The sequence below is a fragment of the Schistocerca nitens genome, unplaced genomic scaffold (genome assembly GCF_023898315.1).
Source record: "Schistocerca nitens isolate TAMUIC-IGC-003100 unplaced genomic scaffold, iqSchNite1.1 HiC_scaffold_519, whole genome shotgun sequence".
NCBI lineage: Eukaryota > Metazoa > Arthropoda > Insecta > Orthoptera > Acrididae > Schistocerca > Schistocerca nitens.
In genome coordinates this window covers 127,708-199,796 of record NW_026046052.1, presented here as the reverse complement: position 1 = coordinate 199,796, position 72,089 = coordinate 127,708, and the positions used below count along the sequence as shown (strand labels likewise).

At 58.5% G+C, this 72,089-nt stretch overlaps 5 protein-coding genes across 5 annotated transcripts; all 5 read left to right on the top strand.

Annotated features, from left to right (window-relative positions):
• The first annotated feature begins 7,181 nt into the window (after positions 1-7,181).
• LOC126232490 (wiskott-Aldrich syndrome protein family member 1-like) lies at positions 7,182-7,961 on the top strand. The gene has a single exon (XM_049942740.1). It carries the CDS (start codon positions 7,182-7,184, stop codon positions 7,959-7,961), a length of 780 nt encoding a protein of 259 aa, XP_049798697.1.
• A 12,345-nt stretch (positions 7,962-20,306) lies between these two features.
• Positions 20,307-21,089, top strand: LOC126232489 (uncharacterized). Its single transcript, XM_049942739.1, has one exon. It carries the CDS (start codon positions 20,307-20,309, stop codon positions 21,087-21,089), a length of 783 nt encoding a protein of 260 aa, XP_049798696.1.
• A 17,615-nt stretch (positions 21,090-38,704) lies between these two features.
• Positions 38,705-39,484, top strand: LOC126232488 (uncharacterized). The gene has a single exon (XM_049942738.1). The coding sequence runs from the start codon at positions 38,705-38,707 to the stop codon at positions 39,482-39,484; it is 780 nt and encodes a 259-aa protein (XP_049798695.1).
• Positions 39,485-51,818: 12,334 nt separating this feature from the next.
• LOC126232486 (uncharacterized) lies at positions 51,819-52,598 on the top strand. Its single transcript, XM_049942737.1, has one exon. It carries the CDS (start codon positions 51,819-51,821, stop codon positions 52,596-52,598), a length of 780 nt encoding a protein of 259 aa, XP_049798694.1.
• Positions 52,599-70,257: 17,659 nt separating this feature from the next.
• On the top strand, positions 70,258-71,037 carry LOC126232485 (uncharacterized). The gene has a single exon (XM_049942736.1). It carries the CDS (start codon positions 70,258-70,260, stop codon positions 71,035-71,037), a length of 780 nt encoding a protein of 259 aa, XP_049798693.1.
• Positions 71,038-72,089: the final 1,052 nt, after the last annotated feature.

Below are 72,089 nucleotides of genomic sequence, written 5' to 3'. Positions count from 1 at the left end.
TGTGATCATTGTTAATATGTTCATAATTAAAAGAGCGCGTAACGGCCCGACGACGGACGACACGCGGGCCGCCGCGCGCGCTCTCCAAACACACAGGCACAGGACAAACCAAACCAAACCAAACAGCTGATCCGATCGATGATCCGGCCCGCGCCACAAACAAACCACGCACACACCGGACTCAGCCGCGCCCTCCCGCATCCATCATCACACACGTCACGTCGAAACTCCAAACGGAACGCACGCACGCAAAGCAACAGAGGCGCACAACAACAACAACAACAACAACAAACACACACACACAGAGGCAGGCAGGCAACACAGACCCTTTCGCACTTTTCAATTTCCGAACAGTGTGGTGGCCCTGAAAAGGGCCGTTTTTCGTCTCTCCCACCAAGCACGGGCAACGGCACGGCCGCGGGAAGGCCACAGCACAGCACACCGGCTGCCTGCCTAACCGCCGAAACCGTACAGGGTGCGCCCCTGCCTCTTCAGGGCGTACACCACGTCCATGGCCGTCACAGTCTTGCGCTTGGCGTGCTCAGTGTACGTCACCGCGTCGCGGATCACGTTCTCCAGGAACACCTTCAGCACTCCGCGGGTCTCCTCGTAGATCAGACCAGAGATGCGCTTCACGCCGCCCCTGCGAGCCAGGCGGCGGATGGCGGGCTTCGTGATGCCCTGGATGTTGTCGCGCAACACCTTGCGGTGCCGCTTGGCGCCACCCTTGCCCAGCCCCTTTCCTCCCTTGCCGCGGCCTGTCATTCTTCCTCCTCCTCAAGCAACAAAAAAAGCACAAGCGGCAGCTCCTCACCCGGCGCTAGCGAGTCGGCTACGGTGCGCCGTGAGCGCGCGCCGCCCCCCTATATAGACTCTGGCCCGCCCTCCCCCCACCACGCGCACCGAGGGCATATAAGCGCAGCACGGGCCCGCGCGGGCCCGTTGTCAAGGCAGCACCGGACGCTTCGCTACCGCACGCACCGCTAACCGCTATGGCCCGCACAAAGCAAACGGCCCGCAAGTCCACCGGCGGAAAGGCGCCGCGCAAACAGCTCGCCACCAAGGCGGCGAGGAAGAGCGCGCCCGCCACCGGCGGCGTCAAGAAGCCCCACCGCTACAGGCCGGGCACCGTCGCCCTGCGAGAAATCAGGCGCTACCAGAAGAGCACAGAGCTGCTCATCCGCAAGCTGCCGTTCCAGCGCCTAGTGCGCGAGATCGCCCAGGACTTCAAGACCGACCTGCGCTTCCAGAGCTCAGCAGTCATGGCCCTGCAGGAGGCCAGCGAGGCCTACCTCGTCGGCCTCTTCGAAGACACCAACCTGTGCGCAATCCACGCCAAGCGCGTCACCATCATGCCCAAGGACATCCAGCTCGCGCGCCGCATCCGCGGCGAGCGCGCCTAAACCGCTTAGCCGCGGCACGGCACCGCACGCGCGCAACACAAAAAAAACGGCCCTTTTCAGGGCCACTAACATCTCTCCGTCGCGAGCAAAACTTTTGTCGGTCTTGCCGCCCAGCCTCTCTCTCTAGCCCCGTTAAAACAACCACCACAATTCCCCACCCTCCCTCCCGTACACAGCCGCTCTCGCCAACAATCACAATCGACGTCATCCCACCCCACCCCTTCAAATACACACAAACAAACAGCCGGACGACGTCACCACGGGTGGCTGGCCGCCGCCGTCTCCGAGGCGCCACCGCGCCTTCCCAATTCCCGCCGGCCACTTCCACGTCTCAACGTCCCCGTCCCCCTTTCACACAGAGAGGACACACACATAACAAACAAGACGCGCCATCCGCAAAGCAAGCAAACAAACAGAGTCTCCAGAAACATGAGAAACCAACCGTCGGCCGCCGCACAAAATACAAAACACAAAACAAAACGGCCACAACCGCTCCGCTACCGCGCGCCGCCGCCTACCGCCACCGGCCCCACAATCCAACCACCACGGCACGCACACAGTACCCACAAGGGTCATACAGAAACGCCACACAAACACCAACCAACCCCACACACACACACACACACACACACACACACCCCGGCGCATGCACGCACGGCCACCCAAACAAGACAACACAACGCGCCAAGCACGACAATCAACGCCTTCCCGACGTCCTCTGATGGCCCTGAGAAGGGCCGTTTTGGGCCGCGCGCAGCCGTGCCATCGCGCGCCACTAGACGACGCGGGGGAGGGGGGTGGGGGACGACGGGGTCAAGCGCCAGCCCTTCCCTTCCTTCCCCTTTCCTTTCTTTACTTTAACTTCACTTCTTCTTCTTGGGCGAAGCCTTCGCCTTAGACGGCGTCGTCGCCTTCTTCGGGCGCGGCGCCTTCGGCTTCTTCGTCGGAACCTTCGCGGCCTTCTTCGCCTTCGACGGCGACTTGGCCTTGGCCGGCTTGGCCGCAGCCGCCTTCTTCGCACCCGCGGGAGCCGCCGACGCCGCAGACGCCTTCTTGGCGGCGCCCGCCTTCCGACCGGTCGCCGCCTTCACGCCACCAGCCTTCTTTGCGCCGGCCGCACGGGCGCCCTTCTTCTCCTTGCTGGCCGGAGCGGCGCGCTTCTTCTTCGCACCGCCGGCACGGGCCTTGCCGCCCTCGGCCGCCCCGCCGCCGGCGCCGGCAAGCTTGAAAGAGCCGGACGCGCCCTTCCCCTTCGTCTGCACCAGCTCGCCAGCCACGACGGCCGACTTGAGGTACTTCTTGATAAAGGGCGCCAGCTTCTCCGCGTCCAGCTTGTAGTGCGCGGCAATGTACTTCTTGATCGCCTGCAGCGACGAGCCGCCGCGCTCCTTCAGACTCTTGATGGCGGCCGTCACCATCTCAGAGGTGCGCGGGTGCGCAGGCTTGGCGCGCGGCTTCTTCGCAGACGCCGCAGACTTGGCCTTCTTCGTCGTGCCGGTGGCGGCGGGTGCCGCAGCAGTCTCGTTCGTAGCCGCCTGATCTGCCATTATTTCGACGACGCGCGTACACACACGAGAGCGAGAGCGAGAGCGGCAGGCGGCAAGCACGGCGGCAGAGAATAGCCGCCGCGCCGCCAGGCCCAGCCAGTGTCGCGGGCGGGCGCGGACGGCCGAGAGAGCGGCCGCCACTCTGCGCGCCGCCGCGCCGCGCCTCCCGCGCTTGCTACCGCCCAACGTCCGACAGCCTGTGCGGACCAGCCCCAAACCTGCGCCGCAACCACCCGCGCCGTTCAAACCACCGAGGATGGGGCTACACACGGCCACACCACAGTCGCCAACCAGTCGCCACGGCAGCGCCGCAAACCACGGCCAAACTGCAGCTACCGCGCGCTACAGCCTGGCTCGGCCCGCCGAGAATCGCCGCCCCCGCCCACATGCCGCCCCCACAGCCCCAGCCGACGACCCGCCACAATGGCCAAACCTTCGGCAAAAGTGCCACACCGTCGCCGCGCCAGCCCGGCCAGCGCGGCCGCCGCCACAGCCACACAAGCGGAGGCGTGCGGCGATGCCGGCCGTGCAAACGCACCTCCGCCGCCCCATCGCCCTCCCACCGTTTCCCGATCGGCCCGCAGCCGTCGGGCCACCTCGCCCGCCAACATTCGCGCCCCTTTCTCACAAAATTGCCCGCCGCAAACAAAACGGGCGCCGCCTGCGCAACATCGGCACCGGCCAACCGAGCGCCGCCGCCCCTCGCCGCTTACGCGAGGGGGGCTGACCGCCGTCCGCAACTACAGACACACCGAATCTGCCTCCAAGCACACACGACAGCCGACCTCCTACATTTATACGCCGCAAGCCACCCAACGGTGTGTGGCGGAGGGCACTTTTTACGTTACGTGCCACTGTCGTCATTGCCTCCCTTTGCCGTTCCAGTCGCGTATGGTTCGCGGGAACAACGACTGTCTGAAAGCCTCCGTGCGCGCTCGAATCTCTCTACTTTTACTACATTCGGGATCTCCTCGGGAGGTATATACGTACGGGGAAGCAATATATTCGATACCTCATCCGGAAACGCACCCTCTCGAAAACCTGGCGAGCAAGCTACACCGCGATGCAGAGAGCGCCTCCCTTGCAGAGTCTGCCACTTAACTATCACGGTTACCACATAACCCTGTGACGAAACGTTGGACCTTTCTCTATCTCCTCCGTCAACCCGACCTGCTACGCATCCCACACTGGTGGGCAACACTCACGTATGGGTCGGTCGAACGCGTGTTTTTGTAAGCCACCTCCTTTGTTGATGGACTACATTTTTGCTAAGCATTCTCCCAGTGCATCTCAACCTGGTACCCGCCTTACCAACAATTACTTTTATCTGATCATCATTCCACTTCCAAATCATTCCGCACGCATACTCCCAGATACATATTTTACAGACGTCACAGCTACCAGTGTTTGTCCCGCTATCATATAATCAATCATACAATAAACGATCCTTCTTTCTGTATATTCGCAATACATCACATTTGTCTATGTTAAGGGGACAGTTGCCACTCCCTGCACCGGGTGCCTATCCGCTGCCGATCGTCCTGCAACCTCTCTGTATACTACATACAGCACATCATCCGCGAAACGACGCATGGAACGTCCGGCACTATCTACTAGCTCATTTATATGATATGAATTGTGAAAAGCAATGGTCCCATAACACTCCCCCGTGGCACGCCAGGGGTTACTTTAACGTCTGTAGACGTCTGTCTCTCCATTGATAACAACATGCTGTGTTCCGTCTGCTAACATCTCGTCAATCCAGCCACACAGTTGGTCTGATATTCTGTAGACTCTTACGTCGTTTATCAGGCGACGGTGCGGAGCTGTATCGAACGCCTTCCGGACGTCAACGACAATGGCATCCACCTGGGAGCCTGTATCTCATATTTTCTGGGTCTCATGCGCAAATAAAGCGAGCTGGGGGTCTCACACACGATCGCTGTTTCCGGAATCCAACATGGATTCCTACATAGTAGACTCTGGAGTTTCCACAAACGACATGATACTCGAGCAAACAACATGTTCTACAACACATCGACGTCAGAGATATGGGTCTATGGTTTTTGCGCATCTGCTCGACGACTGGGACTACCTGTGCTCTTTTCCAATCATTTGGAACCCTCCCTTCCTCTCCAGAGACTTGCGGTACACGGCTGTTAGAAGGGGGGCAGGTTGTTTCGCGTACCCTGTGTAGGAATCGCGAATTGGTAATCCCGTCGGGTCCGGCGGACTTTCCCATTCCTCCTTGGACACTTATTTCGATGTCAGCCGGTTTCTCGTTCGTGCGAGCATTTAGAGACGGAACTGCAGTGCGGTCCGTCCTCTGTGAAACAGCTTTGGAAACAGGTGTTTAGGTATTTCACAGCTTTACGCGTGTCATCCTCTGTTTCAATGCCATCACCATGCCGGAGTGTCTGGATATGCTGTTTCGAGCCACTTACTGATTCAACGCAAGACCGGAACGTCCTAGCATTTTCTGTCAACGTCGGTACATAGGGTTTGTTCTACTTTCGAATTCACTGAACGCTTCACGCATAGCCCTCCTTACGCTCACACTTTGGACATCGTTTAGCTTCTGTTTGTCTCGGAGGTTTTGGCTGCGTTTAAACTTTGGGTGAAGCTCTCTTTGCTTTCGCAACAGTTTCCTAACGTTGTTGTTGTAGTATACCACGGTGGGTTTTTTTTCCCATCCCTCACAGTTCGACACTCGGCACGTACCTGTCTAAAAACGCATTTTTACCATTGCCTTGCACTTTCTCCATGAACACTCAACATTGTCAGTGTCGGAACAGGCATTTGCCTTTTCATCTGTCGGGTCGTCTGCAAATCTGCCTTCTATTACTCTTGCTAGCCAAAACAGATAGATACACCGTCCTCCCTGCAACGGCCTTATGATCACTGCGTCCCTGTTCTGCACATACAGAGTCGAAACACGTTCGGGTCTGTTTGTCATCCGTAGGTCCACGATGTTATCTCCACGAGTCGGTTCTCTGTTCATTTTGCTCGAGGTGATTTTCGGACAGTGCACTCAGTATAATGTCACTCGATGCTCTCTGTCCCCCTACCACCCGTCCTGAACATCATCTGAGTGTCCCAGTCTATATCGGGTAAATTGAAATCTCCACCTAAGACCCTAACATGCTGAGGAAAATGTATGTGAAATGTGTTTCCAAAATCCGTCTCTCCGTTGTTCTGCCACTAATGCTGCTGCGTCGGGAGGTCGGTCAAAGGAGCCAATTATTATTAAACCTAGCTCGGTTGTTGGGTGTAACCTCCACCCACAATATTTCACAGGAACCATCCACCTCTACTTCACTACAGGATCAAAACTACTACTCAAACAGCGACGAACACACCACCACCGGTTGCATGCAATCGAGCCTTTCTAAAACACCGTCTGTACCTTTGTGACAATTTCGGCAGAATTTATCCCTGGCGTCAGCCAGCTTTCTGTACCTTATCACGATTGCAGAGCTTCGGTGCTTTCTCTGTCAGCGCTTGCGGTTCCGGTACTGTACCAACGCAGCTTCGACAGTTGACAATTAACAAACGATACCGATTGCTGCTTGGTCCCCGCACCCGTTGAGGCTGCTGTTGCCCCCTTTCTGTACTTGCCCAAGGCCATCTAACCTAACAAAACCGCCCAGCCCACGCCACACAACCCCTGCTACCCGTGTAGCCGCTTGTTGCGTGTAGTGCTCTCCACCTAAGACTATAACATGCCTTCGACATTCGCAGTGTACAACACCTTAGGTTAGGGTTGGCGTCGCTTGGGTTAGGTTAGGTTACGTTAGGTGGACGTGGGTTAGGTTAAGGGTTAAAGTTAGGTTAGGCGTCAAAGTTAGGTTAAGCGTTCGGACGTGAGGCGTCAGGTGGCCGCACCTACCTTACGGCCGGACATCTTAGGTTAGGCTAAGGGCGCCGAGGTCACGTTACGTTCACCTTCGGGCGCCACACGTAGCTGTCACAGGTAGGTAGTAGTTCGGTCGGTCGGTCGTCGGCAAGCCGCAAAAAACTACAGACGACGTCGACAACAAGACCGAGCAGGAGGCAGATATATACCGAGCGCCAAAGAGACCGACCACACACACACACACACACACACACACAAAACAACAAACACCACCCACCGGCCAAAGGGGCACCAAAAAAACCCACAAAGCCGAGCACCACACGTCGCGACCAGAGGCAACCCGCAACCGCAACGGCGCTTTCCGCACCGGGCCGGATGCACGTACGACAACACCGCTACCCGTACACAAGGCCTCCCATTGCACACAGCCGCTCTGTGTTCAACATCATCAATGGCGCGCCCGCGGCTCGTCGCGGTCGCAGCCATGACGCCGCCGCCACTTTTGCACCAACACATTCACGCACCGCAAAACAGCTCGCCGACCCACCGACACAGCACAGCCGACAAACAAAAACAACCGCGGCGGCGGCAACAAAACAAAACAAACACCTCGCACCAAGCGTCCGACAGAAAACAAACGGACAGGCACACAGGCCTCTGCTAACGACCACGACACAGCGGCACGCTGCCCCTTTCCCGCCACTCTCGATTCACAGCGCACGCGACCCCGTCGTCGACGACGACACGCGACGGGCTCGCTTCCCGCAACCTACACCTTTCCGCCACTACGCACGGCTCCACCCGACGCCCGTCGCAACGGCACTACTGCACGCACTATCACCCCCGCCGCCGCCGCCGCCGCCGCCGCCTCCTCCTCTCTCCCCCTTCCCGTACACAACAACACAGCCAAAAACACACTCACGACTCAAACATAACAACATGGCACGTGCATCGGCGCACACCCCCAACCAGTCACCGTCGACACAACCACACGCAAGGCACGGAAAAACCGGCGTCCTTCCACGTTGCCATCAAAGCAGCACAAACAACCACACAGGAGGAACCACCAACAACTGCCGGCCGGCCGGCAACCACCAAACGCACATTCCCGCTCGCCACCACACACCTCTCGGCAGCCGTTTCGCAAAGACATGACATGACATGACGCGACATCATCGCATCACGGGCGACGCACGCACACCGACCCACTTTCCCGCCCGTCTCTCTCTCTCTTTTTCTTCCGACGCCTTCGGCCGAGCACACACGTACGTGGCACAACGCCCAACACAGTCACACACAGTCGACAGGCGCACGCCCAGGCACGCAACGACGCAGCGCAGCAAAGGCGCCCGCGACACATACCTCCTCTCCCGTCTCGCCGCCGACCGCCAGCCAGCCACTCGCAATGTGCACTGGCCAACCGGACACACGTCCACCGCGCCGCCTCCGACCACCCGCCAGGGGGCGCTCACGTCCGCGACAACAGCGCGGCCCGCCGCCGGGCGGGCCCAGCCCGGCCCAGGCGGCGCGCGCTGCTCTGCACTCGGCGCGCCGCGCCACACATCCTGCTGCAGACCGGGCTCGTCTCTCTGTACGCGTCTGCGTCTGCCCGCATCTCATCTTCCTGCGCATCAACACAAACGAGGCCACGTGAGCAAACCCCCGTCACAACGCCACATCACGCACTGCCTTGTCGACCGCCTAAATAAATGCACTCACCCACCAGCCATCCGCTTCGTCCTCTTCTTGCTTACTCGTTGTTCGTCGTTGTTGCTGCTGCACCAGCACCAGCACCAGCACCGGCGGCGGCGGCGGCGGCGGCGGCGGCGGCGGCGGCGGCGGCGGCGGCGGCGGCGGCGGCGGCAGCGGCAGCGGCAGCGCACACAGCCCCCAGCCGGCCGCATCCGAGGGGGCCCCGCCGCCAGCGTCGCCTCCTTGGGCACAGGTGCGGTGCTGTGGCCGCCCATCCAACCGCATTTGCTGGCCGTCCCAGCCGCCAGGCAGGCGTTCCCACTGCCGCGCACCGCCTCTGCTGCAGAAGACGAACAAACGAAACGTACAAACATACACGCACCCGAAGCGTGGCCACACACGGACGGGACCGACAGGCTCCAAGGCGACCAAACGATGGAAAAACAAACACAAAAACAAAAGACACGCGAGCGAGCGAGCAAGCACGCAGTCGCCTCGCCTCTGTCCTCCCGCCCCCGCCCTTCTCCCCACCACATGCCCACAAACACCACCGCCTGCCCGCATCTCCACATTCGCCCCCTCCATTTGTTCCCTTGCGTTCGTTCCTTCCTTCCTTCCATGTGTCTGCGTGCGCGGCGCCTCTCCAACATCCGCCGTCCGTCCGTCCCGTTTTCGCCGTACCACACGCCACCGTCGGCGCCGCCTCGCCTCCTCCCAGTCCACCACCGCCGCCGCCCCTGTCCGCCCCGCACACCACCATACACCGCTGCTTGTCCCGGCCGTTGCCACCAAAGGCGCCAGCCGCAAACCGCGCCAAACGCCGCAGCGCGCGTGCGTCCTTCCTTCTTGCTTGCTTCTCCGTGCCGACGCTGCCTCTATTCCCGCACCCATTCGGCCGACAAGCACTGGCGTCGACGACACAGCCGTTGGGCTCCGGCACTGCGCGTACCGGAGTTACACGCGCACCCCCCCTCGCGAACGCACGACTCATTCTCTTTGTTGTTTCTCCTCTTTCTTACGTCTTCGTTTCTTGTTTGTTTGTTTGTTTGTTTTTTTTTTTTTCCTCCCACCGCCGCATGTGACACAATGGCCTCCCTCCCCCTTTCGTTCGTTGTCGCCGCTTTGTTTCTCTTTCTCATTGGTGCACGTCCGACGCGCTCCATTTCCACCACACCACGGCCATCGGCCTCCTCAACGGGCAGGCGCAGTGTGCCATTCTCCGGCGCACAAGCACACCGCGCGGCTCGCTCTCCTCGCCCCCACGCCACGCCACGCCACGCAGCACAAATGATGCTGTCTCGCAACACGACACACGGTGCGCACACCCCCGACCACGCGGCTCTTAAAAGGCATGGCACCGGCGACATGCGCCGCCCCGGCCCGCATCCGTCGTCTCACGTTCACTGCCGGCCGCGTCTGAGGCTACAACCGCACCACAACAACGGTCCCCTCCCGGCAACACATTTGTTGCACAAACACAACCGCCGAGCGCAGCGCGAGCCACCCACACGCGCCCTCCCCGTCTTTAAAAGCCTCCGCGTCTCCTTTCTCCTTTCGCGCCCCTCCCATCTCCCGAATATGCCAGCAGCGGTGCCACTACCGCGAAACGGACACGCCTTCCGGGCCACATGCAAGGGCACGCCCACCACCAACTACTGCCATATTCGCGGACGCAGTTAGGCAACACGCAACGCACTCTCCACCTACTTTCTCTCTCTCGTCCATTCTCTTTAAAACACACGAACCAACCAACCACGGCTAACACACTTTTTCGCGACACCTTTGACTGCGTTATCTTGACCGTGACGGCAGCTATCGACCTTCCAATTCCCCACTAAACACACACACACCCCTACATACACACCCTTCGCTACACCGGACAACAACAGCGTACACAACAGGAGGGCACACGAAACGGCAGGCAAGGGCAACGCATTCTCATAGATTCCTCCTCCGAGCCATGTCGGCGAACGTTTCATCCGGGAAGGCAATGCAATTCAGCCGTCACCACGGCCGACACCTGCAGCCGCGCCGTAAACGCCTTTCAGTGCGGCTGCAATGCACGGGAACGTTCCGTTGCTATAGACAGCGCCTCTCCGTTTTTCCCTGCTTCGTTTTCCGGTGATTGCTTCTCCATTTTGTTTGTTTTATTACTTTCCGTTCCCCTCCTCCACCATTGTTTCCGTCCCCAACAGTTTTGCTCATTCCACACGTTCTGCCCAGACACGACACTCGACCGATCAAAGGTCAGCCTTTCGTCACCGTTCGCGGCGCCGACGGTGCCACAGTGCGACTGGTGTGAACACCGACACGTTGCCATGACGCCGGTGTACCGCGCCGATATTGACAGTTACTCAGAGCCGCCGGATCGGATCACATCACCGACACACCTGCCATTTCACACCGGGGGACACAGACCAACGAAACGCGTGTACGCCCATAACAACAAACAACGACCGTCGTCGTCTAGCCTCACGCTTACTGTACTCAACCGAACACACGTGCACCGTGAATGACGTGCGTGCGCACAACAGTCCAATCAATCATCAGTCAAACTGCAGAAACGGCTATCATCAAATCAAGGGCCAAATAGGTACACCACCGTGCGTGTCGCCTACCCCACCCGCCCGTACATTTCTTGGCGACTTCGTAATGGATGATAGTACGACACGTCCATTTAAAACGTCACCAACACACACACACCAACGCGCCGTACAGCAAAGGGAATAGTCGACGGCAACACAACATTTCACCCTCGCCATCATGTATGATGTGACAACAGACGGCCGTAACGGTGACATCCAACAATCAATCAATCGCGAGGACTTTCAATTGCAGTCACGTGACTAACCGGGCAGACGGAGACAAAGACATGAATCAGCGCCACAGACAGCACCAACACCTCCTATCGATCTATCTGTGTGTCGACAAACAACCACGCCAAGACTCGTGCACGCATTCCACGTCACACCGGCGGCAACCAAACCCTCGCGGCCGTACCCCAGTAACCACAACCACAACCACATTCGAGACCACACCACCACGGCACAGCAGCACCACCAGCTGCCTCGCAACCAACCAAACCGGGTAGCTATGCCGCCCCTCTCACTCACTCACTCACTCACTCACTCACTCACACACACACAAACAATTCCGCTCTTCCCGCAAAGGCAATTTGGTGGCCCTGAAAAGGGCCGTTTTGCCGCTCTCGCAACGGAGGGAGCTTCCTTCCTTCCTTCCTTCCTTCCTTCCTTCCTTCCTTCCTTCCAAGAGCCGAAGTAACAACCTCCTCCTTACTTGGAGCTCGTGTACTTGGTCACCGCCTTCGTGCCCTCGCTCACGGCGTGCTTGGCCAGCTCGCCAGGCAGCAAGAGCCGCACAGCCGTCTGGATCTCGCGGGACGTGATGGTCGAGCGCTTGTTGTAGTGCGCCAGGCGAGACGCCTCGGCCGCAATGCGCTCGAAAATGTCGTTCACGAAGCTGTTCATGATGCTCATCGCCTTCGACGAGATGCCCGTGTCGGGGTGCACCTGCTTCAGCACCTTGTAGATGTAGATGGCATAGCTCTCCTTCCTCTTGCGCTTCTTCTTCTTGTCGCCCTTCGAAATGTTCTTCTGCGCCTTGCCGGCCTTCTTGGCGGCCTTCCCGCTAGTCTTGGGCGGCATCTCGAACGTACAACAACAGGCAGCAAGCGCTCCGCTCTAGTCAGCGTCTCCCCACACAGTGGCACCCGCCGCTACCGCAACACCGCACCTTTACCAGCTCGCCCTGTTGCGGCCGCCGACCAATGGGGCGCGCGCGCAACCGGCCGCCGCACCCGAGCCCATAAAGGGACCCCCACCCCGCCGCCGCCGGCACACGCACGCACTCCGCTGCTCGACTCGCTGCGGCTCGCACCGTTACGGTTACGTGTTTAGCGCTTACGCCACTAGCCAAACGCCATGTCCGGACGCGGAAAGGGAGGCAAAGTCAAGGGCAAGTCAAAGTCCCGCTCAAGCAGGGCTGGGCTCCAGTTCCCGGTCGGCAGAATCCACCGCCTCCTGCGCAAGGGAAACTACGCCGAGCGCGTCGGCGCCGGGGCGCCCGTCTACCTCGCCGCCGTCATGGAGTACCTCGCGGCTGAGGTGCTCGAGCTGGCCGGAAACGCGGCCCGCGACAACAAGAAGACGCGCATCATCCCGCGCCACCTGCAGCTCGCCATCCGCAACGACGAGGAGCTCAACAAGCTCTTGTCGGGCGTCACCATCGCACAGGGTGGTGTCCTGCCCAACATCCAGGCCGTCCTGCTGCCAAAGAAGACCGAGAAGAAGGCCTAAACAGGGACCGCGGCGCTGCGCTTGCGTGCTCCCTGCACGCAAACGCAAACGCGCCTTTGCCTTGCCGGCTCGCCTCACAACAATCGGCCCTTTTCAGGGCCACCACACAAACCTACGTCCAAAGCAAAGTTTCCGTCGTCCTCGCCGCACTTTACAACAACGTCCACAGCGCCGGCGCACGTCCGCCATCTTGTCCACAGCCCGTGTGGCCGAACACACACACATTTTTTCTGCACCCCTCCACGCACGCACAGTCGCGTTCCAAACAACGACAACGACATCAATACACCAATAATGTGATGTGATCATTGTTAATATGTTCATAATTAAAAGAGCGCGTAACGGCCCGACGACGGACGACACGCGGGCCGCCGCGCGCGCTCTCCAAACACACAGGCACAGGACAAACCAAACCAAACCAAACAGCTGATCCGATCGATGATCCGGCCCGCGCCACAAACAAACCACGCACACACCGGACTCAGCCGCGCCCTCCCGCATCCATCATCACACACGTCACGTCGAAACTCCAAACGGAACGCACGCACGCAAAGCAACAGAGGCGCACAACAACAACAACAACAACAACAAACACACACACACAGAGGCAGGCAGGCAACACAGACCCTTTCGCACTTTTCAATTTCCGAACAGTGTGGTGGCCCTGAAAAGGGCCGTTTTTCGTCTCTCCCACCAAGCACGGGCAACGGCACGGCCGCGGGAAGGCCACAGCACAGCACACCGGCTGCCTGCCTAACCGCCGAAACCGTACAGGGTGCGCCCCTGCCTCTTCAGGGCGTACACCACGTCCATGGCCGTCACAGTCTTGCGCTTGGCGTGCTCAGTGTACGTCACCGCGTCGCGGATCACGTTCTCCAGGAACACCTTCAGCACTCCGCGGGTCTCCTCGTAGATCAGACCAGAGATGCGCTTCACGCCGCCCCTGCGAGCCAGGCGGCGGATGGCGGGCTTCGTGATGCCCTGGATGTTGTCGCGCAACACCTTGCGGTGCCGCTTGGCGCCACCCTTGCCCAGCCCCTTTCCTCCCTTGCCGCGGCCTGTCATTCTTCCTCCTCCTCAAGCAACAAAAAAAGCACAAGCGGCAGCTCCTCACCCGGCGCTAGCGAGTCGGCTACGGTGCGCCGTGAGCGCGCGCCGCCCCCCTATATAGACTCTGGCCCGCCCTCCCCCCACCACGCGCACCGAGGGCATATAAGCGCAGCACGGGCCCGCGCGGGCCCGTTGTCAAGGCAGCACCGGACGCTTCGCTACCGCACGCACCGCTAACCGCTATGGCCCGCACAAAGCAAACGGCCCGCAAGTCCACCGGCGGAAAGGCGCCGCGCAAACAGCTCGCCACCAAGGCGGCGAGGAAGAGCGCGCCCGCCACCGGCGGCGTCAAGAAGCCCCACCGCTACAGGCCGGGCACCGTCGCCCTGCGAGAAATCAGGCGCTACCAGAAGAGCACAGAGCTGCTCATCCGCAAGCTGCCGTTCCAGCGCCTAGTGCGCGAGATCGCCCAGGACTTCAAGACCGACCTGCGCTTCCAGAGCTCCGCAGTCATGGCCCTGCAGGAGGCCAGCGAGGCCTACCTCGTCGGCCTCTTCGAAGACACCAACCTGTGCGCAATCCACGCCAAGCGCGTCACCATCATGCCCAAGGACATCCAGCTCGCGCGCCGCATCCGCGGCGAGCGCGCCTAAACCGCTTAGCCGCGGCACGGCACCGCACGCGCGCAACACAAAAAAAACGGCCCTTTTCAGGGCCACTAACATCTCTCCGTCGCGAGCAAAACTTTTGTCGGTCTTGCCGCCCAGCCTCTCTCTCTAGCCCCGTTAAAACAACCACCACAATTCCCCACCCTCCCTCCCGTACACAGCCGCTCTCGCCAACAATCACAATCGACGTCATCCCACCCCACCCCTTCAAATACACACAAACAAACAGCCGGACGACGTCACCACGGGTGGCTGGCCGCCGCCGTCTCCGAGGCGCCACCGCGCCTTCCCAATTCCCGCCGGCCACTTCCACGTCTCAACGTCCCCGTCCCCCTTTCACACAGAGAGGACACACACATAACAAACAAGACGCGCCATCCGCAAAGCAAGCAAACAAACAGAGTCTCCAGAAACATGAGAAACCAACCGTCGGCCGCCGCACAAAATACAAAACACAAAACAAAACGGCCACAACCGCTCCGCTACCGCGCGCCGCCGCCTACCGCCACCGGCCCCACAATCCAACCACCACGGCACGCACACAGTACCCACAAGGGTCATACAGAAACGCCACACAAACACCAACCAACCCCACACACACACACACACACACACACACACACCCCGGCGCATGCACGCACGGCCACCCAAACAAGACAACACAACGCGCCAAGCACGACAATCAACGCCTTCCCGACGTCCTCTGATGGCCCTGAGAAGGGCCGTTTTGGGCCGCGCGCAGCCGTGCCATCGCGCGCCACTAGACGACGCGGGGGAGGGGGGTGGGGGACGACGGGGTCAAGCGCCAGCCCTTCCCTTCCTTCCCCTTTCCTTTCTTTACTTTAACTTCACTTCTTCTTCTTGGGCGAAGCCTTCGCCTTAGACGGCGTCGTCGCCTTCTTCGGGCGCGGCGCCTTCGGCTTCTTCGTCGGAACCTTCGCGGCCTTCTTCGCCTTCGACGGCGACTTGGCCTTGGCCGGCTTGGCCGCAGCCGCCTTCTTCGCACCCGCGGGAGCCGCCGACGCCGCAGACGCCTTCTTGGCGGCGCCCGCCTTCCGACCGGTCGCCGCCTTCACGCCACCAGCCTTCTTTGCGCCGGCCGCACGGGCGCCCTTCTTCTCCTTGCTGGCCGGAGCGGCGCGCTTCTTCTTCGCACCGCCGGCACGGGCCTTGCCGCCCTCGGCCGCCCCGCCGCCGGCGCCGGCAAGCTTGAAAGAGCCGGACGCGCCCTTCCCCTTCGTCTGCACCAGCTCGCCAGCCACGACGGCCGACTTGAGGTACTTCTTGATAAAGGGCGCCAGCTTCTCCGCGTCCAGCTTGTAGTGCGCGGCAATGTACTTCTTGATCGCCTGCAGCGACGAGCCGCCGCGCTCCTTCAGACTCTTGATGGCGGCCGTCACCATCTCAGAGGTGCGCGGGTGCGCAGGCTTGGCGCGCGGCTTCTTCGCAGACGCCGCAGACTTGGCCTTCTTCGTCGTGCCGGTGGCGGCGGGTGCCGCAGCAGTCTCGTTCGTAGCCGCCTGATCTGCCATTATTTCGACGACGCGCGTACACACACGAGAGCGAGAGCGAGAGCGGCAGGCGGCAAGCACGGCGGCAGAGAATAGCCGCCGCGCCGCCAGGCCCAGCCAGTGTCGCGGGCGGGCGCGGACGGCCGAGAGAGCGGCCGCCACTCTGCGCGCCGCCGCGCCGCGCCTCCCGCGCTTGCTACCGCCCAACGTCCGACAGCCTGTGCGGACCAGCCCCAAACCTGCGCCGCAACCACCCGCGCCGTTCAAACCACCGAGGATGGGGCTACACACGGCCACACCACAGTCGCCAACCAGTCGCCACGGCAGCGCCGCAAACCACGGCCAAACTGCAGCTACCGCGCGCTACAGCCTGGCTCGGCCCGCCGAGAATCGCCGCCCCCGCCCACATGCCGCCCCCACAGCCCCAGCCGACGACCCGCCACAATGGCCAAACCTTCGGCAAAAGTGCCACACCGTCGCCGCGCCAGCCCGGCCAGCGCGGCCGCCGCCACAGCCACACAAGCGGAGGCGTGCGGCGATGCCGGCCGTGCAAACGCACCTCCGCCGCCCCATCGCCCTCCCACCGTTTCCCGATCGGCCCGCAGCCGTCGGGCCACCTCGCCCGCCAACATTCGCGCCCCTTTCTCACAAAATTGCCCGCCGCAAACAAAACGGGCGCCGCCTGCGCAACATCGGCACCGGCCAACCGAGCGCCGCCGCCCCTCGCCGCTTACGCGAGGGGGGCTGACCGCCGTCCGCAACTACAGACACACCGAATCTGCCTCCAAGCACACACGACAGCCGACCTCCTACATTTATACGCCGCAAGCCACCCAACGGTGTGTGGCGGAGGGCACTTTTTACGTTACGTGCCACTGTCGTCATTGCCTCCCTTTGCCGTTCCAGTCGCGTATGGTTCGCGGGAACAACGACTGTCTGAAAGCCTCCGTGCGCGCTCGAATCTCTCTACTTTTACTACATTCGGGATCTCCTCGGGAGGTATATACGTACGGGGAAGCAATATATTCGATACCTCATCCGGAAACGCACCCTCTCGAAAACCTGGCGAGCAAGCTACACCGCGATGCAGAGAGCGCCTCCCTTGCAGAGTCTGCCACTTAACTATCACGGTTACCACATAACCCTGTGACGAAACGTTGGACCTTTCTCTATCTCCTCCGTCAACCCGACCTGCTACGCATCCCACACTGGTGGGCAACACTCACGTATGGGTCGGTCGAACGCGTGTTTTTGTAAGCCACCTCCTTTGTTGATGGACTACATTTTTGCTAAGCATTCTCCCAGTGCATCTCAACCTGGTACCCGCCTTACCAACAATTACTTTTATCTGATCATCATTCCACTTCCAAATCATTCCGCACGCATACTCCCAGATACATATTTTACAGACGTCACAGCTACCAGTGTTTGTCCCGCTATCATATAATCAATCATACAATAAACGATCCTTCTTTCTGTATATTCGCAATACATCACATTTGTCTATGTTAAGGGGACAGTTGCCACTCCCTGCACCGGGTGCCTATCCGCTGCCGATCGTCCTGCAACCTCTCTGTATACTACATACAGCACATCATCCGCGAAACGACGCATGGAACGTCCGGCACTATCTACTAGCTCATTTATATGATATGAATTGTGAAAAGCAATGGTCCCATAACACTCCCCCGTGGCACGCCAGGGGTTACTTTAACGTCTGTAGACGTCTGTCTCTCCATTGATAACAACATGCTGTGTTCCGTCTGCTAACATCTCGTCAATCCAGCCACACAGTTGGTCTGATATTCTGTAGACTCTTACGTCGTTTATCAGGCGACGGTGCGGAGCTGTATCGAACGCCTTCCGGACGTCAACGACAATGGCATCCACCTGGGAGCCTGTATCTCATATTTTCTGGGTCTCATGCGCAAATAAAGCGAGCTGGGGGTCTCACACACGATCGCTGTTTCCGGAATCCAACATGGATTCCTACATAGTAGACTCTGGAGTTTCCACAAACGACATGATACTCGAGCAAACAACATGTTCTACAACACATCGACGTCAGAGATATGGGTCTATGGTTTTTGCGCATCTGCTCGACGACTGGGACTACCTGTGCTCTTTTCCAATCATTTGGAACCCTCCCTTCCTCTCCAGAGACTTGCGGTACACGGCTGTTAGAAGGGGGGCAGGTTGTTTCGCGTACCCTGTGTAGGAATCGCGAATTGGTAATCCCGTCGGGTCCGGCGGACTTTCCCATTCCTCCTTGGACACTTATTTCGATGTCAGCCGGTTTCTCGTTCGTGCGAGCATTTAGAGACGGAACTGCAGTGCGGTCCGTCCTCTGTGAAACAGCTTTGGAAACAGGTGTTTAGGTATTTCACAGCTTTACGCGTGTCATCCTCTGTTTCAATGCCATCACCATGCCGGAGTGTCTGGATATGCTGTTTCGAGCCACTTACTGATTCAACGCAAGACCGGAACGTCCTAGCATTTTCTGTCAACGTCGGTACATAGGGTTTGTTCTACTTTCGAATTCACTGAACGCTTCACGCATAGCCCTCCTTACGCTCACACTTTGGACATCGTTTAGCTTCTGTTTGTCTCGGAGGTTTTGGCTGCGTTTAAACTTTGGGTGAAGCTCTCTTTGCTTTCGCAACAGTTTCCTAACGTTGTTGTTGTAGTATACCACGGTGGGTTTTTTTTCCCATCCCTCACAGTTCGACACTCGGCACGTACCTGTCTAAAAACGCATTTTTACCATTGCCTTGCACTTTCTCCATGAACACTCAACATTGTCAGTGTCGGAACAGGCATTTGCCTTTTCATCTGTCGGGTCGTCTGCAAATCTGCCTTCTATTACTCTTGCTAGCCAAAACAGATAGATACACCGTCCTCCCTGCAACGGCCTTATGATCACTGCGTCCCTGTTCTGCACATACAGAGTCGAAACACGTTCGGGTCTGTTTGTCATCCGTAGGTCCACGATGTTATCTCCACGAGTCGGTTCTCTGTTCATTTTGCTCGAGGTGATTTTCGGACAGTGCACTCAGTATAATGTCACTCGATGCTCTCTGTCCCCCTACCACCCGTCCTGAACATCATCTGAGTGTCCCAGTCTATATCGGGTAAATTGAAATCTCCACCTAAGACCCTAACATGCTGAGGAAAATGTATGTGAAATGTGTTTCCAAAATCCGTCTCTCCGTTGTTCTGCCACTAATGCTGCTGCGTCGGGAGGTCGGTCAAAGGAGCCAATTATTATTAAACTTATTAAACCTAGCTCGGTTGTTGGGTGTAACCTCCACCCACAATATTTCACAGGAACCATCCACCTCTACTTCACTACAGGATCAAAACTACTACTCAAACAGCGACGAACACACCACCACCGGTTGCATGCAATCGAGCCTTTCTAAAACACCGTCTGTACCTTTGTGACAATTTCGGCAGAATTTATCCCTGGCGTCAGCCAGCTTTCTGTACCTTATCACGATTGCAGAGCTTCGGTGCTTTCTCTGTCAGCGCTTGCGGTTCCGGTACTGTACCAACGCAGCTTCGACAGTTGACAATTAACAAACGATACCGATTGCTGCTTGGTCCCCGCACCCGTTGAGGCTGCTGTTGCCCCCTTTCTGTACTTGCCCAAGGCCATCTAACCTAACAAAACCGCCCAGCCCACGCCACACAACCCCTGCTACCCGTGTAGCCGCTTGTTGCGTGTAGTGCTCTCCACCTAAGACTATAACATGCCTTCGACATTCGCAGTGTACAACACCTTAGGTTAGGGTTGGCGTCGCTTGGGTTAGGTTAGGTTACGTTAGGTGGACGTGGGTTAGGTTAAGGGTTAAAGTTAGGTTAGGCGTCAAAGTTAGGTTAAGCGTTCGGACGTGAGGCGTCAGGTGGCCGCACCTACCTTACGGCCGGACATCTTAGGTTAGGCTAAGGGCGCCGAGGTCACGTTACGTTCACCTTCGGGCGCCACACGTAGCTGTCACAGGTAGGTAGTAGTTCGGTCGGTCGGTCGTCGGCAAGCCGCAAAAAACTACAGACGACGTCGACAACAAGACCGAGCAGGAGGCAGATATATACCGAGCGCCAAAGAGACCGACCACACACACACACACACACACACACACACAAAACAACAAACACCACCCACCGGCCAAAGGGGCACCAAAAAAACCCACAAAGCCGAGCACCACACGTCGCGACCAGAGGCAACCCGCAACCGCAACGGCGCTTTCCGCACCGGGCCGGATGCACGTACGACAACACCGCTACCCGTACACAAGGCCTCCCATTGCACACAGCCGCTCTGTGTTCAACATCATCAATGGCGCGCCCGCGGCTCGTCGCGGTCGCAGCCATGACGCCGCCGCCACTTTTGCACCAACACATTCACGCACCGCAAAACAGCTCGCCGACCCACCGACACAGCACAGCCGACAAACAAAAACAACCGCGGCGGCGGCAACAAAACAAAACAAACACCTCGCACCAAGCGTCCGACAGAAAACAAACGGACAGGCACACAGGCCTCTGCTAACGACCACGACACAGCGGCACGCTGCCCCTTTCCCGCCACTCTCGATTCACAGCGCACGCGACCCCGTCGTCGACGACGACACGCGACGGGCTCGCTTCCCGCAACCTACACCTTTCCGCCACTACGCACGGCTCCACCCGACGCCCGTCGCAACGGCACTACTGCACGCACTATCACCCCCGCCGCCGCCGCCGCCGCCGCCGCCGCCTCCTCCTCTCTCCCCCTTCCCGTACACAACAACACAGCCAAAAACACACTCACGACCCAAACATAACAACATGGCACGTGCATCGGCGCACACCCCCAACCAGTCACCGTCGACACAACCACACGCAAGGCACGGAAAAACCGGCGTCCTTCCACGTTGCCATCAAAGCAGCACAAACAACCACACAGGAGGAACCACCAACAACTGCCGGCCGGCCGGCAACCACCAAACGCACATTCCCGCTCGCCACCACACACCTCTCGGCAGCCGTTTCGCAAAGACATGACATGACATGACGCGACATCATCGCATCACGGGCGACGCACGCACACCGACCCACTTTCCCGCCCGTCTCTCTCTCTCTTTTTCTTCCGACGCCTTCGGCCGAGCACACACGTACGTGGCACAACGCCCAACACAGTCACACACAGTCGACAGGCGCACGCCCAGGCACGCAACGACGCAGCGCAGCAAAGGCGCCCGCGACACATACCTCCTCTCCCGTCTCGCCGCCGACCGCCAGCCAGCCACTCGCAATGTGCACTGGCCAACCGGACACACGTCCACCGCGCCGCCTCCGACCACCCGCCAGGGGGCGCTCACGTCCGCGACAACAGCGCGGCCCGCCGCCGGGCGGGCCCAGCCCGGCCCAGGCGGCGCGCGCTGCTCTGCACTCGGCGCGCCGCGCCACACATCCTGCTGCAGACCGGGCTCGTCTCTCTGTACGCGTCTGCGTCTGCCCGCATCTCATCTTCCTGCGCATCAACACAAACGAGGCCACGTGAGCAAACCCCCGTCACAACGCCACATCACGCACTGCCTTGTCGACCGCCTAAATAAATGCACTCACCCACCAGCCATCCGCTTCGTCCTCTTCTTGCTTACTCGTTGTTCGTCGTTGTTGCTGCTGCACCAGCACCAGCACCAGCACCGGCGGCGGCGGCGGCGGCGGCGGCGGCGGCGGCGGCGGCGGCGGCGGCGGCGGCAGCGGCAGCGGCAGCGCACACAGCCCCCAGCCGGCCGCATCCGAGGGGGCCCCGCCGCCAGCGTCGCCTCCTTGGGCACAGGTGCGGTGCTGTGGCCGCCCATCCAACCGCATTTGCTGGCCGTCCCAGCCGCCAGGCAGGCGTTCCCACTGCCGCGCACCGCCTCTGCTGCAGAAGACGAACAAACGAAACGTACAAACATACACGCACCCGAAGCGTGGCCACACACGGACGGGACCGACAGGCTCCAAGGCGACCAAACGATGGAAAAACAAACACAAAAACAAAAGACACGCGAGCGAGCGAGCAAGCACGCAGTCGCCTCGCCTCTGTCCTCCCGCCCCCGCCCTTCTCCCCACCACATGCCCACAAACACCACCGCCTGCCCGCATCTCCACATTCGCCCCCTCCATTTGTTCCCTTGCGTTCGTTCCTTCCTTCCTTCCATGTGTCTGCGTGCGCGGCGCCTCTCCAACATCCGCCGTCCGTCCGTCCCGTTTTCGCCGTACCACACGCCACCGTCGGCGCCGCCTCGCCTCCTCCCAGTCCACCACCGCCGCCGCCCCTGTCCGCCCCGCACACCACCATACACCGCTGCTTGTCCCGGCCGTTGCCACCAAAGGCGCCAGCCGCAAACCGCGCCAAACGCCGCAGCGCGCGTGCGTCCTTCCTTCTTGCTTGCTTCTCCGTGCCGACGCTGCCTCTATTCCCGCACCCATTCGGCCGACAAGCACTGGCGTCGACGACACAGCCGTTGGGCTCCGGCACTGCGCGTACCGGAGTTACACGCGCACCCCCCCTCGCGAACGCACGACTCATTCTCTTTGTTGTTTCTCCTCTTTCTTACGTCTTCGTTTCTTGTTTGTTTGTTTGTTTGTTTTTTTTTTTTTCCTCCCACCGCCGCATGTGACACAATGGCCTCCCTCCCCCTTTCGTTCGTTGTCGCCGCTTTGTTTCTCTTTCTCATTGGTGCACGTCCGACGCGCTCCATTTCCACCACACCACGGCCATCGGCCTCCTCAACGGGCAGGCGCAGTGTGCCATTCTCCGGCGCACAAGCACACCGCGCGGCTCGCTCTCCTCGCCCCCACGCCACGCCACGCCACGCAGCACAAATGATGCTGTCTCGCAACACGACACACGGTGCGCACACCCCCGACCACGCGGCTCTTAAAAGGCATGGCACCGGCGACATGCGCCGCCCCGGCCCGCATCCGTCGTCTCACGTTCACTGCCGGCCGCGTCTGAGGCTACAACCGCACCACAACAACGGTCCCCTCCCGGCAACACATTTGTTGCACAAACACAACCGCCGAGCGCAGCGCGAGCCACCCACACGCGCCCTCCCCGTCTTTAAAAGCCTCCGCGTCTCCTTTCTCCTTTCGCGCCCCTCCCATCTCCCGAATATGCCAGCAGCGGTGCCACTACCGCGAAACGGACACGCCTTCCGGGCCACATGCAAGGGCACGCCCACCACCAACTACTGCCATATTCGCGGACGCAGTTAGGCAACACGCAACGCACTCTCCACCTACTTTCTCTCTCTCGTCCATTCTCTTTAAAACACACGAACCAACCAACCACGGCTAACACACTTTTTCGCGACACCTTTGACTGCGTTATCTTGACCGTGACGGCAGCTATCGACCTTCCAATTCCCCACTAAACACACACACACCCCTACATACACACCCTTCGCTACACCGGACAACAACAGCGTACACAACAGGAGGGCACACGAAACGGCAGGCAAGGGCAACGCATTCTCATAGATTCCTCCTCCGAGCCATGTCGGCGAACGTTTCATCCGGGAAGGCAATGCAATTCAGCCGTCACCACGGCCGACACCTGCAGCCGCGCCGTAAACGCCTTTCAGTGCGGCTGCAATGCACGGGAACGTTCCGTTGCTATAGACAGCGCCTCTCCGTTTTTCCCTGCTTCGTTTTCCGGTGATTGCTTCTCCATTTTGTTTGTTTTATTACTTTCCGTTCCCCTCCTCCACCATTGTTTCCGTCCCCAACAGTTTTGCTCATTCCACACGTTCTGCCCAGACACGACACTCGACCGATCAAAGGTCAGCCTTTCGTCACCGTTCGCGGCGCCGACGGTGCCACAGTGCGACTGGTGTGAACACCGACACGTTGCCATGACGCCGGTGTACCGCGCCGATATTGACAGTTACTCAGAGCCGCCGGATCGGATCACATCACCGACACACCTGCCATTTCACACCGGGGGACACAGACCAACGAAACGCGTGTACGCCCATAACAACAAACAACGACCGTCGTCGTCTAGCCTCACGCTTACTGTACTCAACCGAACACACGTGCACCGTGAATGACGTGCGTGCGCACAACAGTCCAATCAATCATCAGTCAAACTGCAGAAACGGCTATCATCAAATCAAGGGCCAAATAGGTACACCACCGTGCGTGTCGCCTACCCCACCCGCCCGTACATTTCTTGGCGACTTCGTAATGGATGATAGTACGACACGTCCATTTAAAACGTCACCAACACACACACACCAACGCGCCGTACAGCAAAGGGAATAGTCGACGGCAACACAACATTTCACCCTCGCCATCATGTATGATGTGACAACAGACGGCCGTAACGGTGACATCCAACAATCAATCAATCGCGAGGACTTTCAATTGCAGTCACGTGACTAACCGGGCAGACGGAGACAAAGACATGAATCAGCGCCACAGACAGCACCAACACCTCCTATCGATCTATCTGTGTGTCGACAAACAACCACGCCAAGACTCGTGCACGCATTCCACGTCACACCGGCGGCAACCAAACCCTCGCGGCCGTACCCCAGTAACCACAACCACAACCACATTCGAGACCACACCACCACGGCACAGCAGCACCACCAGCTGCCTCGCAACCAACCAAACCGGGTAGCTATGCCGCCCCTCTCACTCACTCACTCACTCACTCACTCACACACACACAAACAATTCCGCTCTTCCCGCAAAGGCAATTTGGTGGCCCTGAAAAGGGCCGTTTTGCCGCTCTCGCAACGGAGGGAGCTTCCTTCCTTCCTTCCTTCCTTCCTTCCTTCCTTCCAAGAGCCGAAGTAACAACCTCCTCCTTACTTGGAGCTCGTGTACTTGGTCACCGCCTTCGTGCCCTCGCTCACGGCGTGCTTGGCCAGCTCGCCAGGCAGCAAGAGCCGCACAGCCGTCTGGATCTCGCGGGACGTGATGGTCGAGCGCTTGTTGTAGTGCGCCAGGCGAGACGCCTCGGCCGCAATGCGCTCGAAAATGTCGTTCACGAAGCTGTTCATGATGCTCATCGCCTTCGACGAGATGCCCGTGTCGGGGTGCACCTGCTTCAGCACCTTGTAGATGTAGATGGCATAGCTCTCCTTCCTCTTGCGCTTCTTCTTCTTGTCGCCCTTCGAAATGTTCTTCTGCGCCTTGCCGGCCTTCTTGGCGGCCTTCCCGCTAGTCTTGGGCGGCATCTCGAACGTACAACAACAGGCAGCAAGCGCTCCGCTCTAGTCAGCGTCTCCCCACACAGTGGCACCCGCCGCTACCGCAACACCGCACCTTTACCAGCTCGCCCTGTTGCGGCCGCCGACCAATGGGGCGCGCGCGCAACCGGCCGCCGCACCCGAGCCCATAAAGGGACCCCCACCCCGCCGCCGCCGGCACACGCACGCACTCCGCTGCTCGACTCGCTGCGGCTCGCACCGTTACGGTTACGTGTTTAGCGCTTACGCCACTAGCCAAACGCCATGTCCGGACGCGGAAAGGGAGGCAAAGTCAAGGGCAAGTCAAAGTCCCGCTCAAGCAGGGCTGGGCTCCAGTTCCCGGTCGGCAGAATCCACCGCCTCCTGCGCAAGGGAAACTACGCCGAGCGCGTCGGCGCCGGGGCGCCCGTCTACCTCGCCGCCGTCATGGAGTACCTCGCGGCTGAGGTGCTCGAGCTGGCCGGAAACGCGGCCCGCGACAACAAGAAGACGCGCATCATCCCGCGCCACCTGCAGCTCGCCATCCGCAACGACGAGGAGCTCAACAAGCTCTTGTCGGGCGTCACCATCGCACAGGGTGGTGTCCTGCCCAACATCCAGGCCGTCCTGCTGCCAAAGAAGACCGAGAAGAAGGCCTAAACAGGGACCGCGGCGCTGCGCTTGCGTGCTCCCTGCACGCAAACGCAAACGCGCCTTTGCCTTGCCGGCTCGCCTCACAACAATCGGCCCTTTTCAGGGCCACCACACAAACCTACGTCCAAAGCAAAGTTTCCGTCGTCCTCGCCGCACTTTACAACAACGTCCACAGCGCCGGCGCACGTCCGCCATCTTGTCCACAGCCCGTGTGGCCGAACACACACACATTTTTTCTGCACCCCTCCACGCACGCACAGTCGCGTTCCAAACAACGACAACGACATCAATACACCAATAATGTGATGTGATCATTGTTAATATGTTCATAATTAAAAGAGCGCGTAACGGCCCGACGACGGACGACACGCGGGCCGCCGCGCGCGCTCTCCAAACACACAGGCACAGGACAAACCAAACCAAACCAAACAGCTGATCCGATCGATGATCCGGCCCGCGCCACAAACAAACCACGCACACACCGGACTCAGCCGCGCCCTCCCGCATCCATCATCACACACGTCACGTCGAAACTCCAAACGGAACGCACGCACGCAAAGCAACAGAGGCGCACAACAACAACAACAACAACAACAAACACACACACACAGAGGCAGGCAGGCAACACAGACCCTTTCGCACTTTTCAATTTCCGAACAGTGTGGTGGCCCTGAAAAGGGCCGTTTTTCGTCTCTCCCACCAAGCACGGGCAACGGCACGGCCGCGGGAAGGCCACAGCACAGCACACCGGCTGCCTGCCTAACCGCCGAAACCGTACAGGGTGCGCCCCTGCCTCTTCAGGGCGTACACCACGTCCATGGCCGTCACAGTCTTGCGCTTGGCGTGCTCAGTGTACGTCACCGCGTCGCGGATCACGTTCTCCAGGAACACCTTCAGCACTCCGCGGGTCTCCTCGTAGATCAGACCAGAGATGCGCTTCACGCCGCCCCTGCGAGCCAGGCGGCGGATGGCGGGCTTCGTGATGCCCTGGATGTTGTCGCGCAACACCTTGCGGTGCCGCTTGGCGCCACCCTTGCCCAGCCCCTTTCCTCCCTTGCCGCGGCCTGTCATTCTTCCTCCTCCTCAAGCAACAAAAAAAGCACAAGCGGCAGCTCCTCACCCGGCGCTAGCGAGTCGGCTACGGTGCGCCGTGAGCGCGCGCCGCCCCCCTATATAGACTCTGGCCCGCCCTCCCCCCACCACGCGCACCGAGGGCATATAAGCGCAGCACGGGCCCGCGCGGGCCCAACCGGGAGCCGTCGGGAGCGGTCGACTGAGGTACAACGGACAACGGACAGCGAGCGAGCAGCCGCCAAGAGAGCGGAGCGCTCCCCACCCTCGCACCAGTCCCCCTCCACCGTCCATCCCGCCTGCCGGTGGGCCGGAGCTGTAGCGGGCGCCGCAGAGTGACCTTAGTCATCGCGCGGACGACGCAGCGAGCGGACGTGCTGAGGACGACGCCGCGCTCTCACGAGTCCGCCGATCTCCAACGAGTTTCCGCACATCCCAACGGGAAGATACGCAAAATTGCCGAGCCACCCACGCAAATTGTCGTGTTACCCTCACCTGCCACCCCAGAAGTGGTGAATAAAAGCAAAAGTGTTGTACCCACGATACAGTGTCGCTGGCAGTCAGACTGTCTCCCCCATAAGTACAGGGAATACGCATACCAGGGCCTGCGGCATTGCCCAGTAACCCGCGTATGACAGAATAGGCTGACTCAGGGCGTGGAAACGTATAACGGTGACAACTAAGCGCTCCTGAGTCGGATCCCCACAAGCGACTGTAGAGAACCGACACAACAACGACCATCATGTACTCGGACAAGGCAAAGATTCCGACTTCACCCAACCCACAGCAACCACCTGTACCCTCCTCTACTACCAGGTCTTCGCAACCAGGGCCATCGTCCGAGGACAAGGGCAAGCGACTGCAACTCGAAGACCTCAGAACCGTCACGTACGAGATTCTATACCTTCCGGACGACTCAGCTACAGAGAGGAAACTGACTATCTTCATTAATCAATTTTTCAAACAGGAAATGCGGGATGCTATCAAAGACCTAAAGGTCAGACGAGATGGCATCGCCCTTATCAAAATCGCGAAACCGGGAGAAGAAACCCTCCTACAAAAACTCTTTAGGCTCCATCTAAATCACAAAATTGTAGTGAGACAACTCTGTCCTCGCGAACCAAGGGAAAGACAGCCCAGGCGTGATCAAGGCAGGCCCCCCCTATCGGCAGTAATCAAGAAAGTTCCTCTCGAAGTTGAAGACCAAGAAGTCCGGAAACAACTGCAAGATCAGGGTCTCACCATTGAGAAGGCGTGGCGAATCAGGTCTCGCGCCAGGAACGCCCCCACAAGGATGATCCGTGTCATAACGAGGGACCAAGAGACCCTCGACAAAATCCTAACCCAAGGGGTAGTAATAGACTATTCGCGGAAGGAAACAGAACCCTCGAATTTCCCCCCACCTCAACCAGCCCAGTGTAGTCTATGCTTATCGTTCGACCATCCAACCAAAAACTGTGTAGGTAAGCCAAAGTGCCCCCAGTGCAGTGGAGACCACACCCTCTCCCAATGCAACAGCCTTGGCGCTGAAAAATGCGCCAACTGCGAAGGCCCCCATTCTGCACTCTCCTACCGCTGCCCGCTGCGCCCCAAGGAGGCTCCGAAGCCAGAGCTTCAAGCCCCCATCAAGTTAATCGACGAGCCAGCGCAGATCGCAGTGGAGGACATCCAGCAGGAGGTGGTGCTGAAAGCAGACTTCCTGAGGGTCCTAGCCGGCTCCCTGATTAACCTGTTCCAGGACAGGAAGGAGGAGATCGTTAGAACAATTAACCAGGTCGCTTTTCAAGCCCTGGAAAAAACAATAAAAGCCACCCAGACGGGATGCAGGCTGCACATCACCGTTAAAGACCAGTGGCACCCACAAACAAGACTCCTCAGCACACACGACAACACACTAAACGGACCACCAGCAAACACACAAAATAGGACTCCCGACGACACTCACCACACACCCCGCCCACCTACCAGAAGTTAAAACAGCAGGACAACACCTCTTACAAGACAGACATGGATAACACTGCCACACTCACCCACACAAACTTCCTCTTCGTAAATGCGAGGGGGGTAGTAAACAGAAGAACTATGCTGATGCATACACTTATAAATGACCACATACATGTAGCGGGCGTGGCCGAAACCTGGCTGAAAGAGGGAAAGGATTGCAATATACCTAAATACAACTGCTTCCGTAAAGATAGGGCTGACGGAAGGGGAGGCGTAGCTCTGTATGTTCTAAACTCGATACCCGCCACCGAAACCCCCCTCCCCCCAGCGCTACAAAACCTAGAGGCGATAGTGGTTAAAATCAGGGGAACTAACAGACGTTCAATCTCAGTGGCATGCCTATACAACCCCCCCGACAGTCCCCTCCCACTCCAATTCCTACAACACCTGCAAACCTTAGACAAATTCATTCTCCTATCCGACCTCAACGCCAGACACCCCCAACTCGGAGACTGGACAGATAACCAAAACGGACGCACACTCTTCGACATCCTAGCCACTCAACCAATAGACCGCCTTCCCATCTATGACTACACCTTCATAGGGCACAACGGACAGTCTGCCCCCGACCACATCCTGTTTAGCCCCACACTGACGGACACCATCACCTCCCCAAAGATCGGCAATCCGATAACGAGCGACCACCTACCACTCACCTTCTCCACAGAGGCACTCAACCCTCCAGACCCCCCTCCCACCAGACGTACCATCCGCAACTACGAAAATGCAAATTGGGAACGATATTGCGAAGTCATCACAGACCAATTAAACTTCCCAGTGAGCATCACTGACGACAACGACCTACTATTAGTGACCAGACGCCTTGAAGACGCAATCAAACAAGCCACCGACGAAGCAATACCGACGAAAACCATAAATAACTGGAGACCATCCATCCCCCGTGAGGCCCTACAGCTAATACAACAAAAGAAACGACTACACAGAGAGATTAGACGTACGAACAACCCAGATCTAAGACGACTTTGGAACAGACTAAACAACAGAGTCAGGAACATAATATCCACACATAGACAAACACAGTGGGACGACACCTGCAAACAACTAGACTACAGGAGTGGAGGCAAATTCTGGAAAAAATTCAGGACACTAACGGGACAACGACGAACTACTGAACTTACCTTAATAACAAACAACGAACCGACAACAGACAAACGTGAACAGGCGACCATCTTCAAACAGGTACTGCAGGAGGTATACTCCTTCCCCAATGACAATCTCTTTGACGAAGTACACAGACGTACAGTGGAACTACAACTAAATCGAATACTCACCACAGCAACAGTGGACACAGAGAACGAACACAACCTGACCAAGGAAATAACCAACACTGAAATAGCCGAAGCCATCCACACAGGACGTAACTCCGCTCCTGGACAAAACGAAATCCGACGACTGCACCTACAGAAAGCCCCCCCCCACATCCTCATCCCCATTCTCTCCATAATCTTCAATTATTGCCTCACCTATGAAACGTTACCGACCAACTGGAAGACGAGTAAGACAATTATGATCCTCAAGCCTGACAAACCGAAGACTGACCCCCGCTCATACAGACCAATCTCTCTGCTGGACGTTATAGGGAAGACATACGAACGCATATTAGCGAACAGACTTAGAAAATTCACAGAAGACAAAGGACTACCCCCGACAATCCAGGCAGGCTTCAGACCCAACCACTCGACGAATGACCCTCTCTTTAAACTTACTAACAGCATTACTAAAGGATTCAACGACGGACGATGCACGCTCGCGGTATTCCTAGACATCGAGCGTGCATTCGACAAGCTGTGGCATCAAGGGCTCCTCCTCAAACTAAGCCGACTAGGACTCCCCATTAAATTCATTAAAATCATAAAAGCCTACCTTAGCAACAGAGTATGCAGGATCCATGTAGGGGATCAACATTCCGAACCGTTCACGCCACAGGCAGGTGTCCCACAAGGAGGCATCCTGTCCCCGACCCTGTACGCGCTGTACACAGCAGACATCCCCACCACAGCGACAACAGACGAGACAGTCGCACTATATGCAGACGACACTGCATATTGGTGCACTGCCCCAAACACCAGGACCATACAACGGAAAACGACGGACTACCTACAAAAACTTCAGACCTGGATGACGCAGTGGCGAATCCGACCCAACCCGACCAAAACACAGACCATATTCTTCCAACACAGACACCGAACCAAGAACAGGAACCAAAACACTGGCGACTTACAACTAACACTATGGAACACGCCACTGACGCTTACTAACTCCGCGAAATACTTAGGCGTGTTCCTAGACAAGCATCTAAACTGGCAGACGCACATCAACTACCTCCTCAACAGAACAAGAAAAAGACAAGGACTCATACGACAGGTGCAGGGTCGCCTCCATGGCTGCCGCCTGGAGACGGCCCTGCACACATACAAGACCTTCGTCAGGCCGGTCATGGAGTATGCAGCCGCACCCCTGGCTGGTCTGGCGAAGAGCCAGGCGGACAGACTCTACAGAACTGAGAGAAGACTACTTCGCAGCATCACCAAACTCCCCCCCCAGACGCCGAGCAACGACGTGTATGACATCACCAACATAGAACCACTACAAACTCGACTAACGAAACTACGCGCCAACTACGGCAGACACATACTGACGAAACGACCAGATATGGAAGACTTATTGACCTCTGAAATCCCGGAAAGGAGGCGCCCTAAATTCAAATACATCCATCCAGCGCGTACAGTGGCACAAAACACGACCTCCCAATTCCCCGACCTTGCTCCCACCATGACCCCACTCGTAAGCGACTCCCTCACTCCCCCACATCTCGACGCCAGGATGTAGGCAACGACCCTACACACACACACCTACACACACACACACACACAACGCACGCAACGGCCACATACACAATAGCAATAACAAGCAATAACACGTAAATCTGAGTAGTTACACTTCCCTCCTAAATACATATCGCCACCTTAAATATATGTCTACCTAAATTTATTTATTTAAGATTTATATGTTTTTATATGTCCTCCTAAAATTATATGTTCTTCTTAAATTTAAATGTTTTTTTCCTTCTTTTTAAATTTATATGTTTTTCCTAAAATTATATGTTCTCACTATGTACTAACTATATCTCTAAATTCTTACTATATGTCTTCCATGATAACTACATAAATGTCTCTCGAATGTCAAAATAATTTAAACCCAATAATGTTCAAAAATGACAATGTTAACTTTACATATTACCAGAATAACAAAGCTTGGCACAATTGCAAGCAAATGACATCCAAAAAGCAAAAAATGTACCGAACACCACCGGCCGAAAAAGAGCAACCAGCAAGCTCTAAAAAGGCCCGCCCTCTCCATCAGGGAGGGAATGAAATGTGCCAAAAAAAAAAAAAAAAAAAAAAAAAAAAAAAAAAAAAAAAAAAAAAAAAAAAAAAAAAAACCGCGCGGGCCCGTTGTCAAGGCAGCACCGGACGCTTCGCTACCGCACGCACCGCTAACCGCTATGGCCCGCACAAAGCAAACGGCCCGCAAGTCCACCGGCGGAAAGGCGCCGCGCAAACAGCTCGCCACCAAGGCGGCGAGGAAGAGCGCGCCCGCCACCGGCGGCGTCAAGAAGCCCCACCGCTACAGGCCGGGCACCGTCGCCCTGCGAGAAATCAGGCGCTACCAGAAGAGCACAGAGCTGCTCATCCGCAAGCTGCCGTTCCAGCGCCTAGTGCGCGAGATCGCCCAGGACTTCAAGACCGACCTGCGCTTCCAGAGCTCCGCAGTCATGGCCCTGCAGGAGGCCAGCGAGGCCTACCTCGTCGGCCTCTTCGAAGACACCAACCTGTGCGCAATCCACGCCAAGCGCGTCACCATCATGCCCAAGGACATCCAGCTCGCGCGCCGCATCCGCGGCGAGCGCGCCTAAACCGCTTAGCCGCGGCACGGCACCGCACGCGCGCAACACAAAAAAAACGGCCCTTTTCAGGGCCACTAACATCTCTCCGTCGCGAGCAAAACTTTTGTCGGTCTTGCCGCCCAGCCTCTCTCTCTAGCCCCGTTAAAACAACCACCACAATTCCCCACCCTCCCTCCCGTACACAGCCGCTCTCGCCAACAATCACAATCGACGTCATCCCACCCCACCCCTTCAAATACACACAAACAAACAGCCGGACGACGTCACCACGGGTGGCTGGCCGCCGCCGTCTCCGAGGCGCCACCGCGCCTTCCCAATTCCCGCCGGCCACTTCCACGTCTCAACGTCCCCGTCCCCCTTTCACACAGAGAGGACACACACATAACAAACAAGACGCGCCATCCGCAAAGCAAGCAAACAAACAGAGTCTCCAGAAACATGAGAAACCAACCGTCGGCCGCCGCACAAAATACAAAACACAAAACAAAACGGCCACAACCGCTCCGCTACCGCGCGCCGCCGCCTACCGCCACCGGCCCCACAATCCAACCACCACGGCACGCACACAGTACCCACAAGGGTCATACAGAAACGCCACACAAACACCAACCAACCCACACACACACACACACACACACACACACACCCCGGCGCATGCACGCACGGCCACCCAAACAAGACAACACAACGCGCCAAGCACGACAATCAACGCCTTCCCGACGTCCTCTGATGGCCCTGAGAAGGGCCGTTTTGGGCCGCGCGCAGCCGTGCCATCGCGCGCCACTAGACGACGCGGGGGAGGGGGGTGGGGGACGACGGGGTCAAGCGCCAGCCCTTCCCTTCCTTCCCCTTTCCTTTCTTTACTTTAACTTCACTTCTTCTTCTTGGGCGAAGCCTTCGCCTTAGACGGCGTCGTCGCCTTCTTCGGGCGCGGCGCCTTCGGCTTCTTCGTCGGAACCTTCGCGGCCTTCTTCGCCTTCGACGGCGACTTGGCCTTGGCCGGCTTGGCCGCAGCCGCCTTCTTCGCACCCGCGGGAGCCGCCGACGCCGCAGACGCCTTCTTGGCGGCGCCCGCCTTCCGACTGGCGGCGCCCGCCTTCCGACCGGTCGCCGCCTTCACGCCACCAGCCTTCTTTGCGCCGGCCGCACGGGCGCCCTTCTTCTCCTTGCTGGCCGGAGCGGCGCGCTTCTTCTTCGCACCGCCGGCACGGGCCTTGCCGCCCTCGGCCGCCCCGCCGCCGGCGCCGGCAAGCTTGAAAGAGCCGGACGCGCCCTTCCCCTTCGTCTGCACCAGCTCGCCAGCCACGACGGCCGACTTGAGGTACTTCTTGATAAAGGGCGCCAGCTTCTCCGCGTCCAGCTTGTAGTGCGCGGCAATGTACTTCTTGATCGCCTGCAGCGACGAGCCGCCGCGCTCCTTCAGACTCTTGATGGCGGCCGTCACCATCTCAGAGGTGCGCGGGTGCGCAGGCTTGGCGCGCGGCTTCTTCGCAGACGCCGCAGACTTGGCCTTCTTCGTCGTGCCGGTGGCGGCGGGTGCCGCAGCAGTCTCGTTCGTAGCCGCCTGATCTGCCATTATTTCGACGACGCGCGTACACACACGAGAGCGAGAGCGAGAGCGGCAGGCGGCAAGCACGGCGGCAGAGAATAGCCGCCGCGCCGCCAGGCCCAGCCAGTGTCGCGGGCGGGCGCGGACGGCCGAGAGAGCGGCCGCCACTCTGCGCGCCGCCGCGCCGCGCCTCCCGCGCTTGCTACCGCCCAACGTCCGACAGCCTGTGCGGACCAGCCCCAAACCTGCGCCGCAACCACCCGCGCCGTTCAAACCACCGAGGATGGGGCTACACACGGCCACACCACAGTCGCCAACCAGTCGCCACGGCAGCGCCGCAAACCACGGCCAAACTGCAGCTACCGCGCGCTACAGCCTGGCTCGGCCCGCCGAGAATCGCCGCCCCCGCCCACATGCCGCCCCCACAGCCCCAGCCGACGACCCGCCACAATGGCCAAACCTTCGGCAAAAGTGCCACACCGTCGCCGCGCCAGCCCGGCCAGCGCGGCCGCCGCCACAGCCACACAAGCGGAGGCGTGCGGCGATGCCGGCCGTGCAAACGCACCTCCGCCGCCCCATCGCCCTCCCACCGTTTCCCGATCGGCCCGCAGCCGTCGGGCCACCTCGCCCGCCAACATTCGCGCCCCTTTCTCACAAAATTGCCCGCCGCAAACAAAACGGGCGCCGCCTGCGCAACATCGGCACCGGCCAACCGAGCGCCGCCGCCCCTCGCCGCTTACGCGAGGGGGGCTGACCGCCGTCCGCAACTACAGACACACCGAATCTGCCTCCAAGCACACACGACAGCCGACCTCCTACATTTATACGCCGCAAGCCACCCAACGGTGTGTGGCGGAGGGCACTTTTTACGTTACGTGCCACTGTCGTCATTGCCTCCCTTTGCCGTTCCAGTCGCGTATGGTTCGCGGGAACAACGACTGTCTGAAAGCCTCCGTGCGCGCTCGAATCTCTCTACTTTTACTACATTCGGGATCTCCTCGGGAGGTATATACGTACGGGGAAGCAATATATTCGATACCTCATCCGGAAACGCACCCTCTCGAAAACCTGGCGAGCAAGCTACACCGCGATGCAGAGAGCGCCTCCCTTGCAGAGTCTGCCACTAACCCTGTGACGAAACGTTGGACCTTTCTCTATCTCCTCCGTCAACCCGACCTGCTACGCATCCCACACTGGTGGGCAACACTCACGTATGGGTCGGTCGAACGCGTGTTTTTGTAAGCCACCTCCTTTGTTGATGGACTACATTTTTGCTAAGCATTCTCCCAGTGCATCTCAACCTGGTACCCGCCTTACCAACAATTACTTTTATCTGATCATCATTCCACTTCCAAATCATTCCGCACGCATACTCCCAGATACATATTTTACAGACGTCACAGCTACCAGTGTTTGTCCCGCTATCATATAATCAATCATACAATAAACGATCCTTCTTTCTGTATATTCGCAATACATCACATTTGTCTATGTTAAGGGGACAGTTGCCACTCCCTGCACCGGGTGCCTATCCGCTGCCGATCGTCCTGCAACCTCTCTGTATACTACATACAGCACATCATCCGCGAAACGACGCATGGAACGTCCGGCACTATCTACTAGCTCATTTATATGATATGAATTGTGAAAAGCAATGGTCCCATAACACTCCCCCGTGGCACGCCAGGGGTTACTTTAACGTCTGTAGACGTCTGTCTCTCCATTGATAACAACATGCTGTGTTCCGTCTGCTAACATCTCGTCAATCCAGCCACACAGTTGGTCTGATATTCTGTAGACTCTTACGTCGTTTATCAGGCGACGGTGCGGAGCTGTATCGAACGCCTTCCGGACGTCAACGACAATGGCATCCACCTGGGAGCCTGTATCTCATATTTTCTGGGTCTCATGCGCAAATAAAGCGAGCTGGGGGTCTCACACACGATCGCTGTTTCCGGAATCCAACATGGATTCCTACATAGTAGACTCTGGAGTTTCCACAAACGACATGATACTCGAGCAAACAACATGTTCTACAACACATCGACGTCAGAGATATGGGTCTATGGTTTTTGCGCATCTGCTCGACGACTGGGACTACCTGTGCTCTTTTCCAATCATTTGGAACCCTCCCTTCCTCTCCAGAGACTTGCGGTACACGGCTGTTAGAAGGGGGGCAGGTTGTTTCGCGTACCCTGTGTAGGAATCGCGAATTGGTAATCCCGTCGGGTCCGGCGGACTTTCCCATTCCTCCTTGGACACTTATTTCGATGTCAGCCGGTTTCTCGTTCGTGCGAGCATTTAGAGACGGAACTGCAGTGCGGTCCGTCCTCTGTGAAACAGCTTTGGAAACAGGTGTTTAGGTATTTCACAGCTTTACGCGTGTCATCCTCTGTTTCAATGCCATCACCATGCCGGAGTGTCTGGATATGCTGTTTCGAGCCACTTACTGATTCAACGCAAGACCGGAACGTCCTAGCATTTTCTGTCAACGTCGGTACATAGGGTTTGTTCTACTTTCGAATTCACTGAACGCTTCACGCATAGCCCTCCTTACGCTCACACTTTGGACATCGTTTAGCTTCTGTTTGTCTCGGAGGTTTTGGCTGCGTTTAAACTTTGGGTGAAGCTCTCTTTGCTTTCGCAACAGTTTCCTAACGTTGTTGTTGTAGTATACCACGGTGGGTTTTTTTTCCCATCCCTCACAGTTCGACACTCGGCACGTACCTGTCTAAAAACGCATTTTTACCATTGCCTTGCACTTTCTCCATGAACACTCAACATTGTCAGTGTCGGAACAGGCATTTGCCTTTTCATCTGTCGGGTCGTCTGCAAATCTGCCTTCTATTACTCTTGCTAGCCAAAACAGATAGATACACCGTCCTCCCTGCAACGGCCTTATGATCACTGCGTCCCTGTTCTGCACATACAGAGTCGAAACACGTTCGGGTCTGTTTGTCATCCGTAGGTCCACGATGTTATCTCCACGAGTCGGTTCTCTGTTCATTTTGCTCGAGGTGATTTTCGGACAGTGCACTCAGTATAATGTCACTCGATGCTCTCTGTCCCCCTACCACCCGTCCTGAACATCATCTGAGTGTCCCAGTCTATATCGGGTAAATTGAAATCTCCACCTAAGACCCTAACATGCTGAGGAAAATGTATGTGAAATGTGTTTCCAAAATCCGTCTCTCCGTTGTTCTGCCACTAATGCTGCTGCGTCGGGAGGTCGGTCAAAGGAGCCAATTATTATTAAACCTAGCTCGGTTGTTGGGTGTAACCTCCACCCACAATATTTCACAGGAACCATCCACCTCTACTTCACTACAGGATCAAAACTACTACTCAAACAGCGACGAACACACCACCACCGGTTGCATGCAATCGAGCCTTTCTAAAACACCGTCTGTACCTTTGTGACAATTTCGGCAGAATTTATCCCTGGCGTCAGCCAGCTTTCTGTACCTTATCACGATTGCAGAGCTTCGGTGCTTTCTCTGTCAGCGCTTGCGGTTCCGGTACTGTACCAACGCAGCTTCGACAGTTGACAATTAACAAACGATACCGATTGCTGCTTGGTCCCCGCACCCGTTGAGGCTGCTGTTGCCCCCTTTCTGTACTTGCCCAAGGCCATCTAACCTAACAAAACCGCCCAGCCCACGCCACACAACCCCTGCTACCCGTGTAGCCGCTTGTTGCGTGTAGTGCTCTCCACCTAAGACTATAACATGCCTTCGACATTCGCAGTGTACAACACCTTAGGTTAGGGTTGGCGTCGCTTGGGTTAGGTTAGGTTACGTTAGGTGGACGTGGGTTAGGTTAAGGGTTAAAGTTAGGTTAGGCGTCAAAGTTAGGTTAAGCGTTCGGACGTGAGGCGTCAGGTGGCCGCACCTACCTTACGGCCGGACATCTTAGGTTAGGCTAAGGGCGCCGAGGTCACGTTACGTTCACCTTCGGGCGCCACACGTAGCTGTCACAGGTAGGTAGTAGTTCGGTCGGTCGGTCGTCGGCAAGCCGCAAAAAACTACAGACGACGTCGACAACAAGACCGAGCAGGAGGCAGATATATACCGAGCGCCAAAGAGACCGACCACACACACACACACACACACACACACAAAACAACAAACACCACCCACCGGCCAAAGGGGCACCAAAAAAACCCACAAAGCCGAGCACCACACGTCGCGACCAGAGGCAACCCGCAACCGCAACGGCGCTTTCCGCACCGGGCCGGATGCACGTACGACAACACCGCTACCCGTACACAAGGCCTCCCATTGCACACAGCCGCTCTGTGTTCAACATCATCAATGGCGCGCCCGCGGCTCGTCGCGGTCGCAGCCATGACGCCGCCGCCACTTTTGCACCAACACATTCACGCACCGCAAAACAGCTCGCCGACCCACCGACACAGCACAGCCGACAAACAAAAACAACCGCGGCGGCGGCAACAAAACAAAACAAACACCTCGCACCAAGCGTCCGACAGAAAACAAACGGACAGGCACACAGGCCTCTGCTAACGACCACGACACAGCGGCACGCTGCCCCTTTCCCGCCACTCTCGATTCACAGCGCACGCGACCCCGTCGTCGACGACGACACGCGACGGGCTCGCTTCCCGCAACCTACACCTTTCCGCCACTACGCACGGCTCCACCCGACGCCCGTCGCAACGGCACTACTGCACGCACTATCACCCCCGCCGCCGCCGCCGCCGCCGCCGCCTCCTCCTCTCTCCCCCTTCCCGTACACAACAACACAGCCAAAAACACACTCACGACCCAAACATAACAACATGGCACGTGCATCGGCGCACACCCCCAACCAGTCACCGTCGACACAACCACACGCAAGGCACGGAAAAACCGGCGTCCTTCCACGTTGCCATCAAAGCAGCACAAACAACCACACAGGAGGAACCACCAACAACTGCCGGCCGGCCGGCAACCACCAAACGCACATTCCCGCTCGCCACCACACACCTCTCGGCAGCCGTTTCGCAAAGACATGACATGACATGACGCGACATCATCGCATCACGGGCGACGCACGCACACCGACCCACTTTCCCGCCCGTCTCTCTCTCTCTTTTTCTTCCGACGCCTTCGGCCGAGCACACACGTACGTGGCACAACGCCCAACACAGTCACACACAGTCGACAGGCGCACGCCCAGGCACGCAACGACGCAGCGCAGCAAAGGCGCCCGCGACACATACCTCCTCTCCCGTCTCGCCGCCGACCGCCAGCCAGCCACTCGCAATGTGCACTGGCCAACCGGACACACGTCCACCGCGCCGCCTCCGACCACCCGCCAGGGGGCGCTCACGTCCGCGACAACAGCGCGGCCCGCCGCCGGGCGGGCCCAGCCCGGCCCAGGCGGCGCGCGCTGCTCTGCACTCGGCGCGCCGCGCCACACATCCTGCTGCAGACCGGGCTCGTCTCTCTGTACGCGTCTGCGTCTGCCCGCATCTCATCTTCCTGCGCATCAACACAAACGAGGCCACGTGAGCAAACCCCCGTCACAACGCCACATCACGCACTGCCTTGTCGACCGCCTAAATAAATGCACTCACCCACCAGCCATCCGCTTCGTCCTCTTCTTGCTTACTCGTTGTTCGTCGTTGTTGCTGCTGCACCAGCACCAGCACCAGCACCGGCGGCGGCGGCGGCGGCGGCGGCGGCGGCGGCGGCGGCGGCGGCGGCGGCGGCGGCGGCGGCAGCGGCAGCGGCAGCGCACACAGCCCCCAGCCGGCCGCATCCGAGGGGGCCCCGCCGCCAGCGTCGCCTCCTTGGGCACAGGTGCGGTGCTGTGGCCGCCCATCCAACCGCATTTGCTGGCCGTCCCAGCCGCCAGGCAGGCGTTCCCACTGCCGCGCACCGCCTCTGCTGCAGAAGACGAACAAACGAAACGTACAAACATACACGCACCCGAAGCGTGGCCACACACGGACGGGACCGACAGGCTCCAAGGCGACCAAACGATGGAAAAACAAACACAAAAACAAAAGACACGCGAGCGAGCGAGCAAGCACGCAGTCGCCTCGCCTCTGTCCTCCCGCCCCCGCCCTTCTCCCCACCACATGCCCACAAACACCACCGCCTGCCCGCATCTCCACATTCGCCCCCTCCATTTGTTCCCTTGCGTTCGTTCCTTCCTTCCTTCCATGTGTCTGCGTGCGCGGCGCCTCTCCAACATCCGCCGTCCGTCCGTCCCGTTTTCGCCGTACCACACGCCACCGTCGGCGCCGCCTCGCCTCCTCCCAGTCCACCACCGCCGCCGCCCCTGTCCGCCCCGCACACCACCATACACCGCTGCTTGTCCCGGCCGTTGCCACCAAAGGCGCCAGCCGCAAACCGCGCCAAACGCCGCAGCGCGCGTGCGTCCTTCCTTCTTGCTTGCTTCTCCGTGCCGACGCTGCCTCTATTCCCGCACCCATTCGGCCGACAAGCACTGGCGTCGACGACACAGCCGTTGGGCTCCGGCACTGCGCGTACCGGAGTTACACGCGCACCCCCCCTCGCGAACGCACGACTCATTCTCTTTGTTGTTTCTCCTCTTTCTTACGTCTTCGTTTCTTGTTTGTTTGTTTGTTTGTTTTTTTTTTTTTCCTCCCACCGCCGCATGTGACACAATGGCCTCCCTCCCCCTTTCGTTCGTTGTCGCCGCTTTGTTTCTCTTTCTCATTGGTGCACGTCCGACGCGCTCCATTTCCACCACACCACGGCCATCGGCCTCCTCAACGGGCAGGCGCAGTGTGCCATTCTCCGGCGCACAAGCACACCGCGCGGCTCGCTCTCCTCGCCCCCACGCCACGCCACGCCACGCAGCACAAATGATGCTGTCTCGCAACACGACACACGGTGCGCACACCCCCGACCACGCGGCTCTTAAAAGGCATGGCACCGGCGACATGCGCCGCCCCGGCCCGCATCCGTCGTCTCACGTTCACTGCCGGCCGCGTCTGAGGCTACAACCGCACCACAACAACGGTCCCCTCCCGGCAACACATTTGTTGCACAAACACAACCGCCGAGCGCAGCGCGAGCCACCCACACGCGCCCTCCCCGTCTTTAAAAGCCTCCGCGTCTCCTTTCTCCTTTCGCGCCCCTCCCATCTCCCGAATATGCCAGCAGCGGTGCCACTACCGCGAAACGGACACGCCTTCCGGGCCACATGCAAGGGCACGCCCACCACCAACTACTGCCATATTCGCGGACGCAGTTAGGCAACACGCAACGCACTCTCCACCTACTTTCTCTCTCTCGTCCATTCTCTTTAAAACACACGAACCAACCAACCACGGCTAACACACTTTTTCGCGACACCTTTGACTGCGTTATCTTGACCGTGACGGCAGCTATCGACCTTCCAATTCCCCACTAAACACACACACACCCCTACATACACACCCTTCGCTACACCGGACAACAACAGCGTACACAACAGGAGGGCACACGAAACGGCAGGCAAGGGCAACGCATTCTCATAGATTCCTCCTCCGAGCCATGTCGGCGAACGTTTCATCCGGGAAGGCAATGCAATTCAGCCGTCACCACGGCCGACACCTGCAGCCGCGCCGTAAACGCCTTTCAGTGCGGCTGCAATGCACGGGAACGTTCCGTTGCTATAGACAGCGCCTCTCCGTTTTTCCCTGCTTCGTTTTCCGGTGATTGCTTCTCCATTTTGTTTGTTTTATTACTTTCCGTTCCCCTCCTCCACCATTGTTTCCGTCCCCAACAGTTTTGCTCATTCCACACGTTCTGCCCAGACACGACACTCGACCGATCAAAGGTCAGCCTTTCGTCACCGTTCGCGGCGCCGACGGTGCCACAGTGCGACTGGTGTGAACACCGACACGTTGCCATGACGCCGGTGTACCGCGCCGATATTGACAGTTACTCAGAGCCGCCGGATCGGATCACATCACCGACACACCTGCCATTTCACACCGGGGGACACAGACCAACGAAACGCGTGTACGCCCATAACAACAAACAACGACCGTCGTCGTCTAGCCTCACGCTTACTGTACTCAACCGAACACACGTGCACCGTGAATGACGTGCGTGCGCACAACAGTCCAATCAATCATCAGTCAAACTGCAGAAACGGCTATCATCAAATCAAGGGCCAAATAGGTACACCACCGTGCGTGTCGCCTACCCCACCCGCCCGTACATTTCTTGGCGACTTCGTAATGGATGATAGTACGACACGTCCATTTAAAACGTCACCAACACACACACACCAACGCGCCGTACAGCAAAGGGAATAGTCGACGGCAACACAACATTTCACCCTCGCCATCATGTATGATGTGACAACAGACGGCCGTAACGGTGACATCCAACAATCAATCAATCGCGAGGACTTTCAATTGCAGTCACGTGACTAACCGGGCAGACGGAGACAAAGACATGAATCAGCGCCACAGACAGCACCAACACCTCCTATCGATCTATCTGTGTGTCGACAAACAACCACGCCAAGACTCGTGCACGCATTCCACGTCACACCGGCGGCAACCAAACCCTCGCGGCCGTACCCCAGTAACCACAACCACAACCACATTCGAGACCACACCACCACGGCACAGCAGCACCACCAGCTGCCTCGCAACCAACCAAACCGGGTAGCTATGCCGCCCCTCTCACTCACTCACTCACTCACTCACTCACTCACACACACACAAACAATTCCGCTCTTCCCGCAAAGGCAATTTGGTGGCCCTGAAAAGGGCCGTTTTGCCGCTCTCGCAACGGAGGGAGCTTCCTTCCTTCCTTCCTTCCTTCCTTCCTTCCTTCCTTCCTTCCAAGAGCCGAAGTAACAACCTCCTCCTTACTTGGAGCTCGTGTACTTGGTCACCGCCTTCGTGCCCTCGCTCACGGCGTGCTTGGCCAGCTCGCCAGGCAGCAAGAGCCGCACAGCCGTCTGGATCTCGCGGGACGTGATGGTCGAGCGCTTGTTGTAGTGCGCCAGGCGAGACGCCTCGGCCGCAATGCGCTCGAAAATGTCGTTCACGAAGCTGTTCATGATGCTCATCGCCTTCGACGAGATGCCCGTGTCGGGGTGCACCTGCTTCAGCACCTTGTAGATGTAGATGGCATAGCTCTCCTTCCTCTTGCGCTTCTTCTTCTTGTCGCCCTTCGAAATGTTCTTCTGCGCCTTGCCGGCCTTCTTGGCGGCCTTCCCGCTAGTCTTGGGCGGCATCTCGAACGTACAACAACAGGCAGCAAGCGCTCCGCTCTAGTCAGCGTCTCCCCACACAGTGGCACCCGCCGCTACCGCAACACCGCACCTTTACCAGCTCGCCCTGTTGCGGCCGCCGACCAATGGGGCGCGCGCGCAACCGGCCGCCGCACCCGAGCCCATAAAGGGACCCCCACCCCGCCGCCGCCGGCACACGCACGCACTCCGCTGCTCGACTCGCTGCGGCTCGCACCGTTACGGTTACGTGTTTAGCGCTTACGCCACTAGCCAAACGCCATGTCCGGACGCGGAAAGGGAGGCAAAGTCAAGGGCAAGTCAAAGTCCCGCTCAAGCAGGGCTGGGCTCCAGTTCCCGGTCGGCAGAATCCACCGCCTCCTGCGCAAGGGAAACTACGCCGAGCGCGTCGGCGCCGGGGCGCCCGTCTACCTCGCCGCCGTCATGGAGTACCTCGCGGCTGAGGTGCTCGAGCTGGCCGGAAACGCGGCCCGCGACAACAAGAAGACGCGCATCATCCCGCGCCACCTGCAGCTCGCCATCCGCAACGACGAGGAGCTCAACAAGCTCTTGTCGGGCGTCACCATCGCACAGGGTGGTGTCCTGCCCAACATCCAGGCCGTCCTGCTGCCAAAGAAGACCGAGAAGAAGGCCTAAACAGGGACCGCGGCGCTGCGCTTGCGTGCTCCCTGCACGCAAACGCAAACGCGCCTTTGCCTTGCCGGCTCGCCTCACAACAATCGGCCCTTTTCAGGGCCACCACACAAACCTACGTCCAAAGCAAAGTTTCCGTCGTCCTCGCCGCACTTTACAACAACGTCCACAGCGCCGGCGCACGTCCGCCATCTTGTCCACAGCCCGTGTGGCCGAACACACACACATTTTTTCTGCACCCCTCCACGCACGCACAGTCGCGTTCCAAACAACGACAACGACATCAATACACCAATAATGTGATGTGATCATTGTTAATATGTTCATAATTAAAAGAGCGCGTAACGGCCCGACGACGGACGACACGCGGGCCGCCGCGCGCGCTCTCCAAACACACAGGCACAGGACAAACCAAACCAAACCAAACAGCTGATCCGATCGATGATCCGGCCCGCGCCACAAACAAACCACGCACACACCGGACTCAGCCGCGCCCTCCCGCATCCATCATCACACACGTCACGTCGAAACTCCAAACGGAACGCACGCACGCAAAGCAACAGAGGCGCACAACAACAACAACAACAACAACAAACACACACACACAGAGGCAGGCAGGCAACACAGACCCTTTCGCACTTTTCAATTTCCGAACAGTGTGGTGGCCCTGAAAAGGGCCGTTTTTCGTCTCTCCCACCAAGCACGGGCAACGGCACGGCCGCGGGAAGGCCACAGCACAGCACACCGGCTGCCTGCCTAACCGCCGAAACCGTACAGGGTGCGCCCCTGCCTCTTCAGGGCGTACACCACGTCCATGGCCGTCACAGTCTTGCGCTTGGCGTGCTCAGTGTACGTCACCGCGTCGCGGATCACGTTCTCCAGGAACACCTTCAGCACTCCGCGGGTCTCCTCGTAGATCAGACCAGAGATGCGCTTCACGCCGCCCCTGCGAGCCAGGCGGCGGATGGCGGGCTTCGTGATGCCCTGGATGTTGTCGCGCAACACCTTGCGGTGCCGCTTGGCGCCACCCTTGCCCAGCCCCTTTCCTCCCTTGCCGCGGCCTGTCATTCTTCCTCCTCCTCAAGCAACAAAAAAAGCACAAGCGGCAGCTCCTCACCCGGCGCTAGCGAGTCGGCTACGGTGCGCCGTGAGCGCGCGCCGCCCCCCTATATAGACTCTGGCCCGCCCTCCCCCCACCACGCGCACCGAGGGCATATAAGCGCAGCACGGGCCCGCGCGGGCCCGTTGTCAAGGCAGCACCGGACGCTTCGCTACCGCACGCACCGCTAACCGCTATGGCCCGCACAAAGCAAACGGCCCGCAAGTCCACCGGCGGAAAGGCGCCGCGCAAACAGCTCGCCACCAAGGCGGCGAGGAAGAGCGCGCCCGCCACCGGCGGCGTCAAGAAGCCCCACCGCTACAGGCCGGGCACCGTCGCCCTGCGAGAAATCAGGCGCTACCAGAAGAGCACAGAGCTGCTCATCCGCAAGCTGCCGTTCCAGCGCCTAGTGCGCGAGATCGCCCAGGACTTCAAGACCGACCTGCGCTTCCAGAGCTCCGCAGTCATGGCCCTGCAGGAGGCCAGCGAGGCCTACCTCGTCGGCCTCTTCGAAGACACCAACCTGTGCGCAATCCACGCCAAGCGCGTCACCATCATGCCCAAGGACATCCAGCTCGCGCGCCGCATCCGCGGCGAGCGCGCCTAAACCGCTTAGCCGCGGCACGGCACCGCACGCGCGCAACACAAAAAAAACGGCCCTTTTCAGGGCCACTAACATCTCTCCGTCGCGAGCAAAACTTTTGTCGGTCTTGCCGCCCAGCCTCTCTCTCTAGCCCCGTTAAAACAACCACCACAATTCCCCACCCTCCCTCCCGTACACAGCCGCTCTCGCCAACAATCACAATCGACGTCATCCCACCCCACCCCTTCAAATACACACAAACAAACAGCCGGACGACGTCACCACGGGTGGCTGGCCGCCGCCGTCTCCGAGGCGCCACCGCGCCTTCCCAATTCCCGCCGGCCACTTCCACGTCTCAACGTCCCCGTCCCCCTTTCACACAGAGAGGACACACACATAACAAACAAGACGCGCCATCCGCAAAGCAAGCAAACAAACAGAGTCTCCAGAAACATGAGAAACCAACCGTCGGCCGCCGCACAAAATACAAAACACAAAACAAAACGGCCACAACCGCTCCGCTACCGCGCGCCGCCGCCTACCGCCACCGGCCCCACAATCCAACCACCACGGCACGCACACAGTACCCACAAGGGTCATACAGAAACGCCACACAAACACCAACCAACCCCACACACACACACACACACACACACACACACCCCGGCGCATGCACGCACGGCCACCCAAACAAGACAACACAACGCGCCAAGCACGACAATCAACGCCTTCCCGACGTCCTCTGATGGCCCTGAGAAGGGCCGTTTTGGGCCGCGCGCAGCCGTGCCATCGCGCGCCACTAGACGACGCGGGGGAGGGGGGTGGGGGACGACGGGGTCAAGCGCCAGCCCTTCCCTTCCTTCCCCTTTCCTTTCTTTACTTTAACTTCACTTCTTCTTCTTGGGCGAAGCCTTCGCCTTAGACGGCGTCGTCGCCTTCTTCGGGCGCGGCGCCTTCGGCTTCTTCGTCGGAACCTTCGCGGCCTTCTTCGCCTTCGACGGCGACTTGGCCTTGGCCGGCTTGGCCGCAGCCGCCTTCTTCGCACCCGCGGGAGCCGCCGACGCCGCAGACGCCTTCTTGGCGGCGCCCGCCTTCCGACCGGTCGCCGCCTTCACGCCACCAGCCTTCTTTGCGCCGGCCGCACGGGCGCCCTTCTTCTCCTTGCTGGCCGGAGCGGCGCGCTTCTTCTTCGCACCGCCGGCACGGGCCTTGCCGCCCTCGGCCGCCCCGCCGCCGGCGCCGGCAAGCTTGAAAGAGCCGGACGCGCCCTTCCCCTTCGTCTGCACCAGCTCGCCAGCCACGACGGCCGACTTGAGGTACTTCTTGATAAAGGGCGCCAGCTTCTCCGCGTCCAGCTTGTAGTGCGCGGCAATGTACTTCTTGATCGCCTGCAGCGACGAGCCGCCGCGCTCCTTCAGACTCTTGATGGCGGCCGTCACCATCTCAGAGGTGCGCGGGTGCGCAGGCTTGGCGCGCGGCTTCTTCGCAGACGCCGCAGACTTGGCCTTCTTCGTCGTGCCGGTGGCGGCGGGTGCCGCAGCAGTCTCGTTCGTAGCCGCCTGATCTGCCATTATTTCGACGACGCGCGTACACACACGAGAGCGAGAGCGAGAGCGGCAGGCGGCAAGCACGGCGGCAGAGAATAGCCGCCGCGCCGCCAGGCCCAGCCAGTGTCGCGGGCGGGCGCGGACGGCCGAGAGAGCGGCCGCCACTCTGCGCGCCGCCGCGCCGCGCCTCCCGCGCTTGCTACCGCCCAACGTCCGACAGCCTGTGCGGACCAGCCCCAAACCTGCGCCGCAACCACCCGCGCCGTTCAAACCACCGAGGATGGGGCTACACACGGCCACACCACAGTCGCCAACCAGTCGCCACGGCAGCGCCGCAAACCACGGCCAAACTGCAGCTACCGCGCGCTACAGCCTGGCTCGGCCCGCCGAGAATCGCCGCCCCCGCCCACATGCCGCCCCCACAGCCCCAGCCGACGACCCGCCACAATGGCCAAACCTTCGGCAAAAGTGCCACACCGTCGCCGCGCCAGCCCGGCCAGCGCGGCCGCCGCCACAGCCACACAAGCGGAGGCGTGCGGCGATGCCGGCCGTGCAAACGCACCTCCGCCGCCCCATCGCCCTCCCACCGTTTCCCGATCGGCCCGCAGCCGTCGGGCCACCTCGCCCGCCAACATTCGCGCCCCTTTCTCACAAAATTGCCCGCCGCAAACAAAACGGGCGCCGCCTGCGCAACATCGGCACCGGCCAACCGAGCGCCGCCGCCCCTCGCCGCTTACGCGAGGGGGGCTGACCGCCGTCCGCAACTACAGACACACCGAATCTGCCTCCAAGCACACACGACAGCCGACCTCCTACATTTATACGCCGCAAGCCACCCAACGGTGTGTGGCGGAGGGCACTTTTTACGTTACGTGCCACTGTCGTCATTGCCTCCCTTTGCCGTTCCAGTCGCGTATGGTTCGCGGGAACAACGACTGTCTGAAAGCCTCCGTGCGCGCTCGAATCTCTCTACTTTTACTACATTCGGGATCTCCTCGGGAGGTATATACGTACGGGGAAGCAATATATTCGATACCTCATCCGGAAACGCACCCTCTCGAAAACCTGGCGAGCAAGCTACACCGCGATGCAGAGAGCGCCTCCCTTGCAGAGTCTGCCACTTAACTATCACGGTTACCACATAACCCTGTGACGAAACGTTGGACCTTTCTCTATCTCCTCCGTCAACCCGACCTGCTACGCATCCCACACTGGTGGGCAACACTCACGTATGGGTCGGTCGAACGCGTGTTTTTGTAAGCCACCTCCTTTGTTGATGGACTACATTTTTGCTAAGCATTCTCCCAGTGCATCTCAACCTGGTACCCGCCTTACCAACAATTACTTTTATCTGATCATCATTCCACTTCCAAATCATTCCGCACGCATACTCCCAGATACATATTTTACAGACGTCACAGCTACCAGTGTTTGTCCCGCTATCATATAATCAATCATACAATAAACGATCCTTCTTTCTGTATATTCGCAATACATCACATTTGTCTATGTTAAGGGGACAGTTGCCACTCCCTGCACCGGGTGCCTATCCGCTGCCGATCGTCCTGCAACCTCTCTGTATACTACATACAGCACATCATCCGCGAAACGACGCATGGAACGTCCGGCACTATCTACTAGCTCATTTATATGATATGAATTGTGAAAAGCAATGGTCCCATAACACTCCCCCGTGGCACGCCAGGGGTTACTTTAACGTCTGTAGACGTCTGTCTCTCCATTGATAACAACATGCTGTGTTCCGTCTGCTAACATCTCGTCAATCCAGCCACACAGTTGGTCTGATATTCTGTAGACTCTTACGTCGTTTATCAGGCGACGGTGCGGAGCTGTATCGAACGCCTTCCGGACGTCAACGACAATGGCATCCACCTGGGAGCCTGTATCTCATATTTTCTGGGTCTCATGCGCAAATAAAGCGAGCTGGGGGTCTCACACACGATCGCTGTTTCCGGAATCCAACATGGATTCCTACATAGTAGACTCTGGAGTTTCCACAAACGACATGATACTCGAGCAAACAACATGTTCTACAACACATCGACGTCAGAGATATGGGTCTATGGTTTTTGCGCATCTGCTCGACGACTGGGACTACCTGTGCTCTTTTCCAATCATTTGGAACCCTCCCTTCCTCTCCAGAGACTTGCGGTACACGGCTGTTAGAAGGGGGGCAGGTTGTTTCGCGTACCCTGTGTAGGAATCGCGAATTGGTAATCCCGTCGGGTCCGGCGGACTTTCCCATTCCTCCTTGGACACTTATTTCGATGTCAGCCGGTTTCTCGTTCGTGCGAGCATTTAGAGACGGAACTGCAGTGCGGTCCGTCCTCTGTGAAACAGCTTTGGAAACAGGTGTTTAGGTATTTCACAGCTTTACGCGTGTCATCCTCTGTTTCAATGCCATCACCATGCCGGAGTGTCTGGATATGCTGTTTCGAGCCACTTACTGATTCAACGCAAGACCGGAACGTCCTAGCATTTTCTGTCAACGTCGGTACATAGGGTTTGTTCTACTTTCGAATTCACTGAACGCTTCACGCATAGCCCTCCTTACGCTCACACTTTGGACATCGTTTAGCTTCTGTTTGTCTCGGAGGTTTTGGCTGCGTTTAAACTTTGGGTGAAGCTCTCTTTGCTTTCGCAACAGTTTCCTAACGTTGTTGTTGTAGTATACCACGGTGGGTTTTTTTTCCCATCCCTCACAGTTCGACACTCGGCACGTACCTGTCTAAAAACGCATTTTTACCATTGCCTTGCACTTTCTCCATGAACACTCAACATTGTCAGTGTCGGAACAGGCATTTGCCTTTTCATCTGTCGGGTCGTCTGCAAATCTGCCTTCTATTACTCTTGCTAGCCAAAACAGATAGATACACCGTCCTCCCTGCAACGGCCTTATGATCACTGCGTCCCTGTTCTGCACATACAGAGTCGAAACACGTTCGGGTCTGTTTGTCATCCGTAGGTCCACGATGTTATCTCCACGAGTCGGTTCTCTGTTCATTTTGCTCGAGGTGATTTTCGGACAGTGCACTCAGTATAATGTCACTCGATGCTCTCTGTCCCCCTACCACCCGTCCTGAACATCATCTGAGTGTCCCAGTCTATATCGGGTAAATTGAAATCTCCACCTAAGACCCTAACATGCTGAGGAAAATGTATGTGAAATGTGTTTCCAAAATCCGTCTCTCCGTTGTTCTGCCACTAATGCTGCTGCGTCGGGAGGTCGGTCAAAGGAGCCAATTATTATTAAACCTAGCTCGGTTGTTGGGTGTAACCTCCACCCACAATATTTCACAGGAACCATCCACCTCTACTTCACTACAGGATCAAAACTACTACTCAAACAGCGACGAACACACCACCACCGGTTGCATGCAATCGAGCCTTTCTAAAACACCGTCTGTACCTTTGTGACAATTTCGGCAGAATTTATCCCTGGCGTCAGCCAGCTTTCTGTACCTTATCACGATTGCAGAGCTTCGGTGCTTTCTCTGTCAGCGCTTGCGGTTCCGGTACTGTACCAACGCAGCTTCGACAGTTGACAATTAACAAACGATACCGATTGCTGCTTGGTCCCCGCACCCGTTGAGGCTGCTGTTGCCCCCTTTCTGTACTTGCCCAAGGCCATCTAACCTAACAAAACCGCCCAGCCCACGCCACACAACCCCTGCTACCCGTGTAGCCGCTTGTTGCGTGTAGTGCTCTCCACCTAAGACTATAACATGCCTTCGACATTCGCAGTGTACAACACCTTAGGTTAGGGTTGGCGTCGCTTGGGTTAGGTTAGGTTACGTTAGGTGGACGTGGGTTAGGTTAAGGGTTAAAGTTAGGTTAGGCGTCAAAGTTAGGTTAAGCGTTCGGACGTGAGGCGTCAGGTGGCCGCACCTACCTTACGGCCGGACATCTTAGGTTAGGCTAAGGGCGCCGAGGTCACGTTACGTTCACCTTCGGGCGCCACACGTAGCTGTCACAGGTAGGTAGTAGTTCGGTCGGTCGGTCGTCGGCAAGCCGCAAAAAACTACAGACGACGTCGACAACAAGACCGAGCAGGAGGCAGATATATACCGAGCGCCAAAGAGACCGACCACACACACACACACACACACACACACAAAACAACAAACACCACCCACCGGCCAAAGGGGCACCAAAAAAACCCACAAAGCCGAGCACCACACGTCGCGACCAGAGGCAACCCGCAACCGCAACGGCGCTTTCCGCACCGGGCCGGATGCACGTACGACAACACCGCTACCCGTACACAAGGCCTCCCATTGCACACAGCCGCTCTGTGTTCAACATCATCAATGGCGCGCCCGCGGCTCGTCGCGGTCGCAGCCATGACGCCGCCGCCACTTTTGCACCAACACATTCACGCACCGCAAAACAGCTCGCCGACCCACCGACACAGCACAGCCGACAAACAAAAACAACCGCGGCGGCGGCAACAAAACAAAACAAACACCTCGCACCAAGCGTCCGACAGAAAACAAACGGACAGGCACACAGGCCTCTGCTAACGACCACGACACAGCGGCACGCTGCCCCTTTCCCGCCACTCTCGATTCACAGCGCACGCGACCCCGTCGTCGACGACGACACGCGACGGGCTCGCTTCCCGCAACCTACACCTTTCCGCCACTACGCACGGCTCCACCCGACGCCCGTCGCAACGGCACTACTGCACGCACTATCACCCCCGCCGCCGCCGCCGCCGCCGCCGCCTCCTCCTCTCTCCCCCTTCCCGTACACAACAACACAGCCAAAAACACACTCACGACCCAAACATAACAACATGGCACGTGCATCGGCGCACACCCCCAACCAGTCACCGTCGACACAACCACACGCAAGGCACGGAAAAACCGGCGTCCTTCCACGTTGCCATCAAAGCAGCACAAACAACCACACAGGAGGAACCACCAACAACTGCCGGCCGGCCGGCAACCACCAAACGCACATTCCCGCTCGCCACCACACACCTCTCGGCAGCCGTTTCGCAAAGACATGACATGACATGACGCGACATCATCGCATCACGGGCGACGCACGCACACCGACCCACTTTCCCGCCCGTCTCTCTCTCTCTTTTTCTTCCGACGCCTTCGGCCGAGCACACACGTACGTGGCACAACGCCCAACACAGTCACACACAGTCGACAGGCGCACGCCCAGGCACGCAACGACGCAGCGCAGCAAAGGCGCCCGCGACACATACCTCCTCTCCCGTCTCGCCGCCGACCGCCAGCCAGCCACTCGCAATGTGCACTGGCCAACCGGACACACGTCCACCGCGCCGCCTCCGACCACCCGCCAGGGGGCGCTCACGTCCGCGACAACAGCGCGGCCCGCCGCCGGGCGGGCCCAGCCCGGCCCAGGCGGCGCGCGCTGCTCTGCACTCGGCGCGCCGCGCCACACATCCTGCTGCAGACCGGGCTCGTCTCTCTGTACGCGTCTGCGTCTGCCCGCATCTCATCTTCCTGCGCATCAACACAAACGAGGCCACGTGAGCAAACCCCCGTCACAACGCCACATCACGCACTGCCTTGTCGACCGCCTAAATAAATGCACTCACCCACCAGCCATCCGCTTCGTCCTCTTCTTGCTTACTCGTTGTTCGTCGTTGTTGCTGCTGCACCAGCACCAGCACCAGCACCGGCGGCGGCGGCGGCGGCGGCGGCGGCGGCGGCGGCGGCGGCGGCGGCGGCGGCGGCGGCGGCAGCGGCAGCGGCAGCGCACACAGCCCCCAGCCGGCCGCATCCGAGGGGGCCCCGCCGCCAGCGTCGCCTCCTTGGGCACAGGTGCGGTGCTGTGGCCGCCCATCCAACCGCATTTGCTGGCCGTCCCAGCCGCCAGGCAGGCGTTCCCACTGCCGCGCACCGCCTCTGCTGCAGAAGACGAACAAACGAAACGTACAAACATACACGCACCCGAAGCGTGGCCACACACGGACGGGACCGACAGGCTCCAAGGCGACCAAACGATGGAAAAACAAACACAAAAACAAAAGACACGCGAGCGAGCGAGCAAGCACGCAGTCGCCTCGCCTCTGTCCTCCCGCCCCCGCCCTTCTCCCCACCACATGCCCACAAACACCACCGCCTGCCCGCATCTCCACATTCGCCCCCTCCATTTGTTCCCTTGCGTTCGTTCCTTCCTTCCTTCCATGTGTCTGCGTGCGCGGCGCCTCTCCAACATCCGCCGTCCGTCCGTCCCGTTTTCGCCGTACCACACGCCACCGTCGGCGCCGCCTCGCCTCCTCCCAGTCCACCACCGCCGCCGCCCCTGTCCGCCCCGCACACCACCATACACCGCTGCTTGTCCCGGCCGTTGCCACCAAAGGCGCCAGCCGCAAACCGCGCCAAACGCCGCAGCGCGCGTGCGTCCTTCCTTCTTGCTTGCTTCTCCGTGCCGACGCTGCCTCTATTCCCGCACCCATTCGGCCGACAAGCACTGGCGTCGACGACACAGCCGTTGGGCTCCGGCACTGCGCGTACCGGAGTTACACGCGCACCCCCCCTCGCGAACGCACGACTCACGACTCATTCTCTTTGTTGTTTCTCCTCTTTCTTACGTCTTCGTTTCTTGTTTGTTTGTTTGTTTGTTTTTTTTTTTTTCCTCCCACCGCCGCATGTGACACAATGGCCTCCCTCCCCCTTTCGTTCGTTGTCGCCGCTTTGTTTCTCTTTCTCATTGGTGCACGTCCGACGCGCTCCATTTCCACCACACCACGGCCATCGGCCTCCTCAACGGGCAGGCGCAGTGTGCCATTCTCCGGCGCACAAGCACACCGCGCGGCTCGCTCTCCTCGCCCCCACGCCACGCCACGCCACGCAGCACAAATGATGCTGTCTCGCAACACGACACACGGTGCGCACACCCCCGACCACGCGGCTCTTAAAAGGCATGGCACCGGCGACATGCGCCGCCCCGGCCCGCATCCGTCGTCTCACGTTCACTGCCGGCCGCGTCTGAGGCTACAACCGCACCACAACAACGGTCCCCTCCCGGCAACACATTTGTTGCACAAACACAACCGCCGAGCGCAGCGCGAGCCACCCACACGCGCCCTCCCCGTCTTTAAAAGCCTCCGCGTCTCCTTTCTCCTTTCGCGCCCCTCCCATCTCCCGAATATGCCAGCAGCGGTGCCACTACCGCGAAACGGACACGCCTTCCGGGCCACATGCAAGGGCACGCCCACCACCAACTACTGCCATATTCGCGGACGCAGTTAGGCAACACGCAACGCACTCTCCACCTACTTTCTCTCTCTCGTCCATTCTCTTTAAAACACACGAACCAACCAACCACGGCTAACACACTTTTTCGCGACACCTTTGACTGCGTTATCTTGACCGTGACGGCAGCTATCGACCTTCCAATTCCCCACTAAACACACACACACCCCTACATACACACCCTTCGCTACACCGGACAACAACAGCGTACACAACAGGAGGGCACACGAAACGGCAGGCAAGGGCAACGCATTCTCATAGATTCCTCCTCCGAGCCATGTCGGCGAACGTTTCATCCGGGAAGGCAATGCAATTCAGCCGTCACCACGGCCGACACCTGCAGCCGCGCCGTAAACGCCTTTCAGTGCGGCTGCAATGCACGGGAACGTTCCGTTGCTATAGACAGCGCCTCTCCGTTTTTCCCTGCTTCGTTTTCCGGTGATTGCTTCTCCATTTTGTTTGTTTTATTACTTTCCGTTCCCCTCCTCCACCATTGTTTCCGTCCCCAACAGTTTTGCTCATTCCACACGTTCTGCCCAGACACGACACTCGACCGATCAAAGGTCAGCCTTTCGTCACCGTTCGCGGCGCCGACGGTGCCACAGTGCGACTGGTGTGAACACCGACACGTTGCCATGACGCCGGTGTACCGCGCCGATATTGACAGTTACTCAGAGCCGCCGGATCGGATCACATCACCGACACACCTGCCATTTCACACCGGGGGACACAGACCAACGAAACGCGTGTACGCCCATAACAACAAACAACGACCGTCGTCGTCTAGCCTCACGCTTACTGTACTCAACCGAACACACGTGCACCGTGAATGACGTGCGTGCGCACAACAGTCCAATCAATCATCAGTCAAACTGCAGAAACGGCTATCATCAAATCAAGGGCCAAATAGGTACACCACCGTGCGTGTCGCCTACCCCACCCGCCCGTACATTTCTTGGCGACTTCGTAATGGATGATAGTACGACACGTCCATTTAAAACGTCACCAACACACACACACCAACGCGCCGTACAGCAAAGGGAATAGTCGACGGCAACACAACATTTCACCCTCGCCATCATGTATGATGTGACAACAGACGGCCGTAACGGTGACATCCAACAATCAATCAATCGCGAGGACTTTCAATTGCAGTCACGTGACTAACCGGGCAGACGGAGACAAAGACATGAATCAGCGCCACAGACAGCACCAACACCTCCTATCGATCTATCTGTGTGTCGACAAACAACCACGCCAAGACTCGTGCACGCATTCCACGTCACACCGGCGGCAACCAAACCCTCGCGGCCGTACCCCAGTAACCACAACCACAACCACATTCGAGACCACACCACCACGGCACAGCAGCACCACCAGCTGCCTCGCAACCAACCAAACCGGGTAGCTATGCCGCCCCTCTCACTCACTCACTCACTCACTCACTCACACACACACAAACAATTCCGCTCTTCCCGCAAAGGCAATTTGGTGGCCCTGAAAAGGGCCGTTTTGCCGCTCTCGCAACGGAGGGAGCTTCCTTCCTTCCTTCCTTCCTTCCTTCCTTCCAAGAGCCGAAGTAACAACCTCCTCCTTACTTGGAGCTCGTGTACTTGGTCACCGCCTTCGTGCCCTCGCTCACGGCGTGCTTGGCCAGCTCGCCAGGCAGCAAGAGCCGCACAGCCGTCTGGATCTCGCGGGACGTGATGGTCGAGCGCTTGTTGTAGTGCGCCAGGCGAGACGCCTCGGCCGCAATGCGCTCGAAAATGTCGTTCACGAAGCTGTTCATGATGCTCATCGCCTTCGACGAGATGCCCGTGTCGGGGTGCACCTGCTTCAGCACCTTGTAGATGTAGATGGCATAGCTCTCCTTCCTCTTGCGCTTCTTCTTCTTGTCGCCCTTCGAAATGTTCTTCTGCGCCTTGCCGGCCTTCTTGGCGGCCTTCCCGCTAGTCTTGGGCGGCATCTCGAACGTACAACAACAGGCAGCAAGCGCTCCGCTCTAGTCAGCGTCTCCCCACACAGTGGCACCCGCCGCTACCGCAACACCGCACCTTTACCAGCTCGCCCTGTTGCGGCCGCCGACCAATGGGGCGCGCGCGCAACCGGCCGCCGCACCCGAGAGTAGCTTCTGGAGAGTGCGGACGCGTGTGCGGGGCTGCGCTAGTACTCTCCCTCTTCGTCGCTACTCAGCCATAGGAATCCGCTTGCGGGTTTAGTCGCTGATTGTCCTAGCGCTGTAGCTGGACGGTTCGGCACTAAGGCTTCCGAGCTCCTGATTTTTTCAAATCGGGAGCGGAGTTGCAAGAAGATTGCAGGGCGAGCAGCTGAATTGGCAGCAGCTTTTGAGCAAATTGTCGTTGCGGGTTGCGAGCTGTGGGTTGGCGCGTCTTGGTGCGCGTCTTCTTGTTGCCGCGGTTCGCTTTTTCGGCCGGTTCGAGCACTTCGGCTGCGACAGGTACTCCTGCTGCCGCAGAGACTAGCTCTGCTCCCCCCCAAGTGTAGGGAAATTGCACGTCAGGGCCTGGTCAACGGCCAGATACCCGCGCGTGTTAGAACTGTTAGGGTCGGACTGTTCTGCCTGATACCTAACGGTGCCAACCAAAAGCAGACACTGACACCCCCCTGGCAGCCACCCCTTCGAGTCTGGACATGGACACCCCAGTGAAACTCACGATTACAGAGAAAGAAAACTCCCCTGGTTGCTACGAGGTCAACAGGACGGACCTAACGGGCAACCAGGGCGGGATGAGCCCGAGCTCGCGATTGCTTTTGCTCAACGCAATCGCGGGTCTCACCGGTAGGGACAGACGAAAATACGAGAAGAAGCTCGAAAGAGCTTGGAAAGAACCGCGGATCTTGCCCAAGGGTGACAAGACACCGCCGAGTGCCCGCCTAATTAAGGCGAAGGCAAAGAAGTCACCTAAGCGCAAGAAAGTCACAACAGGGTCACCGGTAAAAAAGCGAAAGACCACCTCGCGTAAAACCGTCGCTGCGCGGCGGCCGGAGGTGGCGGACGCGGCCGGGTCAGCCGCGCCTGAGCCGACCGCGCCTGCCAACACAAAGGCCGACCGGGCCACGTGCAGCGGCGGCCAGCAGGACCAGGTAGCAGCCGAACAAAGCGCCTGCGCTGGGACGGCTAGCGCGCCCCCCGAGGCGGCCGGGCGGCTGCGCGCCGAGGTGAATGCGCAAAAGCACGAAGGCGCGGAGGCGAGTGCGCGCGGGCGGCGGAAGGAAACCGATACCGCCGGCGCGGGCTCGCCGCCGCGGGGGAATGCCGGAGCGGAGGAACCTCGGAGCGTTGCTGAGGGGAGCGAGCGATGCGGAAGCAGCGCAGGGATTGCCATGCAGGAAATTGACGACGAGGGATTCCAGCTGGCACGAAAAACCGCCAGACGATCCCCCGTCTTAGACACACCAGCCCCAATTCACACCGCCAACAGATTCGACGCGGTGGGAGAATCTGCTCAAAATGAGTCGCCAGAAACAGATGGCACTGAGGGAAACGAACAACACAAAACCCTCAGAATCCCGCCCATAGTCGTGAAGTTTGAAAATAACTACAAGGCGCTGTACGACGTCATCACGAACGCGGTAGGGGAAGGCAAATTCACCGCCAAAACAACTGGCGGTGACAAAGTTAAAGTCACTGTTAAAAACGTCGAAGACTACAAGGCAGTGAGGAAGGTGCTCGAGGAGCGGAAATTCCACTTCTACACCTTCCCACTAGCTGCGAGAAGGCCGATTAGACTGGTGTTCCGCGGTGTACCACATACCACCGACACTGCGGACATCAAACAGTTCCTTCAGGAGGAGGGATTCGAGGTTAGTTCGGTGGTGTTGACGCGACCGAACCGGCCTTGGCCCCTTCATACTGTCACCCTCCCAGACTCTGCCCAAAACCGAAAGATCTGGGAGGTCAAAAGGATACTGGCGCTATCGGTCACTCCCGAGAAGATCAAAAAGAAATCGGGACCAGGCCGCTGCTATAACTGCCAGGCCCTAGGGCACATCGCGCGAGACTGCACGATGCCAGTTGTGTGCGTCAGATGCACTGAAGAGCACACATACGACCAGTGCAAACTGCCAAGGGGGGAGGGAAAAGAAAAGTGCGCTAATTGCAAAGGAGCGCATCCAGCCAGCTACTTGGGATGTCCTGAGTACAGAGCTGCAAGGGACAGGCAGAGGGGCAAAACCATCAATAAAACCCCGAATCACAAAAGCGCGCCAGCACCCAGGCCACCACCTCCCCCTCCCCAGAGAAGACACAATGACACAGTACGAACGCAGGTCTTCGCATCCACCGCATATTCTCGTGCACTTACCGGTGACCCACCTGACCCGCCGAACCACCTACCACCACCACGACACACCAGTAGACAGGTTTCTCAAGCTGACGGAAGTCCTAGGGAAGTCTGTCCACCATGCCACCCACAAACCAGTCCGCGAGAAGCAGTCGAGTCTGTTGAAATCCAACAACTTGCGTCGTCCATCCGACTGCTACAGGCACAGATGACCCAGCTAGTGGGCATACTAGCAACACTGACGCAGCTCCCCGCCGACCTCAGATCGGCAGCACAGCAGTCGCCTGTAGCAGCGACAGCCGCAGGAAAAATTGTCCCCCACCATGGATAGGAGACCTAATATACAAGGTCTCAAAATATGCGCGTTTAACGCAGACAACCTTACTCGCCAACCCATGGAGTTCAGAGAATTCATACAGGAAGAAAAAGTTGACATATGCCTAGTGGGAGAAACATTCCTCAAACCAGGACTAAGAGTTTCTGTACCAAATTACATTTGCTACAGAAACGACCGACCCACTCACGGAGGCGGGGTCGCGGTATATGTCAAAAAAGGAATCAGACACCACCAAATATACCCCCCCAATACAGCAGAAATAGAAACGGCGGCAATCGAAGTGGCCACAGTAACTGGCCCCCTAACAGTCGTTGCAGTATATCGCCCCCCTTCCCAAAGACTAGAAGAGGACGACATAGCTGCACTAAGCCGTATTAGAGGCAAACTACTGATAGCAGGGGACCTAAATGCTAAGCACGCGGACTGGAACTCGAGACACCGAAATCAAGCTGGTCAACAACTGCAACGACTTGCGCGCACACACCAGTTACAAATATGGGGCCCAGAGGAACCGACACACTTCCCAAAGAACGGAGGAAGACCGGACGTCCTCGACATAGCCATCACAAAGAATCTGGTGGGCTTTGTATCCGCGACATCGGTAAACAGAATGTCGTCGGACCACAATCCTGTGATTTTTGAGGTCGATATGGGAGAATGGCTCTCTATCCCACAACGGCATGCGACATACAAGCGCATCAATAAGGAGCAATTCAGCAACGCAGTAGCAGCTGAACTTGCCCAGACCCCGCCTCCAACTGCAGAGACAGCAGAACAGGCACTAGACGACCTCACAAGAGCGATCCTACAAGCTGCTGAGGGAGCCACACCGCCTCCTGCGGGGACCCCCCGCTCCAGGCAACTCCCCCCGCACTTGCTTGCGCAAATACGGCACAAAAATAGGATCGCCAAAGAGTGGAAGCTCACCAGAAATAGGGATACACGGAGGCTACTCAACAGGCTACAGAGAGAGCTGAAAGCAGACCTCAATGAGTACCGCAACCAACAATGGTCGGCAAGGCTCTCAGCTCTCAAACTAGGAGACAATAGTTTATGGCAAGCCACCAAACAGTACACGAAAAGACGCGCGAAAATGCCACCACTGCATGGCGAACGCGGACTGCAGTTCAGCCCCACTGACAAAGCTAACGCACTAGCAGACGTGTTCGAAAAACAGTTCAGACCAGCAGAAGTACAGGACAGAGAACACGTCGCAACAGTCCGCAGAGAACTGGCCGTGTTCCTGGAAGCAGACGACGAAGATGACTACACGCCACTCTTCAGTACTGAAGACGTGGTGCGCTGCATCAAGTCCCTGCCCACCAGGAAAACCCCGGGTCACGACCAGGTTACAAATGAATTGCTGAAACTCCTCCCGCCTCTGGCAATCACCCACCTCACCGATATAGTTAATGAACTGACGCGAACACAAAAATTCCCGGCGCAGTGGAAGCACGCAGAAGTCATTGCGATCGCGAAACCAGGAAAAGATCCGGTGTTCCCGCAACATTATAGACCAATTAGTCTACTGCCTACCCTCAGTAAACTTTACGAGCGCCTCCTACTAACCCCCATACAGGACCATATCACAAGAGAGCAGATTCTGCCGAAATTCCAATTCGGATTTAGGCAAAGACACTCCGCCCCCCAGCAAATCATGAGGGTGGTTGAAGCAGCCACGGACAGCTTCAACCGAAAGGGCTACTGCGGGCTTGTCTTGCTAGACGTAGCAAAAGCCTTTGACTCAGTCTGGCACACCGGAATACTACACAAGATGTACACCCTAGGCTTCCCCGGAAAGATCGTCAAAATCGTTAAAAACTATCTCTCCGGTAGGACTTTCTCAGTCAAGATCGATGGATCCCTGTCGACCAGGAGAAGAATCGGTGCAGGCGTGCCCCAGGGCTCCGTCCTGGGACCCGTCCTCTACAGTGTCTACACTGCTGACATCCCTACGACTCAGCATGTACACACTGCACAATACGCAGACGACACTGCATTCTTCTCCTGCTCGACAAACAGGAACCTGGTTACAAGGCGTCTGCAAACCGCCCTAAACAGGACGGAAAACTGGGCCAAGCAGTGGCGCATCTCTATAAATTCAGAGAAGACACAAGCCATGCTGCTCACCAGACGCTATGGGAAACGCCGACCCCCAAGAAGACCATACCAACTGCTGCGATTGCAGGGGCAGAACTTGCCATGGAGAAATTCTGCGAAGTACCTCGGTGTCACACTTGACAGACGCCTGACATGGAAGTGCCACATAGAGGAACTTCGCAGAAAGGCTCACGCCAGGATGCAGATTCTGTATCCTGTCTTAAACAGCACCAGTTCCCTCGACCCAGCAACAGGAGTAGCGATCTATCGAAGTCTAATTCGACCGATACTGGAATATGCGTGCCCTGTATGGGGCTACGCAGCCAGATCGACGATAGATCGCTTACAGAAGGCTCAAAATAGAGCGTTACGACGGGCCTTACACGTCCCCACGCGCTTCCCCACGGCAGACCTGCATGAAGCCGCAGGCATAGAGCCACTAATAACACGATTCCGTGCCCTGGCAGAAGCGTTCTACGCCACGGCGCGGAACTCAGAAAACGAACTAATAAGCACCCTTGGGCAATACGAACCCCATAGAGACAGTTATAAAAGACCCAAGTCGCTACTCCTGCAGTAGCACAACAGGAACAACTAAAAACTCTCAAAAAAACAGCAACCAACAAAAGCACAGAAACAAAAAGAACACACAAGAAAAGAGGAGGAAATGTCCGAAGGAGACAATAACCTCCACCACCACCCCCTCTAACGGTAGAGGACTAAAAGAGAGATGTGAGAGCCGCCGCCGGCACACGCACGCACTCCGCTGCTCGACTCGCTGCGGCTCGCACCGTTACGGTTACGTGTTTAGCGCTTACGCCACTAGCCAAACGCCATGTCCGGACGCGGAAAGGGAGGCAAAGTCAAGGGCAAGTCAAAGTCCCGCTCAAGCAGGGCTGGGCTCCAGTTCCCGGTCGGCAGAATCCACCGCCTCCTGCGCAAGGGAAACTACGCCGAGCGCGTCGGCGCCGGGGCGCCCGTCTACCTCGCCGCCGTCATGGAGTACCTCGCGGCTGAGGTGCTCGAGCTGGCCGGAAACGCGGCCCGCGACAACAAGAAGACGCGCATCATCCCGCGCCACCTGCAGCTCGCCATCCGCAACGACGAGGAGCTCAACAAGCTCTTGTCGGGCGTCACCATCGCACAGGGTGGTGTCCTGCCCAACATCCAGGCCGTCCTGCTGCCAAAGAAGACCGAGAAGAAGGCCTAAACAGGGACCGCGGCGCTGCGCTTGCGTGCTCCCTGCACGCAAACGCAAACGCGCCTTTGCCTTGCCGGCTCGCCTCACAACAATCGGCCCTTTTCAGGGCCACCACACAAACCTACGTCCAAAGCAAAGTTTCCGTCGTCCTCGCCGCACTTTACAACAACGTCCACAGCGCCGGCGCACGTCCGCCATCTTGTCCACAGCCCGTGTGGCCGAACACACACACATTTTTTCTGCACCCCTCCACGCACGCACAGTCGCGTTCCAAACAACGACAACGACATCAATACACCAATAATGTGATGTGATCATTGTTAATATGTTCATAATTAAAAGAGCGCGTAACGGCCCGACGACGGACGACACGCGGGCCGCCGCGCGCGCTCTCCAAACACACAGGCACAGGACAAACCAAACCAAACCAAACAGCTGATCCGATCGATGATCCGGCCCGCGCCACAAACAAACCACGCACACACCGGACTCAGCCGCGCCCTCCCGCATCCATCATCACACACGTCACGTCGAAACTCCAAACGGAACGCACGCACGCAAAGCAACAGAGGCGCACAACAACAACAACAACAACAACAAACACACACACACAGAGGCAGGCAGGCAACACAGACCCTTTCGCACTTTTCAATTTCCGAACAGTGTGGTGGCCCTGAAAAGGGCCGTTTTTCGTCTCTCCCACCAAGCACGGGCAACGGCACGGCCGCGGGAAGGCCACAGCACAGCACACCGGCTGCCTGCCTAACCGCCGAAACCGTACAGGGTGCGCCCCTGCCTCTTCAGGGCGTACACCACGTCCATGGCCGTCACAGTCTTGCGCTTGGCGTGCTCAGTGTACGTCACCGCGTCGCGGATCACGTTCTCCAGGAACACCTTCAGCACTCCGCGGGTCTCCTCGTAGATCAGACCAGAGATGCGCTTCACGCCGCCCCTGCGAGCCAGGCGGCGGATGGCGGGCTTCGTGATGCCCTGGATGTTGTCGCGCAACACCTTGCGGTGCCGCTTGGCGCCACCCTTGCCCAGCCCCTTTCCTCCCTTGCCGCGGCCTGTCATTCTTCCTCCTCCTCAAGCAACAAAAAAAGCACAAGCGGCAGCTCCTCACCCGGCGCTAGCGAGTCGGCTACGGTGCGCCGTGAGCGCGCGCCGCCCCCCTATATAGACTCTGGCCCGCCCTCCCCCCACCACGCGCACCGAGGGCATATAAGCGCAGCACGGGCCCGCGCGGGCCCGTTGTCAAGGCAGCACCGGACGCTTCGCTACCGCACGCACCGCTAACCGCTATGGCCCGCACAAAGCAAACGGCCCGCAAGTCCACCGGCGGAAAGGCGCCGCGCAAACAGCTCGCCACCAAGGCGGCGAGGAAGAGCGCGCCCGCCACCGGCGGCGTCAAGAAGCCCCACCGCTACAGGCCGGGCACCGTCGCCCTGCGAGAAATCAGGCGCTACCAGAAGAGCACAGAGCTGCTCATCCGCAAGCTGCCGTTCCAGCGCCTAGTGCGCGAGATCGCCCAGGACTTCAAGACCGACCTGCGCTTCCAGAGCTCCGCAGTCATGGCCCTGCAGGAGGCCAGCGAGGCCTACCTCGTCGGCCTCTTCGAAGACACCAACCTGTGCGCAATCCACGCCAAGCGCGTCACCATCATGCCCAAGGACATCCAGCTCGCGCGCCGCATCCGCGGCGAGCGCGCCTAAACCGCTTAGCCGCGGCACGGCACCGCACGCGCGCAACACAAAAAAAACGGCCCTTTTCAGGGCCACTAACATCTCTCCGTCGCGAGCAAAACTTTTGTCGGTCTTGCCGCCCAGCCTCTCTCTCTAGCCCCGTTAAAACAACCACCACAATTCCCCACCCTCCCTCCCGTACACAGCCGCTCTCGCCAACAATCACAATCGACGTCATCCCACCCCACCCCTTCAAATACACACAAACAAACAGCCGGACGACGTCACCACGGGTGGCTGGCCGCCGCCGTCTCCGAGGCGCCACCGCGCCTTCCCAATTCCCGCCGGCCACTTCCACGTCTCAACGTCCCCGTCCCCCTTTCACACAGAGAGGACACACACATAACAAACAAGACGCGCCATCCGCAAAGCAAGCAAACAAACAGAGTCTCCAGAAACATGAGAAACCAACCGTCGGCCGCCGCACAAAATACAAAACACAAAACAAAACGGCCACAACCGCTCCGCTACCGCGCGCCGCCGCCTACCGCCACCGGCCCCACAATCCAACCACCACGGCACGCACACAGTACCCACAAGGGTCATACAGAAACGCCACACAAACACCAACCAACCCCACACACACACACACACACACACACACACACCCCGGCGCATGCACGCACGGCCACCCAAACAAGACAACACAACGCGCCAAGCACGACAATCAACGCCTTCCCGACGTCCTCTGATGGCCCTGAGAAGGGCCGTTTTGGGCCGCGCGCAGCCGTGCCATCGCGCGCCACTAGACGACGCGGGGGAGGGGGGTGGGGGACGACGGGGTCAAGCGCCAGCCCTTCCCTTCCTTCCCCTTTCCTTTCTTTACTTTAACTTCACTTCTTCTTCTTGGGCGAAGCCTTCGCCTTAGACGGCGTCGTCGCCTTCTTCGGGCGCGGCGCCTTCGGCTTCTTCGTCGGAACCTTCGCGGCCTTCTTCGCCTTCGACGGCGACTTGGCCTTGGCCGGCTTGGCCGCAGCCGCCTTCTTCGCACCCGCGGGAGCCGCCGACGCCGCAGACGCCTTCTTGGCGGCGCCCGCCTTCCGACCGGTCGCCGCCTTCACGCCACCAGCCTTCTTTGCGCCGGCCGCACGGGCGCCCTTCTTCTCCTTGCTGGCCGGAGCGGCGCGCTTCTTCTTCGCACCGCCGGCACGGGCCTTGCCGCCCTCGGCCGCCCCGCCGCCGGCGCCGGCAAGCTTGAAAGAGCCGGACGCGCCCTTCCCCTTCGTCTGCACCAGCTCGCCAGCCACGACGGCCGACTTGAGGTACTTCTTGATAAAGGGCGCCAGCTTCTCCGCGTCCAGCTTGTAGTGCGCGGCAATGTACTTCTTGATCGCCTGCAGCGACGAGCCGCCGCGCTCCTTCAGACTCTTGATGGCGGCCGTCACCATCTCAGAGGTGCGCGGGTGCGCAGGCTTGGCGCGCGGCTTCTTCGCAGACGCCGCAGACTTGGCCTTCTTCGTCGTGCCGGTGGCGGCGGGTGCCGCAGCAGTCTCGTTCGTAGCCGCCTGATCTGCCATTATTTCGACGACGCGCGTACACACACGAGAGCGAGAGCGAGAGCGGCAGGCGGCAAGCACGGCGGCAGAGAATAGCCGCCGCGCCGCCAGGCCCAGCCAGTGTCGCGGGCGGGCGCGGACGGCCGAGAGAGCGGCCGCCACTCTGCGCGCCGCCGCGCCGCGCCTCCCGCGCTTGCTACCGCCCAACGTCCGACAGCCTGTGCGGACCAGCCCCAAACCTGCGCCGCAACCACCCGCGCCGTTCAAACCACCGAGGATGGGGCTACACACGGCCACACCACAGTCGCCAACCAGTCGCCACGGCAGCGCCGCAAACCACGGCCAAACTGCAGCTACCGCGCGCTACAGCCTGGCTCGGCCCGCCGAGAATCGCCGCCCCCGCCCACATGCCGCCCCCACAGCCCCAGCCGACGACCCGCCACAATGGCCAAACCTTCGGCAAAAGTGCCACACCGTCGCCGCGCCAGCCCGGCCAGCGCGGCCGCCGCCACAGCCACACAAGCGGAGGCGTGCGGCGATGCCGGCCGTGCAAACGCACCTCCGCCGCCCCATCGCCCTCCCACCGTTTCCCGATCGGCCCGCAGCCGTCGGGCCACCTCGCCCGCCAACATTCGCGCCCCTTTCTCACAAAATTGCCCGCCGCAAACAAAACGGGCGCCGCCTGCGCAACATCGGCACCGGCCAACCGAGCGCCGCCGCCCCTCGCCGCTTACGCGAGGGGGGCTGACCGCCGTCCGCAACTACAGACACACCGAATCTGCCTCCAAGCACACACGACAGCCGACCTCCTACATTTATACGCCGCAAGCCACCCAACGGTGTGTGGCGGAGGGCACTTTTTACGTTACGTGCCACTGTCGTCATTGCCTCCCTTTGCCGTTCCAGTCGCGTATGGTTCGCGGGAACAACGACTGTCTGAAAGCCTCCGTGCGCGCTCGAATCTCTCTACTTTTACTACATTCGGGATCTCCTCGGGAGGTATATACGTACGGGGAAGCAATATATTCGATACCTCATCCGGAAACGCACCCTCTCGAAAACCTGGCGAGCAAGCTACACCGCGATGCAGAGAGCGCCTCCCTTGCAGAGTCTGCCACTTAACTATCACGGTTACCACATAACCCTGTGACGAAACGTTGGACCTTTCTCTATCTCCTCCGTCAACCCGACCTGCTACGCATCCCACACTGGTGGGCAACACTCACGTATGGGTCGGTCGAACGCGTGTTTTTGTAAGCCACCTCCTTTGTTGATGGACTACATTTTTGCTAAGCATTCTCCCAGTGCATCTCAACCTGGTACCCGCCTTACCAACAATTACTTTTATCTGATCATCATTCCACTTCCAAATCATTCCGCACGCATACTCCCAGATACATATTTTACAGACGTCACAGCTACCAGTGTTTGTCCCGCTATCATATAATCAATCATACAATAAACGATCCTTCTTTCTGTATATTCGCAATACATCACATTTGTCTATGTTAAGGGGACAGTTGCCACTCCCTGCACCGGGTGCCTATCCGCTGCCGATCGTCCTGCAACCTCTCTGTATACTACATACAGCACATCATCCGCGAAACGACGCATGGAACGTCCGGCACTATCTACTAGCTCATTTATATGATATGAATTGTGAAAAGCAATGGTCCCATAACACTCCCCCGTGGCACGCCAGGGGTTACTTTAACGTCTGTAGACGTCTGTCTCTCCATTGATAACAACATGCTGTGTTCCGTCTGCTAACATCTCGTCAATCCAGCCACACAGTTGGTCTGATATTCTGTAGACTCTTACGTCGTTTATCAGGCGACGGTGCGGAGCTGTATCGAACGCCTTCCGGACGTCAACGACAATGGCATCCACCTGGGAGCCTGTATCTCATATTTTCTGGGTCTCATGCGCAAATAAAGCGAGCTGGGGGTCTCACACACGATCGCTGTTTCCGGAATCCAACATGGATTCCTACATAGTAGACTCTGGAGTTTCCACAAACGACATGATACTCGAGCAAACAACATGTTCTACAACACATCGACGTCAGAGATATGGGTCTATGGTTTTTGCGCATCTGCTCGACGACTGGGACTACCTGTGCTCTTTTCCAATCATTTGGAACCCTCCCTTCCTCTCCAGAGACTTGCGGTACACGGCTGTTAGAAGGGGGGCAGGTTGTTTCGCGTACCCTGTGTAGGAATCGCGAATTGGTAATCCCGTCGGGTCCGGCGGACTTTCCCATTCCTCCTTGGACACTTATTTCGATGTCAGCCGGTTTCTCGTTCGTGCGAGCATTTAGAGACGGAACTGCAGTGCGGTCCGTCCTCTGTGAAACAGCTTTGGAAACAGGTGTTTAGGTATTTCACAGCTTTACGCGTGTCATCCTCTGTTTCAATGCCATCACCATGCCGGAGTGTCTGGATATGCTGTTTCGAGCCACTTACTGATTCAACGCAAGACCGGAACGTCCTAGCATTTTCTGTCAACGTCGGTACATAGGGTTTGTTCTACTTTCGAATTCACTGAACGCTTCACGCATAGCCCTCCTTACGCTCACACTTTGGACATCGTTTAGCTTCTGTTTGTCTCGGAGGTTTTGGCTGCGTTTAAACTTTGGGTGAAGCTCTCTTTGCTTTCGCAACAGTTTCCTAACGTTGTTGTTGTAGTATACCACGGTGGGTTTTTTTTCCCATCCCTCACAGTTCGACACTCGGCACGTACCTGTCTAAAAACGCATTTTTACCATTGCCTTGCACTTTCTCCATGAACACTCAACATTGTCAGTGTCGGAACAGGCATTTGCCTTTTCATCTGTCGGGTCGTCTGCAAATCTGCCTTCTATTACTCTTGCTAGCCAAAACAGATAGATACACCGTCCTCCCTGCAACGGCCTTATGATCACTGCGTCCCTGTTCTGCACATACAGAGTCGAAACACGTTCGGGTCTGTTTGTCATCCGTAGGTCCACGATGTTATCTCCACGAGTCGGTTCTCTGTTCATTTTGCTCGAGGTGATTTTCGGACAGTGCACTCAGTATAATGTCACTCGATGCTCTCTGTCCCCCTACCACCCGTCCTGAACATCATCTGAGTGTCCCAGTCTATATCGGGTAAATTGAAATCTCCACCTAAGACCCTAACATGCTGAGGAAAATGTATGTGAAATGTGTTTCCAAAATCCGTCTCTCCGTTGTTCTGCCACTAATGCTGCTGCGTCGGGAGGTCGGTCAAAGGAGCCAATTATTATTAAACCTAGCTCGGTTGTTGGGTGTAACCTCCACCCACAATATTTCACAGGAACCATCCACCTCTACTTCACTACAGGATCAAAACTACTACTCAAACAGCGACGAACACACCACCACCGGTTGCATGCAATCGAGCCTTTCTAAAACACCGTCTGTACCTTTGTGACAATTTCGGCAGAATTTATCCCTGGCGTCAGCCAGCTTTCTGTACCTTATCACGATTGCAGAGCTTCGGTGCTTTCTCTGTCAGCGCTTGCGGTTCCGGTACTGTACCAACGCAGCTTCGACAGTTGACAATTAACAAACGATACCGATTGCTGCTTGGTCCCCGCACCCGTTGAGGCTGCTGTTGCCCCCTTTCTGTACTTGCCCAAGGCCATCTAACCTAACAAAACCGCCCAGCCCACGCCACACAACCCCTGCTACCCGTGTAGCCGCTTGTTGCGTGTAGTGCTCTCCACCTAAGACTATAACATGCCTTCGACATTCGCAGTGTACAACACCTTAGGTTAGGGTTGGCGTCGCTTGGGTTAGGTTAGGTTACGTTAGGTGGACGTGGGTTAGGTTAAGGGTTAAAGTTAGGTTAGGCGTCAAAGTTAGGTTAAGCGTTCGGACGTGAGGCGTCAGGTGGCCGCACCTACCTTACGGCCGGACATCTTAGGTTAGGCTAAGGGCGCCGAGGTCACGTTACGTTCACCTTCGGGCGCCACACGTAGCTGTCACAGGTAGGTAGTAGTTCGGTCGGTCGGTCGTCGGCAAGCCGCAAAAAACTACAGACGACGTCGACAACAAGACCGAGCAGGAGGCAGATATATACCGAGCGCCAAAGAGACCGACCACACACACACACACACACACACACACAAAACAACAAACACCACCCACCGGCCAAAGGGGCACCAAAAAAACCCACAAAGCCGAGCACCACACGTCGCGACCAGAGGCAACCCGCAACCGCAACGGCGCTTTCCGCACCGGGCCGGATGCACGTACGACAACACCGCTACCCGTACACAAGGCCTCCCATTGCACACAGCCGCTCTGTGTTCAACATCATCAATGGCGCGCCCGCGGCTCGTCGCGGTCGCAGCCATGACGCCGCCGCCACTTTTGCACCAACACATTCACGCACCGCAAAACAGCTCGCCGACCCACCGACACAGCACAGCCGACAAACAAAAACAACCGCGGCGGCGGCAACAAAACAAAACAAACACCTCGCACCAAGCGTCCGACAGAAAACAAACGGACAGGCACACAGGCCTCTGCTAACGACCACGACACAGCGGCACGCTGCCCCTTTCCCGCCACTCTCGATTCACAGCGCACGCGACCCCGTCGTCGACGACGACACGCGACGGGCTCGCTTCCCGCAACCTACACCTTTCCGCCACTACGCACGGCTCCACCCGACGCCCGTCGCAACGGCACTACTGCACGCACTATCACCCCCGCCGCCGCCGCCGCCGCCGCCGCCTCCTCCTCTCTCCCCCTTCCCGTACACAACAACACAGCCAAAAACACACTCACGACCCAAACATAACAACATGGCACGTGCATCGGCGCACACCCCCAACCAGTCACCGTCGACACAACCACACGCAAGGCACGGAAAAACCGGCGTCCTTCCACGTTGCCATCAAAGCAGCACAAACAACCACACAGGAGGAACCACCAACAACTGCCGGCCGGCCGGCAACCACCAAACGCACATTCCCGCTCGCCACCACACACCTCTCGGCAGCCGTTTCGCAAAGACATGACATGACATGACGCGACATCATCGCATCACGGGCGACGCACGCACACCGACCCACTTTCCCGCCCGTCTCTCTCTCTCTTTTTCTTCCGACGCCTTCGGCCGAGCACACACGTACGTGGCACAACGCCCAACACAGTCACACACAGTCGACAGGCGCACGCCCAGGCACGCAACGACGCAGCGCAGCAAAGGCGCCCGCGACACATACCTCCTCTCCCGTCTCGCCGCCGACCGCCAGCCAGCCACTCGCAATGTGCACTGGCCAACCGGACACACGTCCACCGCGCCGCCTCCGACCACCCGCCAGGGGGCGCTCACGTCCGCGACAACAGCGCGGCCCGCCGCCGGGCGGGCCCAGCCCGGCCCAGGCGGCGCGCGCTGCTCTGCACTCGGCGCGCCGCGCCACACATCCTGCTGCAGACCGGGCTCGTCTCTCTGTACGCGTCTGCGTCTGCCCGCATCTCATCTTCCTGCGCATCAACACAAACGAGGCCACGTGAGCAAACCCCCGTCACAACGCCACATCACGCACTGCCTTGTCGACCGCCTAAATAAATGCACTCACCCACCAGCCATCCGCTTCGTCCTCTTCTTGCTTACTCGTTGTTCGTCGTTGTTGCTGCTGCACCAGCACCAGCACCAGCACCGGCGGCGGCGGCGGCGGCGGCGGCGGCGGCGGCGGCGGCGGCGGCGGCGGCGGCGGCGGCGGCAGCGGCAGCGGCAGCGCACACAGCCCCCAGCCGGCCGCATCCGAGGGGGCCCCGCCGCCAGCGTCGCCTCCTTGGGCACAGGTGCGGTGCTGTGGCCGCCCATCCAACCGCATTTGCTGGCCGTCCCAGCCGCCAGGCAGGCGTTCCCACTGCCGCGCACCGCCTCTGCTGCAGAAGACGAACAAACGAAACGTACAAACATACACGCACCCGAAGCGTGGCCACACACGGACGGGACCGACAGGCTCCAAGGCGACCAAACGATGGAAAAACAAACACAAAAACAAAAGACACGCGAGCGAGCGAGCAAGCACGCAGTCGCCTCGCCTCTGTCCTCCCGCCC

Bases quoted from the DNA above. Each gene is read 5' to 3' on its own strand.
- LOC126232490 (XM_049942740.1), top strand. From the start codon at position 7,182: ATGCACGTACGACAACACCGCTACCCGTACACAAGGCCTCCCATTGCA.
- LOC126232489 (XM_049942739.1), top strand. From the start codon at position 20,307: ATGCACGTACGACAACACCGCTACCCGTACACAAGGCCTCCCATTGCA.
- LOC126232488 (XM_049942738.1), top strand. From the start codon at position 38,705: ATGCACGTACGACAACACCGCTACCCGTACACAAGGCCTCCCATTGCA.
- LOC126232486 (XM_049942737.1), top strand. From the start codon at position 51,819: ATGCACGTACGACAACACCGCTACCCGTACACAAGGCCTCCCATTGCA.
- LOC126232485 (XM_049942736.1), top strand. From the start codon at position 70,258: ATGCACGTACGACAACACCGCTACCCGTACACAAGGCCTCCCATTGCA.